The sequence below is a fragment of the Lepidochelys kempii genome, chromosome 13 (genome assembly GCF_965140265.1).
Source record: "Lepidochelys kempii isolate rLepKem1 chromosome 13, rLepKem1.hap2, whole genome shotgun sequence".
Taxonomy (NCBI): domain Eukaryota; kingdom Metazoa; phylum Chordata; order Testudines; family Cheloniidae; genus Lepidochelys; species Lepidochelys kempii.
The window spans coordinates 10,458,974-10,531,062 of NC_133268.1; the positions used below are offsets into that span (position 1 = coordinate 10,458,974).

At 43.2% G+C, this 72,089-nt stretch overlaps 1 protein-coding gene across 4 annotated transcripts; it reads right to left on the bottom strand.

Moving 5' to 3' along the window:
- Positions 1-2,358: 2,358 nt before the first annotated feature.
- EDN3 (endothelin 3) lies at positions 2,359-57,364 on the bottom strand. Of its 4 annotated transcripts, XR_012154610.1 has the most exons (7): positions 56,671-57,111; positions 55,891-56,167; positions 25,643-25,819; positions 25,089-25,194; positions 12,541-12,606; positions 11,071-11,174; positions 2,359-3,167 (listed from the first exon to the last, which is right to left on the bottom strand). XR_012154610.1 is itself a non-coding variant. In XM_073308778.1 (6 exons), the coding sequence occupies exons 2-5, from the start codon at positions 56,720-56,722 to the stop codon at positions 25,122-25,124; spliced, it is 579 nt and encodes a 192-aa protein (XP_073164879.1). In that variant the 5' UTR covers positions 56,723-56,940; positions 57,121-57,364; the 3' UTR covers positions 22,691-24,201; positions 25,089-25,121. The 4 variants fall into 4 exon arrangements, 3 of the variants coding, with proteins under 3 accessions (XP_073164880.1, XP_073164879.1, XP_073164878.1); XM_073308778.1 differs by lacking the exons at positions 2,359-3,167; positions 11,071-11,174; positions 12,541-12,606 and adding exons at positions 22,691-24,201; positions 57,121-57,364 and having other exon boundaries at positions 56,671-56,940; XM_073308779.1 differs by lacking the exons at positions 11,071-11,174; positions 12,541-12,606.
- Between the last annotated feature and the right edge of the window lie 14,725 nt (positions 57,365-72,089).

Here is a 72,089-nt window from a genome sequence, read left to right on the forward strand (position 1 = left end):
TTCCGTAGCTGAAGATTTGGCCTGATATGAGTAAAAGTATCAGAACCTATCAATTTGTGATTTGTCTTGATGTGTTCTATGTCAGTTTAATCTGTAAACACTTTCTTGGGTGTCTAGGTTGGTTACTGGATCTGTGGAGGTAAGTGTGGCGATCCATGAGTTTCTTGTATATAGTTGTTTGTGTGATTCCATTGTTGAAGCTGATCATGGTATCAAAGAAGTTGGTGCCAGTGTGGGAGTGTTCTAGAAAGAGATCAATCAATGGGTGTTGAAGTTGTGGTGGACATCTATGAGGCAATTTAGGCCATCTGTCCAGAGGATGAATGTATCATTGACTTATCTCAGGTATATCACTGATTTCATGGTGCATTTGTCCAGAAATTCTTCTTCGAGGTGGCTCCTCAAGAGGTTGGCCTCCTGGGGAGGCACCCTAGTACCCATGGCAGTTCCCATGGTTTGGACAAAGTGTTTGTTGTTGAATGTAAAGCTGTTATGGGTGAGGATGAGATGGATGAGCTTGGCGATATGTTTGGGGAGGATATCTAAGTGTTGTCCATTGTCTTGTAGATATTTGGGGCAGGCAGCCATGCTGTCTTGAAAGATATTGGTGTACAGGGAGGTGACATCCACTGTGGCAAGGGTAGAGTTCTGAAGGAGATAGTTAATGTTGCAGAGTTTTTGGAGGATGTCAGTTGTATGCTGGAGAAAACTGACCCTTTGTGTGGTGAGCTCTGTGTAAGCTTGGAAGTTTCTCTCTCACCAACAGAAGTTAGTCCAATAAAAGATATTACGTCACGCACCTTGTCTCTATAATATCATGCTATTGTGTTTTAAATGGAACTCCAAAAAGATCTGCTTAAAACTCAGTGGTATCAGGTAGCTCCAAGAAACTAAAACCTAACCGTGTGTGTAAAAGCAAAAACATTAGATTTCTTTTAATACTAAATCCTCTTTAAAAGCCAAGTAACATATATATGTAAATGGCAGTTGGAGGCAGCACGCTTCTGGGTTCAGAAGAATTGTTACATTTGGATAGCAATGGTGCCTAATTGAATTTCCCCTACGCCAAATGAAAAAGGATTTAAAACCAGCAGAATATAAAAGGACTATTCCATTCTCTTAAGGTTATTTGCCATACCCATCACCGAGTGTCAGGGCATGAAGTGAAAAGTAATTTAATAAAGGCCACTCTTGTTATTGAAAAGTAAATAATGCTTTTTATAGCGTAAGCTGCAGAAACATTTCCCAGGAGGAATTCTCCACTGCATGCTTACTGAGTGCATGAGTTAAAAATAAGACTTTCTGTACAGCTCTCAAGTGTGCATATTCTGAGAAAACAGGGAAATGTAATTGTCACGCTGTCTGGAGTGGTTCATGACTGTGAGGGCCAACCTCAAGGCAGACTGCAAAGAATTAGGGCAGAGATGCCAAAGTGGTTGTGTGCTCTATAATTAGATTTCACCAACCCAGTAAAAGCACTATAGCAATCTTACCATGGAGTCAGACAGTCCGCTTGGACATTCCAGTCTATCTTGCCACCCACACAAGCTGGACTTAGTGATAGTTGGTTGCAATACACCAAAGGCCACAAAATATTCAGGTTGCTCCCAGTCCCAAGAGACCAGTCACTTACCTCAGGTCAATTTGCATCTTAGAACTCACACTAAAGACAACATTTGGAGCCAGTCCTATAGTAAACTAAGGATTTATTAACTAAGAAAAGAAATGAGAGTCATTACAGGGTTAAAGCAGGCAAACGTATGCACACAAGTGAGTTACAGTCTATGGTTTTAAAAGATGACAGAGCTGTGGTAGGTTTCAGAGTAACAGCCGTGTTAGTCTGTATTCGCAAAAAGAAAAGGAGTATTGGTTAGTCTCTAAGGTGCCACAAGTACTCCTTTTCTTAGAGCTGTGGTAATGTGTCATCTCTGAATATCTTTTAGGGCTAGCCCAGGTTGACCCTGGGGATCTCTGCTTCTGTGTCATAGCTCCAGCCCTGTGAAAGTCCAAACAGCAAAAGAGATTAAATATCTTCTTGTCAGCTATTTTTCTTTCCTTCTTCCGGTATTCAGGCTGATGGGATAAGCCCTTTTGCAGGTAGCCTCTTCATGGGTGCGTTGGGCAATGAACAAAGTCTTTGTATTGTAATGTCCCACAGTGGCCCATTTAGTTTTGATAGCCTTCCGGTAAGCAGGAGACAATCCCTCCTGACAAGTTCACAGGTTTAGAACAAACATTTTTACAGTTATAAAGCAAAAACTTTAATATTAGCACATTATAAAGATATAAATGGGATTATATAATATAATCCCATTCATACCTTTATTATAATATTATATTATTGTATAAATGGGATAAAGATATATTAGCACATGATAAAGATAGAAATGGGATTACTACATGCAGCATCTTACAAGCATTTCATAATGTCTAAACATATTGTTAAATCTTCAATTGCCATCTTAACTACGCTAACACACAGGTGAAATAGACTGGTTTCCAGCAATTAATTTGTCAGTGCTTGGCTGAGGCCTAGAGCCTTGCCGGGAGTTGGCACCTGGTTTGCCAGCATCACAGTACAGTGGAACCTCAGAGTTATGAACACATCGGGAATTGAGGTTGTTCAGTAACTCTGGAATGTTTGTAACTTTGAACAAAACAATGTGGTTATTTCAAAACTTTACAACTGAACATTGACTGACTTAATACAGTTTTGAAACTTTTCTGTGCAGAAGAAAAATGCTGCTTTCCCTTTATTTGTTTTTTGTAGTTTACATTTAATACAGTACTGTACTGTATTTGCCCTTTTTGTTGTTGTTCATTGTTGTCGTTGTCTCTGCTGCTGCCTGATTGCGTACTTCTGGTTGCACACTCCTACTTGTTAGTTATTTTTAATCATTTCTACAGCATATATTGCCATGGCAGCTAAACGGGTCTGTGTCAAAGTTCCTTGTGACTAAAACTTGGTACAAAAAGAGAACTTTTTTTGTGAAAATTTTTGGAAATGTCAGTCCTTTTCACTCTGCAGGATTCAAAAAGGAATGATTTTTCATTCAACATACTTTGCAAACTTTTTTTCACGTATTTTCATTTTTGAAATGTTTCAGGTTTCCTTTTGTCTCCCTTTTTTCTCTCCACTTCACCCCAGCTTTCTTTTTTCCAATTTGCTGGTGAAAAAAATGAGGAAAAAGAAGAGGGAGGAAGGAAAAATTATAAACCAAAAAAGGACAATTCTTTTTTTAAACAAAGAGAAAATTTTGAAAGAAATTGTAAAACTTTCTGATCTAAGGCCACTTTTCAGCCCCACAAAATCATGCAACATGTTTTAAAATGTAGCTCTACCTGTGAATTATACGTAGAAGAGATGAATGAGGTTTTTAAGGTTAAGATTAGATTCTTAGGGAGCAAATTCTGACATTATTGTGGTTTTCATAGTCAGAACTGGAGACAAGGTAAGTTTAGGAATAATATGGTATTGAAATGCACTAGAGAGCTGAGCTGAGCAGTTTCTGGTTCTCCCTAATAGTCCATATACAGCTGTTGGGTTGGAATTTGATGCCAACTCTAACACTATCACCACTGATAGTGATCCTTCTGGTAATGATGCTGCACCAGAAGCTCTGACTGAATTGATGCTATTAGATGCCTGTGTACTGATAAAAAGAACAGGAGGACTTGTGGCACCTTAGAGACTAACAGATTTATTAGAGCATAAGCTTTCGTGGGCTACAGCCCACTTCATCGGATGCACAGAATGGAACATATAGTAAGACGATATAGATAGATAGATAGAAATAGAGATATATACATACAGAGAAGGTGGAAGTTGCCATACAAACCGTAAGAGGCTAATTAAGATGAGCTGTTATCATCAGCAGGAGAAAAAAACTTCTGTAGTGATAATCAAGATGCCCCATTTAGACAGTTGACAAGAAGGTGTGAGGATACTTAACATGGGGAAACATGTAGCCCACGAAAGCTTTATGCTCTAATAAATTGGTTAGTCTCTAAGGTGCCACAAGGACTGTTCTTTTTGCCGATACAGACTAACATGGCTGCTACTCTGAAACCCGTGTACTGATAGTTTCCTTAGGGCTTGCTTATGAGCTGCATGATGTGCTTGCGTATGGGACGGTGGGGCCATAAGAATTCTCCCCTGCTCTTTTATGTTCTTGCACAAGCTGCATGGATTTGGGTCCAGACATGCTGAGGAAAGTAGGTGCTTCCTCCTTTCCCAGTACAAGGGGACAGAGAATGGACAGGAATGGGTGGAGCCAGGGCTTCCTTTTCTCCCAACTCACTGGCCAGCACAGCTGAGCTAGTGCAGAGCAGAGTAAAATGTTGCTCATAGCGGCCAAGTGTAAATGGTCTCCTTGGAGAAAAGGAAAAATAGGGAGGGAGGGAATTGTACTTCTGAGAGTGTGTCTGAGTCCCATTGTCTCCTGAGTGGTACTCCTTACACACCACACCACTTGATCATGGTTGTGCCTAAAGGCAAAGTATGACCTTTAATGACCATCAAATGGAAACAGGCATGAGGGTCTCTCAGAGTTTCTGAAATGCATGTAACAATCACATGGGTTTCAGGCCAGATTTTCAAAAGAGCTCAGCAGCCAACAGTTTCCACTCTTCCATTTTGCCATTACTTTCAGTGGGAGCTGTTGGATAGCTCAGCGATTTGGGAAATCTGCCCGGGAAGGTCTGTATTTTTCCACGAATAAATTCAAAAATCACTTGTGACAAGCCCGAATCCTGAGCTCCTTACTGGCAAATGTGTGTGTGTTGGGGGGGGGGGGGGGGGAAGTGCTGTCTCTTTAAGCAGAGCACCAGAGGCCTGAATGCTTTTTCAGCCAGCAGCAGCTGCTGTGGGCAACACTCACTGCTGAGCCAGCAGCCGCAGACAGGCTCCCGCTGTGTTGCCCGACCCCAGCTCAGTGGTGACTGGGTACGTGGGCGGGGGAAGGGGAACACCCTGACGTTAGCCCCCGCAGCCCCTCTCTGTGCTGGCTCCCAGTCCGAAGCAGCTTGGCCAGGGGTGGCTCCATGTGCAGGGGGAGACAGCAATGGAGCAGAGCATTGGGAGGAGAGGCACCCCTGCTCCAGAGGCACGCAACAGCACCCCGCTGAGCACGGTACCCTTGTGTGTGATTAATGCTGGTTTTTAAAAAACTGTTAATTTTTTAAAAGTTAATCACATGCATTAGCTGTGATTAATTGACAGCCCTAATTATTATTTTTGATTGCAAATGTTTGCACTCTAAACAAGATTTTTAAAAAGATGCAATCTACAAGTTGAAGAATGAAGGGGCATACCACTGTTTAGCATATCTGGCACCTAAATACTTTGCAACACCACCCACAACACTGCCACGCGAACACCTGTTCTCACTTTCAGGTGTCATTGTAAATAAGAAGCAGGCAGTTTCATCCCCCGTAAATGCACACAAACTTGTTTGTCTTTTCAATTGGCTGAACAAGAAGTAGGACTAAGTGGACTTGTAGGCTCTAAAGTTTTACGTTTTCTTTTTGGCTGCAGTTATGTAAAAGAAAATAATTCTATATTTGCAAATTGCACTTTCATGATAGAGATCACACTTCAGTACTTGTATGAGGTGAGAAATACTATTTCTTTAACTTTTTTTACCGTGCAAATATTTAATCAAAAATAAAATAAAGTGAGCATGGTATACTTTGCATTCTATGTTGTAACTGAAATGTAAAAAAACATCCAAACATTTTTATAATAAATTTAAATTGGTATTCTATTATTGTTTATCAGTGTGATTAAAACTGTGATTAATCACGACTAATCTTTTATCTAGTTAATTTGTTTTACGTTAATTGCTTGAGTTAATTGCAATTGACAGCCCTCATCTGAACAGAAATCAGAATAAATCAGAATACATGAGACAAGCCTAGCAGTTCAGGGCGGAGCATCCCTAATTCTGATTATGTTAAAACAGACTCACTTCTGACATCCCATAAGTATTGCATCCAGGGTTTGCAACACACTTTATTGCAGCTGTAAAACAAAATTAGATTTAACCCCTCCAAACGGTACAGTGCAAATTTGTGCTCCTTCCAACAGTTTTAATGAGATAATGTTACCCAGACCCTGTTATCCACATTACTGTCATTTGAACTATTACTGGCAGAATAGTTCCCTGCACTCTTCTATTTGCCATTAATCTTGCTTCCTACTTGATTGTGGTTCTCTCAGTTCACTCGCTCTGCCAGCTGAATTCCAACATGTTCCCAATCCTTGCAGAAACACTCTAGCCAGAGGGCCATCCTCTTTCTAAAACTGACCAGCATGTTTTAGAAGTGTCCGCAGGCATATTATGTTCAGATCTTGTCATCACCATTTGTGGTCGGGACAAACATTTTCCTCCATCTGTCTCTGTTCTTTCAATAGATGAATGTTGATATACCAGATTTTTTTTATTCTTCCAAGTGGAGGCAGCAGAACCCGGGAGTAGAAGGGGGCTAGTGCCCCCTCAATGGAAATACTGGGCATGGGGCTGATGTACATTTCCACCCCCATGATATCTCGTGGAGGTGAGAGTGGGAGGAAGGCCTGGAGCGGCTGCCGTGGCACAGGACATCAGGCCAGCTGCCAGGAAGTGGGTGGGAACAGTTCTCCTCTTTTCCTGGCTCAGCTACTGAGTGACCTCTGGCAAGTCACTGCCCCTTTCTGTGCTTCAGTTTAGCCACCTGTAAAATGGGGCTGGTACTATTGACCTCCTTTACAAAGCGCTTTATGACCTACTGATGAAAAGCAGTGTATAAAAGCTAGGTATTATTATTCTCCTCCTAGAGGGTCTGGATGTTGGAAACCTCTGCTATATTCCAGACCGGAAAAGAGTTTGCTTGGGTGAAATGTTCCCAGATGGAGGAAGAGGAAAGCAGATTGCAGGATCAGGGCCTTAACCTGTTTACCTAGTCTTGGAAAATGCATAATTCTCAAATGTTACCAGGTTATTCCCCTTTCTTCTAATTTCATTTCTCTTTGGATTCTCCAACCCTCTCAGAGAAGCTACATGTGTTCACTTAATGGCAAAGATTTTATAAAAAAAACTGACCTTTCTACTTCAACATGTGAGTAGTCCCATTGGCTTCAGCGGGTGTTAACTCTGCGCTTAGCTTTAAGCACATGAGAAATCTGCCTTTCATAATTGGGATTTTTATTGCAGTTTGGTTTTCTGGTTAAATTCTGCCCCAAACTCCTTGCATCCAGAGCATAAAGACAGATGAGTGAAGCTGTAAAGTTTGGATTTGCTGGATTTAAAGGGAACCAGACTGTAACACACTTGATTTATATTTATGGAAAAATTCAGTGGAGACATTGAGATCTGTTCCCAGGATGAGACAAAATAAACAGGCCAGCAACTCAACAATTAAAGAAACCATGTAAATTATTTTAAAACTTGCTCTGAGACAATAAAATGCATCATTTAAAACAGTCTTGCTGTTTTCTAGTTTCATTTTGAAATACAATTTAATCCTAAAAGCTTTTCTAATTACAAATTTAAAATGTATTAACTGTAAAATCACTCCTTTTCTTTTTGCGAATACAGACTAACACGGCTGCTACTCTGATAACTGTAAAATTATGGTTATTTAACATTTTTAAAGAAGGAATCTTTAAAAGTTTTGCATTCTAACTATAAAAGTTGGGTTTGCATAATAAAGCTAGAGTAAGAACTAAATGTTTGTCTAGAATGCACTTCCCTGATTGTAAATATTTATAAAACTGGAAGAAAATGTAATTATTCACTTTGGTATGTTCAAACTTAACTGAATAAGAACCCAACTTGTGAATTCTGGGAGACTGCTATGTTACAAAACAGCTACAGAGCATGACCTGCCCTACTAAGGATATCATAGTCTTAAATCTAACTGCAAGTTGTTTGTTTTGCAGTTGCTGTCAGTTCTTACTTTTCTTTTTGTTGGCGGCAGTCTGAGCCATACAGTATGCTCAGTGATATCTCATATAATGGCACTAGGCTTAACCCATGTTGCCATTGAAAGTAGCTTGTGAAGGTAGCTTTGGAGAACAGCCGTGGGTTATGGAACAATTAACCTCTAAGTCACTGGTTCGAATCTAGATCAGAGTGACCACACAAATCATTCCCATATGATGACTTTTCTCTAATTTATGGCAAATGAGTCTAAGAGACAAAAAACAATAGCACAGTGGCCCTTGGTGATGGTTGCGGTGGTCTCAGCAAAAAGGCCCCGGATTGCATAGGTAGTGGAAACAGGACTACAGTCTCATGTGAAGTGTTTTGGGAGAGTGGCACACTTTGATGACAGAATATTGGGAATCTTGCAATGTTTATAATCTAGGTGTTCCGAGCACAGAGGGCTTCTGTAGACAGTCTGTAGCATCTTTCACAAAAGCTACAGTTTATTGTGATTGGGGGTTGGGTTTTGGCTTGAGGGTGAGCAGCAGATGTTAAGTTTATTTTTGTGTTGGATAATATCTTTCATTTTTGGCAAAGATGCCTAGCGACTAAGAGAGGTGCATTTTTGTTATGTACTAATTGTAAATCTAAGTAAAATCTAAGTAACTGTGCCTAGAGTCTGGCTGTTTTCTGCCTGCTGTTCAGTGTTAGACTTGTTGATTTGTGTGGCATTAAGTGCTGTAGAGATTTTGACCTTCATATAAATTAAATTCAGCTGAAGACTTGATGACCACCCTGTAAATTGGACCTTTTAGCCATTCTTTGTTGTTTTTTAATTAATTCACTGTTAGGCTGCTCTAAAGCAACCAGAGCGGATGGTCGGCTGGTGAAAGTGGCATGGTCCTTCTCCAGTCCTTTACAAGAGGCAGAAGTGCTTTGATACTCTTGGATTTTGACATGGTAACTTGACCGTTAACTTCCTCCTGTAATTTAGAGTGAGCTGCCATTTCCCACAAAACTATCACCCACTGTTCTTTCTTTCCTACAGTATCTAGATGCCCCAAAATACTTACCTTGTCCTTCCTCTCGCAAGGTCATAAATATTAGTCTATTTAATTAGGTAATATTTTATAGTCTCTTGTTTTAACCTCTCCAGATCATGGTGATTCAAATTGTTTTTTAAGGCTTGCATTGCTCCAGCACATTGACTTGAGTGGCTGACAGGGACTTGGCACCCCTAAAAAAAGAGCACAGATGTCTGTCTTAGTTAGCTTTCAGGTGTTTTTCAACAACGTTTGATTCTACGTTGGCACGAGATCCCAAGTTATGCCCAGGTTTGCGATGGGGCAGTAGAGGTGAAACAGCAGTCAAGATTCAGCAGAGTTTCCTTTGAAATAATAATTAAATAGTTCTTTATATCTCCAGAGTACTCTACGGTAATTAATTTATGCCCTGCCACAATCTTCTTCTTCACGTCTCTTTCAGCCAGTGCCTAGGGACCCTGTTCCTGAATTCGCATGATGAGACCGAAATCTCAGGTTTCATACTATAACAAGTTTCTAGCCTTCATTATTGTAAAGAAAAGCTTCAGAATGTGATCCAAGTGTAACCAGTGCTTGAGTGTGCAGAGAGCTTGAAACAATACCTCCAAGAGGTGTGAACGGCTCCATATATGAAACCAGCTGCTTTGGGCATTCCACCAATGCCACTCTAGCACAGGGCTATGAGTGTCCTCCTCCTCCCTGCTGCCACCCCATCTTAGGTCTTTTATAGTGGTGTTGGGAGGATTTTCTCCATAGAGTCCTCAGCAGGGTGAGGGCTGAGGGCTTTCACCTCGAGAAAAGACCCCAGCCTGCCTGAAAACACAAAGTGGTGGTTGATTGATGGGTGTGGGGGAAAGAGGAATTTATACAGTTTATACCATTTAACAGCTGGGGAAACTCATGCTCCGAGAAACTAAATGACTTCCCAAGCCCCCACAGTGAGTCAGTGGAAGAACCAGGATTATAACTCTGGAGATATCATCCCCCAGTCATGATCTAACTGGGCCAGACCAGCTGAGGATTCCTTTCTACTGGGGAATCCTGTGCTGCTTTCTGAAAGTATCTTTAAATCCCTGTAAGCCTGACTTAGCATCGGATCCATGGCCTCTTCTAAGTCTCTTATCTCCCATTCCCCACCGCCTAAATAAAGAGCCAAATCCTCAAGTCCCATAGGATCTTTGCCTAAGGACCGAATATAAACTGATGAAGGACCTTAGAATCTGGTCCAGGGCTTTTAGCATTGAATGGTTTATTAGCTTTTGATCAGACTTGCGTAAGGAAAGATTTTTGTATGTAAGAATGAAAACTCCTCAGTTTGGTCTGGCATGTAATTTGCAGCACCTTTAAAATAGTGCACAGCTTGACCCGCAGTTGACCCATGACTTGATAAATTGACACCAGAAGGTGTTGAATTCTGGCTTCATTCCTGTGGAGTTAACACACTTCCCTTCTGCAGTGGACCCAGTGGAAATAAAGTACCGATAAAAAAAGCCTGTTAATGCTTTTATCTTGTTCAGGAGCTGTGCATCACAGGTGTGCATGGTTCCAAGGGGCTTTTGGAGTTGAATCACAACTGGCTTTGATTTTTCAACCCCCACCTGGCACTGCACCAAGTCAGCGAAAAGTTCCAAGTTCACAATCCTTTCAGCAAGCCAGGGCTCAGGATTGAGTCACTGTCTTCTCCACAGCTTCACTCTGCTCAGTAGAGATCTGGCCCCTTTACTATCGTTTGTTGCCTTCTGGGCAATATATTCAGGAAACTGAAGTCTACTCCCTAGCTTCACCTTCAGTATCTTGAGAGAGAGCCAGCTGGCCCTGAATCTTCTGGGCACTCTTCAGTAAGTAGTTGCCTGACCCTTTCCCCCACTCTGGCTCTACGTTGAAGTTGGCTGATTAGGCCCACTCCTCCCATAATCCTCTCCCTCCACACACACACAGTGGGTTGCCTGCCCAACCCTCACCTTTTTAGTCCACTTTAGCTAGAAAGGGTGATATAAGAAGTATAAAGATTCACTGAAATCCAGGATAGGACCAGACCCTGGTTGTCTATCGTGCATGAATTGCTGTCTGTCTAGCTGCAAAGAGCTGAGCATTCTCACTAAAGCCAGGTGGCTACTCACCTTGGAGTGCCCAGCACTTGCAGGGTTAATCCCTTAGACTGTAAACTCGTTGAACCAGGGAATCAGTTCTTCTCCTCTCTTTGGTACACCAGCAAGCCATGCGACTAGAAAGGCAGAACTGTAACCTTAGGTTATTGCAATTTATTTCAATCTCCTTCACACAAGAAAGTCAACAAGAACAATTAAGATCAGATGAGCAGCTAGCTCAGTTTCATGGTTCAAAAACAAAGGCATATCATTTATACCTGGGGCTGTTTCACATTAGACCATGAAGAGTCTGGTAACTGAAACGTCCGAAAGAAACAAACGTTAAACCATTTGATAAATGAGAGGGAAAGAAATGAATTAAATGTGTCCTAAGAAAACAGGGGTTTGTTGTTGGGTGTTTTGTTGTTGTTTGGGTTGGGGTTTGTTTTTATTTGTTATTTCCTTCCATTTTATTTATAGTAATTTAGAACAAATGGGGAGTTTGTGTATCTGAGATAATCCTGTGTTGCAGACTGTTATCAATTTTCTATAAACAAATGCTGCAAATAAAACCCCTTGATTCAATTTACGCTTTAATTCTAAAATCGAGCTTGCTGGGGCAGTGGGTTAATAAATGGGCTGTGCTGGGCTTTCTTACATGCCTCTCTGATTTGCACCGGGAAAACCAACTCTGCCTGGACAGCGACATAGTTCTGCCTCGACATGCTGGATACAGATGTCATCTCACTGCAGGATAACTAGCACACAATTGGGATACTGCTACCTGAACACCATGACCATTAACATTCTTCACACATTTCCTTCTGGCATTTTTCATGGCGAGGCGGTGTGTCAACTCTCGGGCCTGCTGCGGCCATGGGCTATTTACTTAGTAACACAGCTCTGCTTCACGCTGACAGCCAGAGTTATAAACAGCAACTACACAGGGTCCCACTTCCACAGGCATCTCTGGTTTCCTCAGCCAGATGCAGGTCAGCACTTAACACTACCACATCAGATACGTCTTCTGATCCATTTTTTTTTTCTCGGATACTCTCCATCAAAAGCACCCAAGATCCAGGTTTTCAGCATGGTGCCCTCAAAAAAGGCATGTCTAGTCTGCACATGCCTTTACCAGGTCTGTGCACATACTTAATCAGACATCTAGCAGTCCATATGCATGCTCCTTGTGATGACTGCATTTATAACTCTGGTAACTCCATGGGCACATGGTTTTACACTTCCAGTTACTCTTCTGCAATTCTGAAAATCTGGATCCTATGAAACAAAATAGCAGCAGTAGAGTGTGCCTGCCCGAAGGTATGTCTACACTTCGGTCTCGGGGTATGACTCCCTGCTCAAGGAGACACACTTGCACTAGTGCTGATTGAGTTAGCATGCTAAAAAATACTGTTGCCATGGTGGAAGGAGGGGCTAGCTGCCCCAAGTACAGTCCCGTCCAAGATGCTAATAATGGTCATTAAAAATTAAATATCAACTTACCAATGTGTCTTGTTCTTCACTGGACTGCATCACCAAAGCACATTAGTTTTAGCCATTGGGGAACACCTGAGAAGTGTAACAAATCAGGTGATAGTGGGGCGATAAGTTATGTCTTAGATTGGCTAAACCATGTGTCAGTCATTCTGTGGCTGTGTAAGCACTGTGAATGATGCAGTAGTAGCGAGGCTTTGCATTGCATTGTAGTTGCTATGGTTTGACCGTTGCTAAGCAGTAAATTTGAATTCTGTCGAGGGGAATCCAGGACAAATGTTGTCCCAGAGTCATTCAGTCTGGGACCGGGACTTGAAATCTACATTTCGGGACTCTCCTGCCCAATTAGGGATGGGTGGTCACCCTAATTGGAGCAAGTGAGTCAAGTAGCTAGGAACTACATCATGAGAAGTCCCAGTTCAGTAGCAATTTCTGGTTTGACTCACAATACCGCTCATTGGTGTTCCCTTTCTCACAGATAGGTACTTCAGGAGCAGGAACTCTGGAGCTCTTGCAAATGATAAGGCAATGATTGCCTCTAACTAACGTAAGCTAGTGTGAACATGTCATCACATGGAAGATGACTTTAAAGCCCTCTAGGGACACTAGGCATAACCATTTATGCATAGTCCCTCTGCTTTTATTTGTGATTGCTTATATAATAATATGGTTTGTCTCTCTTCCCCAAATACTGCCATCTACTGGATGGGATGTCATTAGCACACCTGATCAAGTGTTGGTGATCTTGTCTGCTTTTACTGCCTGCAACGTAGAGAAGCTGTAAGCCCTGAAGACTGAACTTTTCCCAAGTGCCATATAAGCCTTATTTTGAGGGCTTATGTGAAACTAAAGAGGTGCATTTAGCTTATGTGGGCCCTAACTCCCACTGAATGGGAACTGAAGGCCAGATTTTCAAAGGTATTTATGAACCTAAAGATCCAGATAGGCACCTAGTGGGATTTTTTCAAAAGCACCTAAATTGGGTTAGGTGCCAAAATCCTATTAATTTCAAGGGGAGTTCAGTGCCTTACTCACTTAAGTGCTTTTGAAAATCCATCTAGGCATCCATCTGCAGCTTAGGCACCTAAATCCCTTTGTAAATCTGGTCATGTGTGCCTAGCCCCTTTCCCCGCCCCCGCCCAAGTACATCAAAACCCCAGCCTACCATAGTATAGCCACTTTCCATGTTATATTCCCATTTTCCTATGGTTTGCTAGGCCATACCCAGTTTACTTTGTCTACAATGGTGGCTCTCAATCTTTCCACACTACTGTACTCCTTTCCGGAGTTTGATTTGTCTTGCTTACCCCCAGGTTTCACTCACTTAAAACTACTTGCTTATAAAATCAGACATAAAAGTACAAAAGTGTCATAGCACACTGTTGCTGAAAAATTGCTGACTTTCTAATTTTTACCATATAATTATAAAATAAATGAATTGGAATATAAATATTGTACTTACATTTCAGTGTGTAGAGCAGTATAAACAAATGATTGTCTGTATGAAATTTTAGTTTGTACTGATTTCACTGGTGCTTGTTATGTAGCCTGTTGTAAAACTAAGCAAATATCTAGATGAGTTGAAGTACCCCAGGAAGACATCTGTGTACTCCTAGGGGACATGTTCCTCTGGTTGAGAACCACTGGTCTACAACACTGCAAAGACTAGATGGGCTGTTGACTTCATCCAACCTAGCAACTCTCTATTGCAACAGTGTTTTGCACAGCTTTTAAATGCACAGAAAAACATCACTCTATAGATATTGATTGTTTAAGAAACAGATACGTCCCATATTGTAGTGGCAGCATTTTGCTCTATTTTGCATATGGAGCTATAAGAGTTTCATTTAAAAATGCTGGTTTCATCTTAAGTTTCTTTCCTTTCATCCTTTCTTGCATACGTTATTTCTCTCTTGTATGCTGTCTTATTTTGTTTTTATTCTCTGAGAAACAACTGACATTTTAAAATTGTTTAGCCAATTGTTTGTGGGGAAAGAAGTAAAATCAAATCTTCCAGTATTGTTGTTTGCAAATCTAATAAGAGCAAACAAAATCAAAACAAATGCTAGTGAAAAAAATCCATATATTATTGCATAATGTGAGTAATGTTGCTGAACACAATAGAAGCAGAAGTCATACTTTTAAGTAATTAGGATGAAATTCCTCCTGTTTGAGCCGCGTCCAACTCTCATTGACTTGAATAGAAGTTGGATCTGATTCTCAAAGCACAGCTTTAAAAGAAGTGGTTAGTTAGTAAATGGTAATGTGATGTCCACTGACATAGCATTAATCATTTTATATGCTCTGGTTCTACATTCAGATAAAACTGTATGGTCCCCAAATAGTTCAGCATTAAAATATTATTTTTAATGTACAGTCATTTTAAAGTGCCAAAGTGACTGTTTCCACGTGGTTAGTACATACAGTAATAGGGAAAATGAGTGGTAGAACACAGAACTCCAGATACATGGCAAATTGCAAAGACTTCTGCTCATCTGGAAGTTATTAGCCCAGATCCTCAGCTCTTGTAAAGTGGCATAACTCCACTGAAGTCATCAGAGCTCTGCCATTTTATTCTGAGTATCTGGCTCATTATGTCCATTATTAAACATCACATGATAGCATATGGCAAGTCTATATTGAAGCCCAACTAACCAGCTACTTAAAAAGCACACTGTTACCATAGTATCTGAACTCCTCACTACTTTTAATGGAGTTATTCTCACAACACCCCTCTGAGGTAAAGGAAGTTACTGTCCCTGTTATGCAAACGGGAAACTGACAGATTATTAAAGCTATTTAGGAGCCTACAGGTGCAGAGAAGTGCATAATGGGATTTCAGAAATGTCAAGCAGCCTAACTAGTTTAAAAATCTAGCCCTAAGTGACTTGCATAAGGTCACACAAGAAATCTGTGGCGGAGCAGAGAATGGAACATTGGTCTCCAAAGCCCAGGCTAGCCCCCTAGCTAATGTTCCATTTTCCCACTCTTGAGAGCTACTATCCTTCAGCATGAGTAAGTCAGCACAAAGAAGCCTTCAGAATGTAAATTTAGGCACTGCTGTCTTGATGAGTTCCAAAGCCATTTAGAAAAGCTTGGAAGCCAAGAGACCAAAACAAAACAAAACAAACAACACAACACACCGCCATCACCAAATTTTATGGGCAAAAATTACTTTTAAATAAAGTTCAAGATACCATTTTACTGTAAACAGAACAGTTCAATATTCTTTGTTTAAATTGCCTGATGTAGTGTAAGCCTCTTAATCCTGTGAGGTTTCTCTGTTCTGGAAACCCCTCCACAGTAGGTTAGAAGTGTATAATTTCCGAACATTATAGCCAAAAAAGCAGACATTGTTTTCAATCTCATCTGTTTAAAATTTTGCTTGACTATTATTCCAGTGGCTTCCAAGCCATGGATTTAAAGGTTTAAAGTTCCCATGGCTGGAATCTGTTCCTTTTCTCATGATAGCCTTCTGTTACCCTTTCATTTTCTTACTCCCATCACCTACATATCATGCTTAGTTCCGGGAACATTCTTTTCTCCTTAAATCATCCAAGACCAGACTTTCCCAAGTGGCCTCCTCTTTTGCGTGACACCTCATTTGCCAGCATGCTGAGCACTTTCAGCCCCATTGACTTCACCTGGAGTAGCTCATGCTCAGAGCCTCTGAAAACCTGCTCCTAGAGAGACAATCTTGAAAGATGGTGAAGTGAGCATGGGTGGAAGCTGCTGAGTGCTGCCAGTGGGAACCCAGGGTGAGAACCTCGCAGGGCTGAGCCCTTGGTGTCAAAATCTGGGCTCCCCAAAAATCAAGGTCATTTTTGAAAATGTGGGACCTTAAATATGGATAGCCTTTTACCCTGCTGCAATGAATCATGCAATGTTGTAATAGAATCAGTTTTACTTCTATTGTAAAGTGGAGGATTTAGGGCTCGTGCAAGTGAGGCACGAATAGCACTGGCCAGAGGTACACACAGTACAAGAACTGGTTTCAGGGTAGCAGCCATGTTAGTCTGTATCCGCAAAAAGAAAAGGAGGACTTGTGGCACCTTAGAGACTAACAAATTTATTTGAGCATAAGCTTTCGTGAGCTACAGCTCACTTCATCGGATGCATTCAGTGGAAAAATACAGTGGGGAGATTTGTATACATAGAGAACATGAAACAATAGGTGATACCATACACACTGTAACGAGAGTGATCAGGTAAGAAGAGCTATTACCAACGGGGGGGTGGGGAGGGGACCTTTTGTAGTGATAATCAAGGTGGGCCATTTCCAGCAGTTGACAAGAACGTCTGAGGAACAGTAGGGGGGAATAAACATGGGGAAATAGTTTTACTTTGTGTAATGACCCATCCACTCCCAGTCTTTATTCAAGCCTAAGTTAATTGTATCCAGTTTGCAAATTAATTCCACATATCTATTATTAATTCCACATATCTATTCAGGGGACACCATCATAGGGCCTAATCACATCAGCCACACTATCAGAGGCTCGTTCACCTGCACATCTACCAATGTGATATATGCCATCATGTGCCAGCAATGCCCCTCTGCCATGTACATTGGCCAAACTGGACAGTCTCTACGTAAAAGAATAATGGACACAAATCAGATGTCAAGGATTATAATATTCAAAAACCAGTTGGAGAACACTTCAATCTCTCTGGTCACTCAATTACAGACCTAAAAGTGACAATTCTTCAACAAAAAGACTTCAAAAACAGACTCCAACGAGAGACTGCTGAATTGGAATTAATTTGCAAACTGGATACAATTAACTTAGGCTTGAATAAAGACTGGGAGTGGATGGGTCATTACACAAAGTAAAACTATTTCCCCATGTTTATTCCCCCCCTACTGTTCCTCAGACGTTCTTGTCAACTGCTAGAAATGGCCCACCTTGATTATCATTACAAATGGTCCACCCCCGCCCCCCCCCCCGATTTCCTGCTGGTAATACCTCACTGTACCTGATCACTCTCGTTACAGTGTGTATGGTGACACCCATTGTTTCATGTTCTCTGTGTATATAAATCTCCCCACTGTATTTTCCACTGAACGTATCCGATGAAGTGAGCTGTAGCTCACGAAAGCTTATGCTCAAATAAATTGGTTAGTCTCTAAGGTGCCACAAGTCCTCCTTTTCTTTTCTTAGTACGAGTACTGCAAGCTTCTCCACATAAGTTGTGTTAATGCGCATCAGTCCTGACCTGCAGCAAACCTGATATTTTCTAGTCTTTAGCCATCTCTCCTGCACTGTGTATGGTGGTTTAGGGCTGAATGGCTAAGCAATAGCTGTGTTGGGACTGCTGCTACTTATGATACTCATTGTCACATCACCCTTATGGTGTCCTCCCTTGTGCGTCTGTATCCATGAATTGTGTCTCATCATATACTTGGATCAGGGGTAGCCAGTAGGTGGACCGCAGGCCAAATCCAGACCACCAGATGCTTTTGAACGGACCCCGAAATCTTTATTTACTTATCATCATTATTGTTGTTGGAGTGTGAAAAATGTTTCTCTGGAGTCTGGACCTTGATTATACCCTGACCAAGAAATATGGACCTTGACAAAAAAATAATTGATTACTCCAACCAAGACTCTGAGCTCTTTGGCATAAGAACCGTCCGTCTTTTTGTTTGTATGAAAGGAGCCTAGAAATGGGGCCTCTTGGTATTATCATAATATAAAAGGGAATAAATAATGTGTCACTAATGACTAGGACCAGACCACTAAATATTTTACAATGAAAGGCTCACCGAATTTTCTTCACCTGGAGTTTTCTTCCCAATGAAAAGCTCATGGACCAAATTCTGATCTTAGTCATTCTACATTTACATTAGTATACTGAGCTCAGAATCTGACCCAGTATGTGTATTTTATGTCCATTTTTACAGTGCTATTTTAAAAATACTTTTGAGGATGCTGAGTCCCTGGAACTCCCAGTGCTCAGCAGCAAACAGATATCACTTACGAAAAATGTTGATCTGTTATGAATAGTAGGAGCTTTTGTACAAGTGGCCCTGTGCTGGGGTAGTCCCCCCACCCTAGGAAAAGGTTAAAGAGGCTCCTTTGGGCACAATCACCCTCAGACCAGCTCATCAGGGCTGGGCAGGTCCTGAAAAGGAGGCTTCTTGCTCAGGGCAGGGTGACATTCTGAAGGAGCAGGACTCCCAACTCACAGCTCTGCAGCCCCTGGAAGGACGGGTTTCTGTCTGTGGAATGGCTAGAGAGCGTTGGCCTCCCGAGCCCTCTCAGAAAGGAAAAGGTCCGGAACTTCTCTCTTTTCTTCTTTTTCTTTGCCTTCCCAAAGGCCCAGGACTCTGCTTTTTGTGGGTTGCAGAAGCATCTTGACACCTTGGTTGGACTGTTTTAACTCCCCACGCAACGAGGCACAGCCAGAGGCCTGAGCTCAGGATTCTGAGACGGGAGCAGCGCTCCCCCTTCCCAGGAGATGCTAGAAGAGAGGTATCGCCTTTTACAGGCCCCGGTTCTGAGTTAAATGGGGCTTTATGCCACCTGTGGGCAACTAAATTCTGGATTGGTCTGCGGGGCTTGCATGGACCCGAGCGTAAGTCTGCCTTCTACTGCCTCCAACTATTTGCTGTAGAGCCATCCAGCAGCCCACTGCAGCCATTCCGGCTTGCGGAACATCTGCTCCTGCCCACAACTCCTCCCTGGGCACCAAGGGCAGCACAGGGCTTTGCCAGCATGGAAATCCCTTTGTGTCAAGGGAATCCGCAACCTGGAGTGCGGGGCTGGTAATCAATCTAGGTCCTGGTTACTAGAACATGTCCCAGAATTGGGGCCACTGTGCCTACCTATAAGCATGGCTGAGAGGAGTCCTAAAACGACATCCTTGTATGTGAGACCAGGGGTACACCTACACAGCAAGCCACACAAGTCTCCAAGGCAACAGACGTGGGCTGGTGGGGCCAGGCTGTGGCACTAAAAACAGCTGTTGAGATGTTGCGGCTTGGGCTCTGAAGTCCTCCCCTTCCCCCCAGCTTCAAAGCCCAAGCCATAATATCCACCCCGTTATTTTTAGCACTGTAGCACAATCCTGAGTCTGTGGACCCGGGCTCTGGCACTCGCTTGCCATTCACTGTGTAGACATACCCCCGGTGTTCCTCTCCAACAAGAGAAATGAACTGTGCAAAGACGCTAATTCATTTCTAAGACTTGGGAATGTTTAGGGATATGGCAGTGTGTTGTTAAAGTGGCCATTGTTCTTTATTAAGAGCATTTTCTTCAGCTGCGTTGTTTAAAGCAGCTTTTTCAAACACAGCAGAATCCTCATAGAAGCTGGTGTATATGCTATAGGAAGGTGGAAATCCCACTGAAGTCTTGCCATGCATCTTAAATTTGGTGGGACTTTTGCCTGCATAAGTCTGGGGTCTGGTCCTTAATTAACACAGACAGACCTAACTAGAAATATGCCTTTGTTCAGCATCATTGGAAAGCACTTCACTCAGTCTATTTACTGTCAGTCATGTCAGTTAAGTGGGAGTATTATATCATTGGAGATAAGATTAAGTCAATTCTTCTGCATTTAATAAATAGTTTCAGGAAATCAAAGTTCCAACTCAGCACATTCTTCTAAAGCAAATGAAGAGCACCTCAGCTTGTCAGAATTAATTTTCTGTTGGCTAAAATTATATCTGTCCATGCACACAATAATTCAAATACGATTTTATCACATCCGTAAACCATGTATCTGATAAATTCCAGTGTGTTACAAACAGCATTTCCTGGGGCGTATTCTCATTTTGTTTGGATTGCTTTATAGAGGTGAGATGGTCTTTCCAATTAAATAAACAAATAATCATTGTGTCCCACTAACTTTAACTTGTAAATTTAAACCATAATTATCAATTTTGTCATCTCTATATTGAACTGCTTTAACAGGAGACTGAGACATTTAGCTAGAATTCTTTTAAGCTAAACTAGGGCTATGGTTTGTGGTTTTACTATATTATGCACCAGGGTTTTTAAATTGTAATTAAACCTATTAGTAACATAGGATTTGCTATGCCAGGCCAGAACAGAGATCCACCAAGTCCAGAATCATGCTTTCATCAGTTGTCACAGGCAATATTTCAGAAGAAGGCTAAACCACACAAATCCTATAATGCACGTACCCAAACATGCTAATTCTGCATGTGGAGGAAAATTCCTTTCTGACTTCTGCAAATGATCATTTTATGCCCTTAGCCATCAGATTTTATGAAAAAAGAAAAGGAGGACTTGTGGCACCTTAGAGACTAACCAATTTATTTGAGCATAAGCTTTCGTGAGCTACAGCTCACTTCATCGAATGCATAAAGTGGAAAATACAGTGAGGAGATTTATATACACACAGACCATGAAAAAATGGGTGTTTTATCATACACATTGTAAGGAGAGTGATCACTTAAGATGAGCTATTACCAGCAGGAGAGTGGGGTCGGGGGGAGAGAAAACCTTTTGAAGTGATAAACAAGGTGGGCCACTCTCCTTACAATGTGTATGATAAACACCCAATTTTTCATGGTCTGTGTGTATATAAATCTCCTCTCTGTATTTTCCACTTTATGCATCCGATGAAGTGAGCTGTAGCTCACGAAAGCTTATGCTCAAATAAATTGGTTAGTTTCTAAGGTGCCACAAGTACTCCTTTTCTTTTTGCGAATACAGACTAACACGGCTGCTACTCTGAAACCAGATTTTATGAGGCTCTGTTTAGCTTACATAGTGACACATGTCAGCTTTTCCATGATATGTGAAATGAAAACTGCATGTCATTTCCTCAAGGCCAGATTTTCAAAAGAACTCCGCTCCCATCTAGGCTCCCAGATGAAGTAAGCACACCTTCAAAAGGACTCCCCATCCAACAGCTCCCATCAAGAACAGGTAGAGCTGTCAAGAAGTTTCGAAAACTTTTCCCTAACTGCCTTAGGATCTTCCAAGGTGAAACCTGCTATAAAAGCATGAGGTTATTATTTATTGAATGTCAAGCCCATTAACCTTTTCTCAAGTAGGAAAAACTCTAGTTCCATCACAGGTAATTCTAGGGCCACTGTGAGCCTAATGTTCAGGCATGGGCTGCATTAGTTAAAATTCAGCAGAAGAGGGCCATAGATGACTCTGCTTTTTGCCTCTCCTGGGTTTGGTATAACTTTCACTTACTATGTTTGTTTTCTTCATGTTGAGGCCCTGATGATGAACTAATTTTCATATGGATTACAACATTACATTGGTAGAACGATACCCTCTGTTGTGGGGCACCCCAAAAGCAAACCATTTTAAGGGAGCATTCAGATGTAAAATCCAGTAATTTTCTTCCTGATGCCAAAGCACAGCAGTCTCACCAACAATCCAACACTCCAGGGTCAAATCCAGTGCAGTGCCAAAACTTGCACAGGGAAGTGTAAGTTTACATCATTACAAGATGGCATAGAATCTCAGTGAATCTGGCCGCCATCTTTGGAAAAAAGCACTGTAGAGAAGACATGCGGGACTTAGGGGAGGTGAGACTCCGTGTAGGGATACAAAATTTAAAGTGGAGCTTCCACCCAGGAGAAAATAATAGGAATCCAAAATATATTGACCACTTCTACTGGCAAGAGCCTGCTAACAGTAACAGTGGACGCAGCATTGAGTCAGTAGGATGCTAGCCACCTTGAGTCTCTTTATTGCCTGATCCTGAAGTCAGTGGATCTTCCAGTTTAGGCAAGAGTAGAGTTCATAACTAGCCTGGATTGAGTGCTTATGCATTTGTCCAACAACTCCAATGAGACCAGATATGAGTTATACCAAGGTATCCATTCAGCCATGGAAGAGACAGAAAATTAAATTATATCTTTTTAATTCATGGTTATATCAAAGAGCTCTTTTTATTGTGATTTTGATTTTACTTAATTTTCAGATTATTAGGAGAACTACCACTCTCCTTTGAAGATGGCAAATTCTCAAAATCCTAATCGTGCATATGTATTCCAAAAAAAGTTATTCATGATTATAAATGAACATTATTGCCTTCATAACAAAAGGTTGGTTATTTAAAATATGCACACACACATTCCCTTTGTTACATTACTTTAAAAAAACCACACCAAAAAGCCATAGGTGAAGTGTTTTAAAAATAAATAATCTACTTTTCTATAAACGTACAAAATCATGCCAGCAAGTAAAAAATAGTGATACAAATGTGATAACTGAAAGATATATTCACTTTATAACTCTAATAATTTATTTATGAAATATATCTATATATATATATATAATATATATATATAAAAATTTTTGGAAGAGACCCTACCCTTTGTTGTTTCAATGTTTATTGCCACTGTTTAACCTATATATCCATTTGTATTATGAACTCAAAGTTCAGTTATATTCAATTTACAGTTTTTGTTTTGGTCTCCAACTATCTTCTGATAAAATATAAATGTAATTTGCTCATAGTTTCACCTAGGAAGATATGTATGAAGGTCTAACAAAGGAAATTAGTAATGCCACAAGTTAGGAAATTACTCTGTTACATTTTAAATCATATCAAAGAGCAACATTTGGAAGTGTTATTCATCCTCTTGCTTGTTCTTTTGTTTCCCCCCAAAAAACAGTCCAGTCCATACTTGCTGATGAAATCACTTTTGATGATAAATTTCCAGGGACCAACATTGTCGTTGTTCCCATTTTCTTGACATTTCCACAGTCCTTCAACTGCTCAGTAAAGTGGTTTGAATGAAGGGTTAAAAACATGTCTTAAAACATCAGCAAATAGGAATGTATGCACTGGGTATGAATGGCACAGCACATATGGGATTAGGAGAGAGAGATGTAAGATATTTTGAATGTATGAAGTTTAGATAATGCTTTTATATCTGTCAACTCTTAGTTTCATCCTCAGCAGGTTCTTGTTGGTGGATATTTGGAATTCCATTAATCAAATACAGAGTATCCCTAGATATTCATTGTAGATGTGTTTCTGGATTGACCTTTCCAGCACAGAAATAATTTGTGCCTTAATTAAGTAACCTATTGAATACTTACAGTATATTGCTAACTTGCTATATTTTATAATGATATAAATATTAACCATTCATATTTATTCTGTATAGATACTGACATTTAAACATCTGCCAACAAAGTTATAATATGATGATTCAGGCTTGAATCTATTAGCAAGAGACATATTTTGTTTCTGTTTATCCATAATGCAAATTCTTATACAGACAATTCTCTAATTTACCAGATTCTCCAATCATAATTGCCTGCGTAAAGCCAGAGCTGGGTACGTCACACAGGCAGCAAGCACTAAGTGGAACAGTATGTTTTTATTGTATTATTTTTAAAACCAGGTAAAAAAAGTCATTCTTGAATCTGTTTGTGTTGCTAAAGTTTGAATACTCCTTTCTCCCTCCCGCCACCATCTCCAGGGTACATGCAAATACTCATCCTGTACTGCATAGTTTAGACTCTCGTCAGAGAAGTATGAACGGATGCAAAAAGCTCTTCACACAGGTTCATGTGCCCTCAAACTGTCATCAATGCAATAAAGGTGTTGCATACTGCTGGATTATCTATTGGCAGCCAGCCTGAAGCATTCCAATATGTCCATCTCATGGGAGATTTGTAGCTTAGGTTCTTGCTTCTAAGCTTCGGCAAACAAACACTAAACCTTTAAAAAAAATAAATTTGAATGAAAATTGTTGGATTATATTGCACTATATGGACCTGATTTTGAGACCAGCCTTGCCATGACCTCAGCAAAATTGTGAGTACAATATTGTACCCATGATTACTTGTGGGTGCAATGAATGTCACTTGAAAATCTAATTATATCTGATTCTCAAACAAAATCAGCAGGATGAATTCAAATCAGGAGCTTCTAATCCAAACATCTCCCTTGAAAACTGCAGGTATGAAGTTCCAGATTTGGCATGTCTAGTTCTACTGACTGCTGTGTTCCACCTCAGAACTGAAAGCATTTTGCCTTATTCTGATGTCAAGTGAGGTTAGTATTAAGAGTGGATTGGGGAGTGGAGGTGGAGGGGGTTAACAGAAATCAGAATCTAGGCCAAAGTTACCTCTCCACAACAGCAATAAACCAGATTTACTGTTGCTTCTAAATATTTTCTCTACCCAACTTGTTCCACTTTCTGTGTCTTGGCAATTTAAGTTTTACTGGAACAATACATGAACAGATGTGTCCAAAGTTGCTCCAAGGCAAACTGAACAAAATCAAACCTAAGTAAACAGCCACTAAAAACACCAAACATGTGACCAGTGCCAATAAATCTGTTTTAAGGTCTGAAAGACAAAATCCTTAGAAGTTCTGGCTGATTCATCAGCATTAACTGAGGCCATTCCTGTGAGAGCTCCTTAAATGTTTCTGCAAAGTAATAAAGTTACAAAACAAACTGCTTGGCCAAATTCTGCTCTCATTTCAGCTCATGATACTTCACTGATTTGAACTAAGAGCAAGATTTAAATCTTTGTATGCACAAGAACCCAAATTAACATTTCTATCCAACATAAAGTAGAATTTGCAGATATATACTGTACCTCTCTGTTCAGGAACTGCCTGGACCCTCTGTGCTAATGAATGAGGGCATGTTCATTTTCTCTGCGTTGCTCTTTCTCTGCTGTCTTTTTCAGTGACCCTTGATTACTGTGGAAAAGATAATGAGTTTAGGATTATTTTAGTGTCACCACTTCCATTTTGTCAGTCACCAATAGAGAGCTATTTTTTAAGATATCAAATGATGTACTTTTTTCTTGGGAAAGAAGAAAACAGGCATATGCCCTGGATTTTTTTTCCTTTTGTCTGAAAAGAATGTAGGATTAAACATGCTCTGAATTATCCTATTCATTCTCCCAACTGGACAGGAGCTCTGCTACTTCATGGATGCCACATCATTTAAAACAAAAATCCAGAAAGCAATATTAAACTACTTTCTGTGAGAATTTCATTTAGAATCAACAAATTTGTTAATCAGTTTCATTTGTTGTGTGCAGCTTGATTAATTCATTTGAATGAAATAGCTAATTGTATGTAGGTTCAGGGATGTTCAGAATTCACCTTACTATTTTTAAAACAAGAAATCAAAGACCCTCACCATCTGCTGTCCTGGGTTCTTGTGCAAAACAACATGCACTGTTTATCATGTATGTCCAAACAAGAGCACCGTGATAAAGACCAATCTAAAGACTCTGTGCTCTTGCAAAGCTGTCCTGTAGACCTTTTGCCTCTGAAACTGCCTCGGTAGTTAGACAGCCCATATGGTACAGTCCTCCTGTAATGAGAAACACAGACACTATACAATTTTAGGAGCTATTTTGGATACAGTTCAGTATCTGTTTCTGTTCATTTATTTGTTTCCATGTAATAAAACGGTCTATTGCTCTGGGCTCCTGAACAATTCATTCATGCTGCAAAATTCACACAGAAAGTCCTTCCCTAACCAGATTGCAACTCCTCCAAGTTGAAACTGCACATTCAGAGAAAGGCAGATAAAATGTCATATGTGAAAATGCAATCCTAATAGACAGCAGCAAATATCAGCATGGAAAACAACGAATCTGGTTTCTGCAGCCCTATTTGTTAATCACAATAGACCAACTACCTGAAATCTGAATAAGAAGTACAATCCTAGGTTGTTGCTCATTTTAATTCTCACTGGTCCTTATTCTTATGTATGGGCCAGTCTCAATCCACTATGTAGAATGTTCCTAGTGAAATTACCTTGATGATTTACACCATCTGAGGAGCTGGCCCCCAGACACAACTGCCACTTACACTTACTGCATGATTTTCCTGGAGTGTTACCTGTTTGTTCAGTTCACTGTGTTGGGCTTCAGGACCTAGCCCAGAATCCCTAAATATGGGAATCAACGGGACGATCCCCCTGATGTGGTGATCAACAATTGTGGAGGCGACCGTGGCCAGCTGCTGTAGCGCAGTGACTGTGAAATGGCTCTGCTACTGCTCATCTACCAGAGACTATAGTCACTGTATCATATCAGGAAGAAGTCCTCCTTAATCCCCAGCAGTCTGCCTACTTCATCATTAATGAAGTGCAGTAGCATTGCCGATTGCTTTTTGCAGTGTTTGCATTGTTTTTCTGAGTGGGTGCCCATTCTGCTAATATCCAAATGCATATGCCTCCTGGCTGCTGGTGCGATAAATCAAATTACCAGAGAATTACCACCGTGTGGCTATCACATGGGACTTCTGAAAGCCCATGAGGCAGCTCTAATTTATGCAAGGGTCAGGTCCGTCCATCCAAACCACAAAGTTGAAATTAGGGAAAAAACTATCCTTATTTCTAAAGGAAACAGGATGCGAGAAGAACAAAAAAAGTGTCATTTGGACAGAGGGATGCAGAACAAAGCCTGGCTGCCTGCGAGTAATTAACTATGTAAGACGGACAAATATTGCATGGTTGGACTGCTCAGTTTTAATTTGTCCTCATTAAATACCATTAGACTGGCAATCAGGGATTTGCACAAGTTTTCCATCAGTACATACCTGGAGGGCTGGAGAGTGCACAGCAATATCTTCCTGCTGTCTGCAAGAACACAAAGCTCTGAAGATTTTAATTGCTATCCACTAAAGTAAGGCAAGTTATTTATTCAATGTTACCCACTTTTAATACATCATCTGTTTGTGTGCTGTCTTCACAGCTTTGTCTGCTGGAGCTGCAGTGGACTTACCAGGCAATCAGAGCCAGCTCCAGGCACCAGCGAAGGAAGCAGGTGCCTGGAGCAGCCAATAGAAAGGGGCGGCACTCTGTGCGTTATTGGGGCGGCACGTCCAGTTCTTCGGCGGCGGGTCCTTCATTGCCTCTATTTCTCTTCGGCAGCAGCTCAGTCGGGTTTTTCTTTTTTCTTTTCTTTTTCTTCGCTGCTTGGGGTGGCAAAAAAGCTAGGGCCGGCCCTGCAGGCAATGAGTAAAACCTTCCCCATCCCACATGAAATCGCATCCAAGGAGGGAAATGGCTTGGAAGGAAAGAGACATCCTCTGTCTTTCCAGTAGGAGTTCATAGGAGCTGTGCTGTGATTGGCTCTTTTCCTACCTCCTCTAAAGGGCCTTAGAAACAGCAGAGCAGAAGTTGATGCTTAAACTAGTAGCATTAAATTCCTGTACGAATCTCCTCAGGCAATCAGATTTTCCAAAGGACAGTGCTCAACAGAGCAGCTGTACCTAGCTCCACTCCCACCCCAGTAACCTGTTGTTTTGGAAACCCATTGGGCATAAACACAGCAGTGGGACATTCACCTGTTCTTGGGGAAGGGAAAGTATTAGAGCCCATAGACTCTCCTCTGCCCCTTCTATATGGACCGGCTAGTTCTGTTGCAGATGTACACTACTTTCATCTTGTCCAGGCCTTAAAACAGAGGCTGTCCTGGCATGTGAAAGTTAGTCTTAAAGTTTCATCTTATTTAGGGCTAGACTGTGGTGCTCTTTACTCATGCTGATGGTCACCTACTCACAAAACTGTAAGATCTTCGAGGTAAGGGATAAGCTCATTTGTACAGAGGTTATTGTACATTTATAGTGCCAGATGTGCATACGCATGTTAATAATGCATAAAGCATGGAATGGATTTTGATGTGATTTGAAACTGAAAACTCTATTTTATGGCACACAGGTGTTAGCGGAAAATGTTTATTAAAAGTGTTCTTGCAGATAGGATTCCATCACATACTGAACAGATATAGAAAAATTCCAATAGAAATGTACAGTCAAGTTTTCCTCACACTGGCCAAACTGGTTGCCATGAAAAAGTCAACATTTTCCAAAAGTTAGCACGGTCATTTCCTACGAAACTGGTGTCTTATGCTTCATGTCTTGGAAAAAGTACTCACAGCTTTGAGAATGTATTCAAGAGCACTTCATCCATAAGGACCAATAAATGCCCCATAAACAGGGCCAAAGTCAGTGACAGTTTAAGAAAGTGTAATTGCTATAAATGCTAAAACACACATAAATGAAAGTTTGTATGTAAGCCCATGTGCAGACTGGCCAGCCAGGGATAGAAAAATTACATCCCAACAAAAGGCCTCTTCACATCCCTGGCTTGGGATCTTCCTTTATTTCTAAAACACAAACTCAAAAGCAGAACAGAGGTACTCAGAATACTGAGTATACCAACCCAAGGCCTTTCCCACTTCAACCAGCTGGGAAGGGAAAGTATATCCCTTCCTGAATACTGTAGTGAGACCCACATTAGGGTTTTCCTCTGGGGTGCCTATCTGCTGCCCTTGGTTAACAGGCAAAAAGCTTTATTTTTGGCTTCCTGTAGGTCACATGCTTGTGCCTAATCATGAGCTTGTATCTACCACTCCCAGTTTCAAAGGGCTCAATGGCCTGGGACATGTACATGTTCCCCCATGCCCTGTTACCTCAGGCTATTGACATTTTGGAAAAAGTCAGGCTTGTGTGCTATATTCAGTGCCTCTCTGTTAACATCTCTGTCTCCTCACTACTCCTATTCTTCTCCTGCCATTTCCTCTTTATTCTGGGTTCATGCACCCATTCTGTAATCTAAAACTGTGGTCTGGTATCACATCTGATATTACTGAGGGGAAGAGGTGTTGCATCAGCCTGGTGCAGAGCATTTTGCAAGACCCCTCAGAGTTCAGGCCTTGATTTCTACCGAGCTCAGCAATTTGTTTGGGCATGATCCTGTGCTCCATAGACAGGCCCAAACCCCATTGATTTGTGTGTATTGTCTGACTGTAGCTATTTTATGATGAGTTCATAAACTTTGAAGGGATCACGTTCCGCAGGCAACAGGGATAAATTCAGTGGGAGCTATGCACTCACGTGATATCTGGGCCAAAACTTTCAGTTGCATCTACTTAGATCAATTAGATCTATTGAGTATAACAACCCTGCAGCTTAATCAGCTTTGTAGCCATAAACAGCCAAGGATTTTATGATAATTTGAGTTTACTACAAAGGAGAGGAAATAAGACAATTTAAGAAAGATAGGTTGGCCAAGAAAGAAAGAAAGCAACTACAAACTCAGGGCCAAATTCTGTCCTTCTGTTACACCACTATAAATCTGGCATAACCCTACTGCAATCATATTCACTGACATAACTGAGACCACAATCTGGCTGCAAGTACTTGAAGAAAATTTTAGCCTGTATATATATGTATAATTCCAATAAGTGACAGTGTTAGTGTTTCAAGTTAGTACATATCTCTGTCTCACGTCTTCAGAAGTGAGAAGAATGGCATGGTTGAGGGCTTGTCTACATGAGAAAGCTCTTAAAAATAAGCTAGAGTGTGAATTTTAAGTGCGCTCCTCTTAAAGTAGCTTAAACTAAAATGCACAAAAGGACTCTTTGTGCAGTATAAGAGTGTCCACAAGGGGAGCTGTTGTGGAATAGCTACTGTGGGCTATTACCCTGTGCAGAAAAGCCCTGAGCGATCCGGATGAGTAGATAACAGAAGCATTTGCCTAGCGGCCTGCTTAATCTTAGACTGTTACACTAGAGTAATCAATTGCAGGTGTTTGTGCAGCAGGCTTTTGTAGAGATGTAATCCTTCGGTTCAAAAGATGAGAAGTGGAAATACACTTAAGACACAGTGTGGTAATTAAGTCTGTCAACACTTTAACATTTATATTGCAGCTGTGCCTAGCGGCCAACCTGGCCCATTGTGTTAGATACTGTATAGCTCTATAGTTAATGACGGTATGTCTCTCTTCATATTTTATTGTCTTTTTTTTCAATCACAGCATCTGACTGATAGCACAGGCAGGGCAGCTTGTTTCACAGCAGTGAAGACGAGGGAAACTGAACTGATACCAGTTATACCCAGTGTCAAACACAAGCGAGGCCTGTATTGAATTTTATCAAGGAGAGGACATTGTACAGCACTGGGGACACTGGTGAGAGATACAGTGCTTTGCTGAAGGAGAATCAGCCTTCTAGTAACTGCAGTGTATTCTGTAAATGGAGACCTACTGCACAAGCTAGGTTTCTCCTATCTGTAATTGACAAAGTGGAAGTAGTTTCAAAGGCACTGATGCTCGGATTTTCAAAACCTGGGCTAATAAATATTGCTTACATATTTAGGGATGGTTTCTCTTCTAAGCCCAGAGCCTGAGTAACTGGATTGGTGTGTGGGAGTTGGAGTCCTCCTACCAGGCTGTGGAGCGGTAACAGAGTTACCGTAACCTGTATAATCACAACATTTGCCACCTCTAAGTGGGGAAATGGCAGGTGGATCTGCGTAGTCATCCACTCACTGCCCCATGCTGAAGATCTGTCCAAGGCAGCACAAAAGCAGCTCCAGCAGCTAACAAAGGATGCCGAGGCTTCTGGCATCATAACCCTCTTTGCAGAAGTTTCATTGCATTCAATGCCTTCAAATGGAAAGGCAGATTTTTCCACATTATTGGCCCCAATCCAGCAAAGCACTTAAGCACATGCACGGACTGAAGTGGGACTACTCATGCACTTAAGTACATTGCTGTATCAGGGGCTGTAAGTGCCACTTTTGATGTAAATCTTTTACATCTCTTCGAGGTGGGAACAAGCAAGCTGTTGTGCTAACTGGAGTGGATCGGAAATGTTTCGATGGATTGTCCTATGCCGGCAGCCAGGGGGTTCTGCCGGTCAAAAACTGCACCTGCAATTTAGGTACTTAGATGCCTAAATGCCTAGATGGTTTCTGGACTTGTGTGTCCACAAATCACAGGCACAACAAGAAGAGGTCATCATGTAAAAGTCAGGCTCTAAAAACACTTTCCCCTCCCCTCCTGAAATTAATAATGACACATGCCACAATGATGCATGTTTGAAGAACATCATGTGTGCTTAGGAACAATGAAACAGCAATTTTGAACTGATGACATCAGTGAGAATTTTGCCCAAGCAAAGACTGCAGGATCATGCCCACTAACAGAACATGGCATACAGCATTTGCAGGACCAGTTAGTGCAGGGATCGGCAACCTTTGGCACCCGGCCCGTCAGGGAAATCTGCTGGCAGGCTGGGACAGTTTGTTTACCTGCAGCGTATGCAGGTTCGGCCAATCGCAGCTTCCACTGGCTGCGGTTTGCCACTCCAGGCCAATGGGGGCTGCGGGAAGCGATGCAGACCAAGGGCTGTGCTGGCCGCTGCTTCCCGCAGCCCCCATTGGCCTGGAATGGCGAACTGCGGCCAGTGGGAGCTACGATCAGCCGAACCTGCAGATGCTGCAAGTAAACAAACCATCCCAGCCCGCCAGAGGATTTCCCTGACGGGCCATGTGCCAAAGGTTGCCAATCCCTGAGTGAGTGAATGAATGATCTGGCTACTTTCATAGCTCCTGGCCAGTTATATTATAGTGAATGTTCTGTACCTAGACAGAATCCAACAAGTTTACTTTTCCCTTTATAACATGACTATGCCTGTCATGCTATAATTAATTCAGAAGCAGCTACCATTTTCCACTTTCCCAGCCACTTAAATACAACAGAAGCCTGAGAGCAGTTCTGAGTTTCAGCCAAAAATAAATAAATGGGGATGGGGGGGGCAGAGGAACCCTTCAGCGTTCATTTAAAGATACCACGAATTCAGCATTAGGCAATATTTTCTAGCAAATGTCCAGGCCAGTCAGACTACAAAAGGGGGAGAGGCGGTCTCCAAAACTTTTGAGTGTATACTTGAAACCTGCAGTGTCAAGGAGAATGCAGAATAGGAAGGACGCAAGAATAATTCTCAAACACCTTTCAATGAAAAAAAGGGCCTTATAGGTGTAGGATGAGGGGCAAAAACTGGCAAAAAGATCCTGGTGGATTTGTTTGATTCCCTATAAAAACTCCAGAACCCAATTTGCTCTTATATTAAAACTGATCCAAACACTTGTAACTAATTTAGGTAACAGGCCAAGCATTGCAGTGACACCCATTTGACCACCTAACCCCATTCATGTCAGCATGGCTGTAACAAAGCAGAGTCTGGCCAAAGAGCTGTTGGCTCTGGATGTGTGGCTAAGCATTGTCAGCAGAAGGTAAACAGTGAAAAAGAGACAAGCAGTTCACAGCCGGGCAAATCACCCTTCAGCACCCACAGGCATGGAAGGCCTTGAATGACGTCTGTGTCTTGGAGCTGTATTCTTGTGGAGCTTCACATGCCTGGGGCAGAGGGAGGTACTAGGGACTAGTGGGTCTGCGACAGGTGTAGTCTTACCATGAGCCTCCCACTTGACTCACAAAGAGACATGGCACCACAATCACAGAGGATTCAGAGCAGCCTCACTACCCTATTTGCAGCCTAGCTGTCCAGCCTACAGGTTCCCAATCCAGGCCCATTCATTTGGGCTGGGCACAACGACTAGGATTTGGCCTATATTGTTCACAACTGACACACACACCATCCCGCCAAAATGTCACGAAGTAAATGTTTTCTTCCCTTGGAAGCATCAGAGTTTATACATCTTTGTTTCTAGATCCCAGTGAGTCCAAACCACAATTAATGCAATAAGTTAAATTCCAGTTACACCTAAATTAATCCAGAGTAATTCCACTGACCTCTGTTTAGCCGAGATCAGAATTCAGCACAAACCTCCAGGGAATGAGAGGTTTGACACAGAGCTCAGTTTACTAAGTGCATTTGTTGGAATTGCTGTGTTTCTGAGAGTGCCCTAGAGCAGGAAAGGTGCATTTTTTCCTAGAAACATAAGCACTCTAACCTTTCTTTTCCTGCTTTACTTGTTCCTTGGTGCAAGTCAACCACTTTTGGTGTGATTTATACCTCAGGCAAGCTGAATGGTCACATCCATCACAATGGGCAACACATTTCTTTGCTGATGTCAGGCTTTGATGGAAATAATTAAACCTGAGGCTTCTATAGACAGCTAAGAGGAAAAGTTCCCAGGGCTGGAATCTTGCTCATTCGGAGGATGCACTAGGAATCCCATCTTTGATAACTGCATTAGCACAGTAAAATAAAATGTAAATATTGAGGCTGCTGCACTACAAAATGTGCTGTGGTCACTTTGTCTGACAAGAATAGCTTGCCTTTAGCGATGGACAATGTTTGAGTAGCTAACAAATGCAATACAGTCTATGTTGTAAGAGCAACAGAGTGCTTATAGTCAGAGATCTTTCTATGACACTGTATGAGAATATGACAGGACAATTCAATCCTAGGCTGCAGAGAATGATAAAAAGGAATCAGGATTTTTTTTGGCAGAGAGAAGACAACAAAAATAAAAAGTCAGTACAAATGCCCCAGAAACCTGAGATAGATGGCTTTGTTTAACACAGTTTCAGGGTGTCTCACACCCATATCCTGGGTCTTGAGATCTAGGAATTTAACTCCTTCCAGGTCCATTAGCTGGAACTGCTGCCCCTTAAGCATCCTGCTTATCACTGGAGTTTCCTATTTGGATTCACCCTTTTACAATGGCCTTCCCAGCATGCTCTTCTCTAGCCCTTTATATCTGGGCAGCCCTAAAATGGCCAATTGAAATGACTAACTGCTCCTCCTTCCTCTATTCCAGGTAGGAACTATTTTAATTTCTGTAAAAAGAACGAGTACTTGTGGCACCTTAGAGACTAACAAATTTATTTGAGCATAAACTTTTGTGGGCTAAAACCCACTTCATCGGATGCATGCATTGGAAAATACAGTAGGAAGATATATATACACAGAGAACATGAAAAAATGGGTGTTACCATACACACTGTAACTAGAGCGATCAGTTAAGGTGAGCTGTTATCAGCAGGAGAAAAAAAACCTTTTGTAGTGATAATCAGGATGGCCCATTTCCAACAGTTGACAAGAAGGTGTGAGGAAGAGTAGGGGGAAAAATAAGCATGGGGAAATAGTTTTACTTTGTGTAATGACCCATCCACTCCCACTCTTTATTCAAGCCTAATTTAATGGTGTCCAGTTTGCAAATTAATTCCAATTCTGCAGTCTCTCGTTGGAGTCTCTTTTTGAAGTTTTTTTGTTGTAGTATTGTGACTTTTAGGTCTGTAATCGAGTGACCAGGGAGATTGAAGTGTTCTCCAACTGGTTTTTGAATGTCATAATTCTTGATGTCTGGTTTGTGTCCATTTATTCTTTTATGTAGAGACTGTCCAGTTTGGCCAATGTACATGGCAGAGGGACATTGCTGGCACATGATGGCATATATCACATTGGTAGATGTGCAGGTGAACGAGCCTCTGATAGTGTGGCTGATGTGATTAGATCCTATGATGGTGTCCCCTGAATAGATATGTGGACAGAGTTGGCAACGGGCTTTGTTGCAAGGAGAGGTTCCTGGGTTAGTGGTTCTGTTGTGTGGTATGTGGTTGCTGGTGAGTATTTGCTTCAGGTTGGGGGGCTGTCTGTAAGCAAGGACTGGTCTGTCTCCCAAGATCTGTGAGAGTGAGGGATCATCCTTCAGGATAGGTTGTAGGTTGATGATGCGCTGGAGAGGTTTTAGTTCGGGGCTGAAGGTGATAGCTAGTGGCGTTCTGTTACTTTCTTTGTTGGGCCTGTCCTGTAGTAGGTGGCTTCTGGGTACTCTTCTGGCTCTGTCAATCTGTTTCTTCACTTCAGCAGGTGGGTACTGTAGTTGAAGAACGCTTGATAGAGATCTTGTAGGTGTTTGTCTCTGTCTGAAGGGTTGGAGCAAATGCAGTTGTATCTTAGAGCTTGGCTATAGACAATGGATCATGTGTTGTGGTCTGGATGAAAGCTGGAGGCATGCAGGTAAGTATAGTGGTCAGTAGGTTTTAAGTTCTGTGTTGTTTTTGCCTTCTCTCATTCCTGATATAACTTAGCCTCCTCATACACTGTGTCTGCTATTACGTTTTGCTGACAAATGAGGAAGAAGTGCCAGGATTTGTGCCACATTTGACAGGATAATGTATAAATGCTACATCCAAGTTATTCCCTGTGGTATGAGAACATAACTCCCCTGGCAGAGAATGTATCAGCTAATATACTAGGCTAAGCTTTCTAAAAATGACAAGTGATTTTTGGCTGCCTCTGTTTTTGAGAGCCCAGCTTCATACTAGAGCTGGGTAGGAAAAGGTCCCGTGACTATTTGAAAGTTTGAAATGTTTTCCAGTCTTGCATGAGAACAAAAAGTTGAGATCTCAGAAATATTTGCAAATGAAAAAAATGAAAATTTTTGATTGGGTTATTCAAAGTGTTTCAATAATTTCTAAATAGATAGTTTCAATCTGACCCTTGAAAACTTTTTTCAAAATGAAAAGTCATTTTGAACCAGAAACTTGGGGTTTTTTTTGTTTTGAAAGTGTCCATTTTGTTCGTTAATTTCAAAAAGTTTTCCTGGATGGTTTTTTTTTTGGGGGGGGGGGGGGGAATTCATCAAACCCAACCCTGTTTTGAACAGTTTTCATTTCAATTAACTGGCTTTTTTTTTTTTTTTTGCAAAAAACTGCTGAGAATACCATCTGAAAATCAGGTTGTTCTAGACCAAAATGGAACATTGTATTGCTGGATGGTGAGGTCAGAGGTGACAACCAGTTATTGTTCTGTACAGCAAGAACTTCAATTCCATTAGTTTAATAAAAGCCTTTTGGTTGAAATGTTGTGAAGATTGTTTTCAGGAGAGGCGTGGGGGAATCTCTCCCTTCCCAGCTAGAAAGCAGATACCTGACTACGAGTGACATGTTTTGCAACCTAACGGCAATGTTCCATTCATTTTTGGCTCTGCAGACTTAAGAGTGTTAATTGATAAGAGTTCACAGTTACCCTAGTTAGACAATGTGCTGGGAATTGATTGTATAAATACAATATCCACCACCTTGGCTTAGAACGTAAGTGAAAGCAGCTATACAAAATAAATATAAGAAAGGGAGACAAGGAGAAGCTGATATCAATGAATATAAATTAGAAGCTAGGAAGTATAGAAAATTGATAAGGGAAGCAAAAGGACCCAATGAAAACTCTTTAAAGACAATAAAAAGGAATTTAAGTATATTGAGAACAAAAGGAATCCTAATACTGGTATTGGTCCATTACTAGATGGACACGGTAGAATTGTCAGTAATAATGCAGAAAAGGCAGAAGTGATCAATAAATATTTCTATTCTGTATTTGGAAAATTAAGAGATAGTATATACATATCACAAGATTATGATTAAATACTTTCCACTTCAGCAGTAACTAAGGATGATGTTTAATAGTAGCTACTAAAGTTAAACATTTTTAAATCAGCAGGTCTATATAACCTGCATCAAAGAGTTTTAAAAGAGCTGTGGAGCTCTCTGAACCATTAATGATGATTTTCAATAAGTCCTGGAATTGACACCTCCTCATCTATGGTTGGGAGTGGACTACATCCACCCTGATCGAATTGGCCCTGTCAACACTGGTTCTCCACTTGTGAGATAACTCCGTTCTCTTCCTGTGTCAGTATATTTATGTCTGTATCTTGTAATTTTCACTCCATGCATCTGAAGAAGTGGGGGTTTTACCCACGAAAGCTTATGCTCAAATAAATCTGTTAGTCTTTAAGATGCCACCGGACTCCTTGTTGTTTTTGGGGAAGTTTCAGAGGACAGAGAGTGAGCTAATGTTGTGCCAAAATTTAAAAAGGATAAATTGGATGACTTTGGTACCTGTAGGCCTGACATCAGTTCCAGGCAACATAATAAAGTAGTTGATACAGGACTCCTTTAATAAAAAAAAAAAAATTAAAGGAGGATAATAAAATTAACACCAACCAAGATAGGTTTATAGAAAATAAGTTTTTGTCAAATTAATTTGATATTTTTGGTGAGATTGGTTCATAAAGGTAATAATAGTTTTGATGTAATATACATAGACTTCCGCAGGTTAGTGTTTCTAGTGGAGTCCTGCAGGGATTGTGTTCTTGGCCCTATGTTGTTTAATATTTTTATCAATGATTTGGAATGGGGGTGGGGGAGTGCAGGGAGGTCGTGGAATGTTGTTTCTTTTCTCATTACACTTTCTCTGGTTGGAGATTTCACCCAGGGTTAAAACAAACCTCATACATATGAATTTGTTTCAGATAGAGATTATTATCTAATGATTTGTTGTAGAGTGTTGTAACTCACATGCAGCACACTGCAGAATGAGGTGTACAGAGAACTCCCTTGTGATTCTCTCCCTGTGTCTCCTTACAGTGATTTCTCTTTATATCAGGACTTGTGCACCAATGCAAAGAGGAAAGGATTTGATCTCCTTTGCTTATGTTTTTTTGCAGTTACTAGCTCTTATGAATTCTGTTGTAAATACATTTGAGAACTACTTCTGCAATACAGAATTGAGGTAATAGAGCATATCAAAAGAGCATATCAGAGCAAAAATAACTACAGGTGCAGTGGAGGGACAGAGATTCTTGAAATTGGAGGCATTGGCCCAGTTTTTTTCTGAAACTGATTTTGAGACACCTCGCTCCTTCCTTTGACAGAGGTGAGAGTTCAAAAGATACTACTGTGCATCTGTGATCATCCAAGTCATATTGTCCAGATAACAAAAGTTCATTCCAATTCTGAATATGTGCAATATAATGCAAATCTGTTTCTGTCCATGTTTACTAAAGTAAAGATGACTTGAAAACTGGGTTTTGTTTTAACACAAAAACCTTCCTCAAGAGAAGTAAACTTCTTTTCTTTAATGAGTAATCTACAGTAGATGTACAAAAATTGCACCAACCTCCATCAGTAATTTAACCTGTGCAGTTTACATCTACATGAAAAAGTGAGTACCAGTGGTATCTGTTTTTACTTGTCCAGGGAAAGTTTTGATTCTGTTTCTTTTCATTCTTCCTTAAAATCATGCCCTCTTTTCCCACAACCTAAGAGTAAGCACCCTGACTGCTCCCTTCAGCCCCCCATCTATATACCAGCCCCCTGACCTCAGCCCCCACGTTCCCCCACAGCCCCTATCCTGACTGCTCTCCTGACCAGTCTCACACCCATATACCACCACCCTAACCCCAGGCCCCTCCTTGTAGAAACGGCATGTCTGCAGCTTCGCACCAGAGCGACTATTTGCCTCCCTTACCTTCTGCTAGCCCTTCTCCTCCATGCCCCAGATAAGTTCCTGTGGCTGGAATGGAGCTATGCTGTACAGGCACCTCTTCCCAGAGACCCAGGAGATCCAGCACCTCCTGTGTACTCTAGGCAGGAGCCCATTTGCTGCATACAGGAAAAGCAATTTCAAAACTTCCTGGGGCTTTAAAAGATGAGAGGCATATGCCTGTGAATCTGGCTGCAGAGCAGTGGAGTTCAAAACAGTGACAAGAGTGGGCATGGCGGGCATTGTGGAACACCTCTTGGAGGCCCCTTAGGACACCGTAAGCACCGTAGTGTCTACACTGACACTGCCTTGCTCTAAATATGTCACCCTCAGCTCTATGCCTCTCATCAAGGTGGTTTTATTAGGTCGGCGTAGCAGGAGAGTTAAAGTAGCGGGAGGAGCACTGCAGCATGTACACCTCCAGAGTTCGGTCGACATAAGCCGCCTTACATCAACTTAACTTTGTAGTGCAGACAAGCCCTAAAATAAACCTCTGTGTCAGCTAGCCCATAAATGAGTGGCAAAGTCAAATTATTTGCTTTTTTTAATAAAAGGCAGTCACTCAGTACACAAATTGTAATAACAATTTCTCCACCAGCAACCCCCTCCCACTAGCATTCCGAGTATGTTCTCAAACACAGAGCTTTCCCCTCCTCCCCCACCCCCCAGAAATACATAGGGTTGCCAACCCTCCCACTTTCGCCAGGAGTCTCCTGGAATCAGGCTCGAGCGCCCAGTTTAGTTCAGCCAAACCAGGAGATTTTGGGCACTAACAGTCCGGCATGGCAGCGGGGCTAAGACAGGCTCCCTTACCTGCCTTGCTCCGCGCTGCTCCCGGAAGCAGCTAGCACTATCCCTGCGGCCCCTGGGGGGGGTGGGCAGGGGGTCTCCGTGCACTGCCCCCACCCCGAGCACCAACTCCGCAGCTCCCATTGGCGCACGGAGACCCCCTGTCCCCCCCACGTAAGAGCTGCTGCCAAAGGGATGTGTCGGTTGCTTTCGGGATCTGCCCAAAGTAAGCACCAACCCCCTGATCCTCTCCTGTACCCCAATCTCCTGCCCCAGCCTAGAGCCTGCACCCTGAACCCCCTCCCTCCCAGAGCTACCCCCCTCCCCCGCACACCAACTCCCTGCCCGAGTCTAGAGCCTGCACGCAAACTCCCTCCCAGAGCCCGCACCCCAACCCCCTGCCCCAGCTTGGTGAAAGTGAGTGAGGGTGGGGGAGAGCGAGCGATGGAGGGAGGGGAGATGGAGTGAGAGGGGGCAGGGCCTCAGAAGGGACAGGACAGGGGCATGGCCTCGGGAAAGGAGGGTGGCAGGCATGGCAAGGGTCTTTGGGTTTGCACGATTAGACAGTTGGCAACCCTAGAAATACATCAGGAGAAGGGCAGGATCCCATAACCCAATAAAGGGGTGGACTAGTCTATCAAGGTGTTTTAAAAAAATCATTGCTGCAAAAGTGCATTCAATGTTTCCGAAATCAGACATCATGAGAATAGTCACTGGAGCTTCCCAAAGGAATGCTAAAGTATGTTCATTTCGGTTAGCATCTAAAAACACAGCAGTCTCAGGAATTATATGTTATATCCTTAGAAGGCAACAACAAATCAGATTAGCTAGGCATCCCAAATCACACTAATGAATTTACCTCTGCATCAAGAAAATATTTACCCACACTGGGCTTTCATTTGCACCCATGAAGCCTAATTGACTCCACTGAGATCCCATGGGTATGCTAATCGCGTATAATAGCACCTAATGGTAATCTAGAGTAGGAGTCATGCATTACACTAAACCCAGTACAAATACTTAGTAAGACAGTCCCTGCCTTGAAGAGTGTAAGATCCAAACAGACAAGACAGAGCAAGATTGTGAAACAGGAATGGAACATACAAGTATAAGAGGAGGATGGGAACATAAGTATCAGAACTAGCATTCAAAAGGGCAAACACTCCCGGGGAAAATAAATACTTCCTCCCATCCCCACCCTCCTCATTTTTCATTCTCTGGGAATCTGGCGGTGGGCCAGCTGACTGACTTCAGGGGGGAGTGTGTTCACTGTGACTGGGGGTAGAACTATCCAGGGCCAATATGCCACAGATATCAACTAACGTGTGTGTCATAGGGAACGGAATCCCCCTAACAAAAGCCTGCTATGGGATAGCATAGTAATTGCGCTATGGCAGTGTTTAGGATGATGTATTCCTGCAGAATACAGGTGTATTTTTTCCTAAAGGCCACAACCTTCAGTTTGAAAAATATACCCCAAACTCTTTCTCTCTCTCTCACTCACACACACACAGGCCACTACCTAATGAAATAACATCCCCATAGCTTTACAAGCGGAGAAACCTGCCTCTTCGAAAATAGCATTTCCCTCATCCCTCAGGATCTCCCACTGCTCCCAACCAATCTGTGGCCTGGACCCAGTGTAAAGAGGAGTGGATGAGCTCCTGAAAGGAAAGAGCAGCTGGGGAATGAAGGGGATTGGGTGGAAATAGGCAGCCAAAGAGTAGCTGGCCCAGAACAGGAATCAAAGCGTTCTGCAGCCACATTTTGAACCCGCCATGTCGGTGTGTATGTGAAATGAATTAAAACAAGTTCTCCCCATCAGATCTTCACTCCACTCCACCGCATGTGGAATTCAAAACTGACTGTTTGCAAAAAGCTGGGGGGGAGGGTGGAATAAGTGTGAGATGTTAATTTCATGCTTGTGAGAGAGAGACAGCCCTGGAGACTGAAATCCTCTGTTTATTCTCCGAATTAGAACAGCATGTGCAGTGCTAGTGAAGCTTCCGTACACAGCCCTATCAGAGTGCCCCTCCCTGTCCCCCTGCCCTGAAGGGCCAGCCCGAAATCTGGAAGGGAGTTCAGCCTCCCAGGCCAAGTCAATCCCAGGCCTTTCTGAGGTGGTTATCGATTGTGATATTAATGTCGAGAGCACTAGAAGGGTATTCAGTGCTTTACAGCAAAACACAAAGGCCCTGAGATTACAATCTAGCTCAGTGGTTCTCAACCGGCAGCCCACAGGCCATATGCGGCTAGGGTTGCCAGGCATCCAGTTTTCGACCGGAACGCCCAGTCGAAAAGGGACCCTGGCGGCTCCAGTCAGCAATGCCAACGGGCCATTAAAAGTCCGGTTGGCGGCGCAGTGGGGGCCTGGGGCTGAGGCAGGATCCCTGCCTGCCCTAGCTCCATGTGGCTCCTGGAAGCCAGGTCCCTGCAGCCCCTAGACGCATGGGCAGTCAGGGAGACTCCACACGCTGCCCCTGCCTGAAGGCCGGCTCCACAGCTCCCATTGGCTGGGAATTGGTCTAACTAGATCAAAGGGAGGGGGGGAGATACACAGTCGGAAAACATAAGGCCGTGTGTCCACACTTGGTGAGGATCAGTATAGGAAAGTTTCAAGCAAGAACAGGGCTTTAAGGAGCAGAGGGAGTAACCCCAGCAACACAGGATGTGGGAGGTTGCTGCTCCAAGCTTAAGGGGAGATATGAAAAATTATATGCAGAAACTGGGAGAAAGAGACAAGGGACTGTACAAACAGAACAAAAAGATGGTCCCTGTTACAGGCAAGGGTGCTGGAACAATGTTTATAGTGGGGGGTGCTGAGAACCATTGAACCAAACTGTAAATCTTGTATATAATGGAAATCACTTCAAGCCAGGGGATGCAGCAGCATCCCTAATTCCAGCAACTATGGTTACAGTCTGAATATAAGACAAGAGTCAACAGATGAATATAAACAGATGAGGGAGTGTAAGGAAACAATGAGACAGTATTGGTGAGCATGATCAGCAGTGGTTTCTGCACACTAGCAGCCTAACCATTCAATTACATTGTCCAGCTTTACAAGGAAAATCATTGAATGCAGGGCCGGTGCAACCACGAGGCAAACTAGGCGGCCGCCTAGGGTGCCAAGTGGTTGGGGGCGGCCAAAAGCGCGCTCCGGGGAGGGAGGCGGTGGAGCGGAGGTGAGCTGGGGTAGGCGGGCACGGGGAGGACTGCCTCAGCAAGTAACGTGGGGGGGCCGGCGCGCAGGGGAACCGCTCCCCGCCCCAGCTCACCTCTGCTCCGCCTCCTCCCCTGAGCACGCCGCCCCGCTCTGCGTCTCTCCCTCCCAGACTTGTGGCACCAAACAGCTGATTGGCGACACGAGCCTGGGAGGTGGGAGAAGCGGAATGGCAGCGGCGTGCTTGGGGAGGGGGCAGAGCAGAGGTGAGCTGGGGCGGGGAGCTGCCGCACGCTCCCCGGGGGGGGGGGGGGGGGAAGCTACCGCACGGCTCCTAGTCCCTGGGCCGAGGGGGGCGGGAAGCTGCCGTGCACGGCTCCCTGGGCCGAGGGAGGGGGTGGGGGTGGGGAGCTGCCACACACGGCTCCCCTGGCCGAGGGGGGGGGGGGCGGGGAGCTGCTGCAGGGCTCCTGGAGAGGGCGGGCACACGGTGGCAGTTTCACCTAGGGTGCAAAACATCCTTGCACCGGCCCTGATTGAATGTGATACCAACAATTTAGAGGGACCCATAAAGCTTTAGAAGCTTTGCAGTAGTAAGTGTCGCTATGAGATTATTTACTCTAAACAGAGTTTGCTAAAGAAGAGGCTCTCATGCCATGACTGAAGATGATAAAAGTGTAAACTGGATAAAGCTGAGCCTGAATCCAGAGACCAAAAACCACTTTGGAAATCTTAGTTTCTCGAGCAGTGATTACAAAAGTCCTAAATATAAACATATCTCAGATCCATTTGTTTTCCTATAACTATTACAACATCAATCCACCAATATAAGAGGGATCAGCCAAATGTTATGTCTCCCACCCCAGTACGATGACACAGGTCAAAATCAAGGCATGAGAAATTAATTCCTGTCTCGCAGGGTCTCATAATCATGTTTCTGCAAAGTTGCAAACAGATGCAGCTCAAACAGCTTCCAGAAACAGGAAGGAGAAAAAAAAGTTACAGTAAATACTAATTTTAAGTAATGGATTTGAACAAGTACAGAACTTTTTTAAATCAACAAACAAAAGCAACCTGGATTAGTTTAAATATGCGGGGGGGAAAGGGGGGGAATTCCTTGTCCCTCAAAAAAGAAAAAACCCTCACAATTAATAGCACTGTTTATTGCAGTAAAATCAGGTTCAATTTTGCATACCACTACAATAATTGCATATGCAAATTAGGCACACCTTGATCATGCACAATTGCTCACCTGACCTGGCTAAAAACCGGGCCCTAAAAATCTAGGCAACGTGTGCAACATAAAAGATAGCAATGACAGAATCCAGTTATTATATTAAATAAATCTGTCTTAATTTGAAACATGCCTGTTTTGCATGGGAACATTTGTTCAGAATCCATGCATTCAAAATGTTGCAATTTTTGTGGTTAGGAATTTACAAAAAGAATGCTGCATCATCCGATGAAGTGAGCTGTAGCTCACGAAAGCTCATGCTCAAATAAATTGGTTAGTCTCTAAGGTGCCACAAGTCCTCCTTTTCTTTTTGCGAATACAGACTAACACGGCTGTTACTCTGAAACCTGACAAAAAGAACTGTTAAACTTATATTTTAGCTTGTTGTTCTCAACAATTTCTAACTGAAAATAACAAAAAGAAAAGAAAAACAAAAAAGGACAGTCTCCAATCAGTCAAAAGGAACTAGTGGATTCCAGAAAGGCTTACCTGCTTTCCATTTTGCCTGCAGTTTTACCAATGGGTGTGACCACAGAGTCCATGATCTCTTCATTATTTACTTTGAATAGCTTGTAAGGTTTATTTTCCTTTAATCTTTCTCTGTTTCTGTCATATAGTCTACCCAGTAAGAAGTACAGAGAGACAGTAGAAGAATAATAAATAATAATAAGGCCAAACTCATGTTTACTCCAAGGCACCTTTACACCATTCTAGCAGTCTAAAGGGGCTGTATAGACATGAGAATCAAACCCATTATTTTGTTTCCAAAAGCTTTTAAAAAAATTAAGACTTACTAATTTCCTACAGTAGGGACACCAGGCCTTAGCAATCTGTAAAATGCCATGTACACCAACAGTGCTGTATCAGAAAAACTTTTTTTCCCCCCACACAGCCAGTGATGACATTTATCCTTTCTGTTCATCTGTTTCTATTACAGAGTTCTGAAACTTTCCTCCACTCCCAGGGAAGGACACAAGGACACTCCACCAATCACAGAGGAGGACAAGCCAAAATTCCCAAGTATCCCTTCTGACACAGACAAATACTTTTGTCTGTTAGAAAATAGTTTGTTCCACTTCATTCTGCAAGATGACAGCAAAATTTTCAAAGGCGACTAAGTCCCTTTTCCAAAGTGATGTAGGCAGTAAGGAGCCTAAGACTTATTAAAAACAGGGGAAATGAGAGTCCTGTGTCACTTTTGAAAACATTACCAGACACCAACTAAAGCATCTGACAGCTCACTATAAAGCATTAGGATACTCTGTGTGAACAACGTTATATGGAAATATACTGGATGGGAAACTGTGGGATGAATTCTCAAGAGCTGTGTGAAGTCCAGATCCTCTAATTTAAGACAAAATTAAGTGGGCCTGATTCTGCACTTGTTCCACATGCAGCATTCCTACTAAATGGATGGGAGTCTTCCATACAAAAGGGCTGCGGATCACACGAGAATACAGAAGCAAAGTACCTGTCTGTGGAATACTGAACTTCAGTAGTATGATGACACTGATAACTACGGTAATACTACCAGATTACCTAGCTCGGTTATTAAAAAAAACCACAGATGTTTGTCAGTAATTAAATATTATGTGGAAAGGGGCCCAAAACACTAAAAGTGTGACTCTGAATCAGTATCCAAACTTCTAATTCAAGCGTTGGGCACACCAGGGATTTAGTTCAGGTCCATCTTTAATACATGATATGGTTAGGTCTGTCTCTCTCAGGAGGATTACCGCTGTCATAATTGATGTTAACTTGATATTCTACCATTCATAGTGTACATCACAGGGCTGTTATTAAAGTGGTCATCCCACAAAAAGAATAAGGAACCCAAAAAAATGCTTAAAGTTGCTTAAATTAAGTTAAATAACCATAATGTGCCCTGATATATGTAAGCAAATGACAATAATTCAAATGCATGAACTCAAGCTGGCTTGGGGAAGATAACGGGTCTAGGATCAGCATGCAGCCATCCCTTGCCTGTATAGTCATTTGAACAATAAATGTGTGTATGAATGTGTGTTTGCACAATCCAAAAGAACTGGTGCACATTTTTTTGTGGTTGTGGATATACGTAAGAACATAAGAACGGCCATACTGGGTCAGACCAAAGGTCCATCTAGCCCAATATCCACAGTGGCCAATGCCAGAGGCCCTAGAGGGAATGAACAGAACCGGTAATCATCAAGTGGTCCATCCCCTGTTGCTCATTCCCAGCCTCTGGCAAACAGAGGCTAGAGACACCATGTGTATGACTCTGCTGTCATACCCCCTAGGATTGAAACCGTGTGTTTAGATTGTTAGGTTTTTGGATTAGTAAATTCAATCCTCCTGATTCAGCAAAGAATCTAAGTGTATGTTTAACTTTACTTGGCTTCACTGGAACTACTCATGCTTAAAATTAAACATGCATAAGTGATTTCCTGAACTGGGGTTTCATAGCTGCATTTTGTGTTTTCTAATTTAATAGGAAAACAGGCTGGATCTGTCTGCCGAGCACAGTGTGCTTAACTAATAATAATAAAAAAATTCCCTTTAAACACCATAATGCTAATAGCAGTTTACATTTATAACTCCATATCCATAAGGTTTACAGACTACAATATGTATGGGGTTTAGTTTCAACCACAAACAACCTCCAGCAACCTGTGAGGTGGAATATAACAAGAGGATAATATGTGGGAAATGATCATTTAGACAGTCAGTGTGACATCCTGTTACATCAGCAGTTTGAGACAAACTGCACAGGAGCTTTCTCTTTCACAACAAGAAAAGGAGGACTTGTGGCACCTTAGAGACTAACAAATTTATTTGAGCATAAGTTTTCGTGAGCTACAGCTCACTGTAGCTCATGAAAGCTTATGCTCAAATAAATTTGTTAGTCTCTAAGCTGCAACAAGTGCTCCTTTTCTTTTTGCGGATACAGACTAGCACGGCTGCTACGCTGAAACTCTTTCACAACAGTATCCCAAGAGGTTCTTTCCTCATTCTGTTCCCTGTTAATCAAAATTTTGTTCCACAGAAAGGATAAATATAGACTGATAACAGGATAAGAACCCATTCAATTTCTAGATTGGCATTTTGAAGCTGACCTAAGTCAGTCATGAATGAAGGTGATTAATTTCTGATGGGTATTAGTGGCCTATTGTAGGTGGAATCAGTTGTTGTTGTCAGTCTGACACCTTGTGTATAATTCTCACTCCACAACAAGCCGATGCCAGTTTTAGCAAAAAGCCCAAAGCCTGAATGTGCATGGAAAGCAAGTACCCAACTACCCTTTCTCACCCCTAGAGGTGGATCCCATCCTGCCAACTCAGGAGCGCATAATTTAATACGAAAACAGGCTGGAGCTGTCTTCCGAGCACAGATCATACCCTTAAATGGCAGTCAAAATCTGGAATATCTGAATCACTAATATTGTTAGAATCAGTATGTGTGTCCATTATTCGGTGACAAGAATGTTTTAGCATGTTTATGAGATGCTGATGGCCTCATCCTCTGCCAACCCCATCCTGAACACTAAAAGGGCAGACCACTGGGCTATGTTTGTACTCTTCCAGCCCTGCAGGATATATCTGGATAAGTACAGAGGTTCAGAACGGGGCAGCCAGCACAGAAATATTAGGTCAAATTCTGCCTTTAACTACACCCATCCAATCCTGCCAATTCATAATTTCATATTTTAAAGCATGAAGGGACCATTAGATAATCTAATCTGACTTCCTGTATAACACAAGCCAGAGAATTTCATCCAGTTACTCCTGTACTGAGCCAATAACTTGTGTTTGACTAATGCATAATCTTTCTGAAGGCATCCTATCTGGATCTGAACACTTCAAGTGATGAAAAATCCACCACTTATCTTGGGAGTTTGTTTGAGTGGTTAATCATCATTGTTAAAAATCTCTTATTTCTAATCTGAATTTGTCTGGTTTTAACTTCCAGCCATTGGTTCTTGTTATGTATTTCTCTGCTACAGTAATGATCCTTTCAGTACCTTGTATTTTTTCTGCATGAAGGCGCTTCTACACTGTAATCAAGTCATCTCTTGTTCTTTTACTGACATCACTGCAGTGGCCCAGGCAAATTTAACCCAGTCAGCATATCCCCAATGACCTAAATAACTATGAGCAACACTATACAATCTATTTATTGGACCACACATTGCTTTTGAATGCACATGCTCAGCTCCCATCAAAAGATAAGGGGCCATTCAAAGTTTTAAAGATGTAACCTAGAAAAGACTTTGGTTTCTTCTCTAAGTTATTTCATGGGTAAATTTTATAATTGAGCCTGTAAGTCAGTTGGTATTGCCAAAAAGTAGTAGTTCTTTCTGTTAAGAAATTTTCAGTATCTTTAATTACAGATCGGAGCAAGATAAAATTCATCACTTAACAGAGAACACAGAATCATAAAGCAATTCTATCATTATTACTGAGTAACAGATCGCCTCGGCATGCAGCATATACTAGCTTTGCATTCCATGAAGTGAGCTGCAGCTCATGAAAGCTTATGCTCAAATAAATTGGTTAGTCTCTAAGGTGCCACAAGTCCTCCTTTTCTTTTTGCGAATACAGACTAACACGGCTGCTACTCTGAAACTTTTCATAATGGTTTTGCAATGTAACCTTTTGTCCACAAGGATAATTAATTGTTGCATCCTGCTGTGACTTTCACTTAGGACGCCCTCCTTTCTCTCTCATGCGCTCACCATTTCCAGCAAACAAAACTACAACAGTATCAAAATGACACCAGCTTGCTCTGAGGGCTGAAGTGACCCCAGTAGTTCACTGACAAGTCCAGACAGATAGACACATGCCCTCACTCTCGTAACGGGGGAGGGTCTCCAGGGTCAGAGCCTAGAAGCGCTGTAATTTTCTGCCTTCCATCACCTCCCTACTTGCTGACCTAAGCCGCTTCTCAAAACCAGAGAATGTTTTGAATATGTTACTACAATGTTTAAAAGTTTCTTCTGTTGCAAGAGGTAGGCAAAGAAATGAGGTTGGGAAAAGAGGGGAATTTGGAAGCCTGGTATATAACGGGGGTAGGCAACCTATGGCACATGTGCCAAAGGCGGCAAGCGAGCTGATTTTCAGTGGCATTCACACTGCCCGGGTCCTGGCACCGGTCCGGGGGGCTCTGCGTTTTAACTGAATTTTAAATGAAGCTTCTTAAACATTTTAAAAACCTTATTTACTTTACAAAAAACAATAGTTTAGTAATATATTGAAGACTTATAGAAAGAGACCTTCTAAAAACGTTAAAATGTAATACTGGCATGCAAAACCTTAAATTAGAGTGAACAAATGAAGACTCGGCATACCACTTCTGAAAGGCTGCCGACCCCTGGTATATAATAAGGAAGGGTAAAACAGGAATTAAGGGCTATCGGAGGGGATAAGAAGTGAGGGAGGAAGGATGTAATTCAAAGGGGATAATGACGTTATGGGGAGGAAAGAAAATGGGGAGATAGTGAAAGATAGGGTGACCAGATGTCCTGATTTTATAGGGACAGTCCCGATATTTGGGACTTTTTCTTATATAGGCTCCTATTACCCTCCACCTCCTGTCCCGATTTTTCACACTTGCTGTCTGGTCACCCTAGTGAAAGATGATGCTGAGCATAGATGGGAAATGAGTGGTGAGGAAGTCAGAGATAAGAAAGGAAAAGAGGTGAGTAAACAGGAGAAGTTTCAGAAAACCATCCTTCTGGCCTCCTGCTCCTTTTATTTCCTAAGAGTAAATGACGCTCTTTCTTGGGGTGCCAAACCTACTTCTGATCAGCTTTCTTTGACAGCAAACTATTTCACTGTCAAATACTGTCTCAGCTGCATGCACTCAGCAATGGAGACAAAACAGGGCCACTTAGAAACACTACATACATATCGTTCCTATGGACATTGTGGCTACTCCTATTCAGAAAGAGTAGGCTGAACGCTAGGGGATATTCAACTACTAAGTGCGGGCCACATTCCACTCAGTCACATTCCTGATCAATCCAACGAGCTTCAGCGTGAACAGTCAGCACAGTAGTAGGGCCTAGATGTCTGACACTAAAACCCAGTCGTGCTCTTGTTGCACTGGACGTCTGTATTTTCAAGAAGGGTCAGTGTCTCCATGCACAGCCCTTCCAGCTGCTCTCAGATATACGTGCCTGCCTCTGTGGAAGCTCCCTGGGTGTAGCTAAGCCAGTGCTGCCAAGTGTCATACATCTCTGATGTATGCAGTGTTGTAGCTGTGTCAGTCCCAGGATCTTAGAGAGACATAGTGGGTGAGGTAATATCTGTTATTGGACCAATTTCTGTTGGTGAGAGAGACAAGCTTTCAGGCTTACAGATAAAACCACAGCTCAGTGTCAGCCCAAAAGCTTGTCTCTTTCACCACCTGAAATTGGTCCAATAACATTTATTACCCCACCCACCTTTTGTCTCTCTCTATATCTCTCATGACATTCTCACATTCCTGCAGCCTAGCAGGAGCCTCAAGCATCTAGCTGGGCTGAGCACAAAGGCTGTAGTTACTCCTTCCGTCCACCAAGGTCTGCAGGGGCACCTCCTCTACAGGCAACTGCCTCTCTGTCTCCCATTTAGACGTTCCCGGGAAAGGCTCAAGCAAAAGGAGGTCTGCTACCTGGGACAGAAGGTGAGTGGGTTCAATACGGGCACCAAGCTCTCCCGCCAGAGTACAGCCACCTGTCTCCTTTATCCTCCACTCCCTGGGAGACTCCAGCCGCCCAACCAACCCTTGGGGGTATCCAGCTAGCATTCCCCCAACCTGGACCGTGCACCCCCTGACTCCAGCAACCCCAGCTCCCACTAACTCACACCTCTTCTAGCACCCACACAACCCTAGCTCCCACGCATGCCAGCTGCTAAGTTTTATGCAGCTTTGTGGCCTACCCCTGCCACTGCATGTGGGACGCAGTGTGCTGACCATAAACTAAAGTTTATGCTTAGATGCAAATATTTGAAAATGTTCATAACTCATTCATTTGCATAAAACTTCACATCCAGCTGCATAAAACGTGACAGCTCTGCTAAGGTCGGATATCAGCCCTCATACTGAAAGCCACAAGTGCTAGATCTGTACCCAAGTGTTGTGGGACTTCCTGGACATTTTTTAATACAAGCAGTGAGAGCCTGATTTTCCCACTCCATTATACCAATTTATATTGGTGGAACTCCTTGGGCTTGAGTGGAAAGTCACTAGTTTTTACACCAGAGTAACACAGTGGCGAGTCAGTCCCTGAGTGTTTAATTTCTGGACAATTATGCAGTGGAAGTGCTTATGTTATTGTCACTGCAAAAGTCATCTTATCAAAAGATTGGTCTGTTTGAATCCTGTCTCATTACTGTAAGTTGTCCTTCTCTACTCTGAAATTAAAACCATATGATTGATTTACTGGTGAAATCCAGTCTTTCGAAAATACGGGCTTGACCCTGAAAACCGGCCATGAATAGTCCCATTGAGCTCAATGGCATTACTGGCATAAGTAATGACTGTGATCAGGTTCTGTTCAAACTATTTGACTAGGTTATTTTTTGAACTGAAGCATTTAAACATTTACACTTGTTTTAAAGTGTCAATAGAGGCAAAGACTCAAATACTGATTAAAAATAAGCACTCTGGGTTTAAATATTCCTCACGATCAAGCCAAAACTCACACATGCACTGAGTTCACAATGAGGACTTCAGATTAGTGGATATTTTTAATTTATTCAGTTGAAAATAATATATCATCCAGACAAGAAGTTTAAGAAATGTAGGATGAAAAGGGTACATTTAAAAAAACCTACCCTGAAGGACTAGTAAATCAATGCAAATGAAGCATAATATGGGTGTTTACACTGAAATCATACACTTCCTTCAATCATTAATCAAATTCCTTTGATTTTTAAAAATACAAACTTCTATCCTAAACCTTTCCTCCATTTGCTGCTCTCCTCCCCGGGAAAAAAACACCTCAAGTGAAAAAAAAAATAGAATTCTACTTCACTCTCCCACACTATCAATGTTACACGACCGTCTCTTAGAACTGACCCAAATATGCATGTACTGTACTTGGTTTTGATTTGCCTTGCCACGCCACTCATAAGTCCTTCTGAACTGATTTCAAATGGGCCAGGGTCAACGTGCAGCCAGAATTCATACAGTTGTGGCCAAAGACAGACAACGTCATGCATCATTGAGGACTGCCCTCTGACCAGATTTGATGGTGGGCTGAGGCCTCTGCACGTGACTGATAAGGGCCACAAATCAGCTTGGCAAGCACCCCGCATCCATAAGAAAGCTGCTATATTCGGAGTCAAAGGCTCAATCCTATTCCTACTGGAGTAAAAAGGGACTTTTGTCACTGACATAAAGGGGTGCAGAATCTAACCCCAAACAGTTCAAATCAGTTTTGGAACTCATGGGGAAAACATTTATAATGAAGTTATTGGTTATTAAAAGTTTCACCAGTCAAGCCTTGGTTTAAATACGAGTGATAAAGATTTAGCTAACATTACTCCTAACTAAGCCCAGCGGTGGTGAAGTATGGAGCTTCAAGGACCAGGATGACTGTCTGGTTACTGCACATTTATGGAGTTCAAAAGACTTGTCAATTGACAGTGCTTCCAACTGGAATTGTTGTCACAAAGGAAGTGGTGCTGGATATAGCCTGTAAGTCAGGACCCACTAGCTTCATTAATTTTTACTGTTACTTGATTTTTCTCAGTGTTATTTTGAACCAATTAAAGTCCTTGTAGTTAATTAAAAGGACATGTTTAGCTTATTGCAAAAGTTCCCAAACTGTGATCAGTGGACCAGTTGCTGGTGGTCAATGGAAAGCTGGATGGTCTTATGGGGCTGACTCCTCTGCCTTGTTTCCAGCTTCTGAAGTTCATTAAATGAAGTTAAAAAATACATTAAGTTCTTTCCTAATTACTTTTTCAAGGTACAATTGCTGTGGCTACCCCAGGGATGTTATCTGATTACCAGTAGGAGACAGCCCCTGAAACATTCCCCTTAGGCGACATCTACACTATGAGCTAGGGTTGTGATTCCCCTGCTCGCATACACATACTTACACTGGTTCTCACTGAGCTAGTGCAAATATAAATAACAGTGGAGGCATGGTTTAGCTGTGCCAAGTTCAAACCTGCCTGAAACTCGTGGGTACGTACCCAGCACAGCTAAGCCACATCTCTGCTGCTACACTTGGCTACACTGCTATTTATACTTGAGATAGTGCGAGTATGTACGTGTGAGCAAGGGAATCACACTCCTAGTTCACAGTGTAGTCGTGGCCTTAGAATATATTTAAGATATATTGTTTCAGGCAGGAGATCGGAGCACCCTCAGTCTAGATACAGGAGCCAAGGCTCAGAAATTGAGGCTGTAGGCTCAGTGTTACTCTGTCCTGGACTCAGTCTTTCTGTTAATCCATCTAGGTACGGATCCTGCTGTTCAATATGCAAGCTCCACCCAGCCTGAGTTCTAGCACAAGACCTCACACTGCAAACACTAACCAAAACAAAAAAGGCACTGTACTTAACAGGGAATTAAGTGCTGAGTGTAGTTAACAGCAACTTCAGACAAGTGTCTGATACTCTGTTTAATTTATCAGCAGGCGTAATCCTAATGGACAATGTATGTTGTAAGATGTTCACCACCACTTTGTTGATATGTTTGTCAGCACCTCAACAAAGTGATGAGAGATACTGTCAGAGGAAAGACTGTGTTGAGGCACAGTATGGAGAAGATTAGTAGAGATTCAAATTATGCCGGAACTTCAGGATGTGCGTATGTCAGTGAAATGGATAATGTGCAGCCATGGACAGAAAAGAAAGTAAAAAAATTTTTACCTCAACAAATCTGCTCCCTGAGTGTATCTTAAGTTTTCTCTGCTTATTTAGTGACAAGTGAGATTTTATTACACTTATACTTCTGTTAGCTTTGCAAAGCTAGTGAGTTGACGGTTCTATTCCAGTTACGGTTCTATTCCAGTTCTTGCATCAATAGAATTGTTAGCTAAGGGCTTGATTCCCCCCTTGATTGCCCTTCCTCATATGATAGTCCCTTCGATGGGATGACTCAGATGAGTTCTCCGCATCGGAGGGGGTCATTAAATTCAGCACCAAGTTACAAAGGAAGGATCCCAACTAACTTGTGAAGAAGCATGAGTCAAGACCCCAGATTGAATTGACAGGGCTGGCACTGAGAAAAGCCATCTTTTTACTGCTTAACGCAACAGATTTGCCCTGGGGTCACTGAGAGACAAGAAACATGGAACCTCCAGAGAGTCACTTTTCAGAGCAGAACTTAAATGTTTTTCTCTCTGTACAAAGGACACGATGGGATAGTTCACTGGCTACAAACAACCCTTTCCATTTATTAATTATTATTATTATGTAGAATCTGACTATGGTAGTACCTACAGAACACTAGGCACTTTCGGAGGGCAATCTCAAAGAGCATGCAATCTAAAAATATGGCGGCTGCTGTCATGCCTTCCCTGCACCGATATATTAGCTCCCTGGACAAGAGCTGCTCTAAGTTTGGCACACATTCACACGCTCTCATTCAGGGGCCTCGTAACTGGTAAGATGGCCAAGTAGCAACTGGAGAAGTCATCCAGGGGAGGGATGGCAGCAAGAACTTGGTGCATGGCTCTCTGTAGCCTCTCTCCTCTCCTGGGCAGGGAGCCCCGGCCCCCACAACACCCCATCCCTGAGGGGAACCCCTTCAGCTACGGTCTGCAAGAATCATCCTCCAGCCCTCCTGTACCATTCCCAGGAGGAGAGGGGACAGCACCCTCAGCTCCTTACTCACTCTGGTGTACTGGTTCCCACCTCCCCCAGGAGAGGAATCTCCTTACTCCTCAGGAACACAGCATCTTTTCCCTTCCTGAAGGGGCCTCCCTCGCTCTAGGGGGCTGAGCCCAATACCCCCTTCCCAGGCAGGCTCACTCCCGGTGGCTGACCCCCTATCCCCACTGGGGTCTCCACTCCTCATCCCCTTCCTTTTCTCATCCTTCAGGGCTTGGGGATAGAGCAGGGACTCATGTCAGGGGGCTGCTCCCCTGCCATGGCCCATCCCACCCACCAGGTCTCTGGCTCACTCACTTTGGAGAGCCAGTCCCCATTTGCTCACTCCAGCCCAGCTCCAGCTCCCCTGGGATTGCCCGAACTCCAGGTGCTACTCCCATCCCCCCGGGGGTCTCTGACCCCAGCCCTCCCAGGCATGCTGCTCCCCCCCGTCCCTGGGATCTCTCCCCCCAGCTCTTCCTGGGGTGCTGCTCCCCCCCCGTCCCCGGGATCTCTCCCCCCAGCTCTCCCTGGGGTGCTGCTCCCCCCCCGTCCCCGGGATCTCTCCCCCCAGCTCTCCCTGGAGTGCTGCTCCCCCCCCGTCCCCGGGATCTCTCCCAGCAGTTCTCCCTGGGGTGCTGCTCCCCCCCGTCCCCGGGATCTCTCCCCCCAGCTCTCCCTGGGGTGCTGCTCCCCCCCGTCCCCGGGATCTCTCCCCCCAGCTCTCCCTGGGGTGCTGCTCTCCCCCCGTCCCCGGGATCTCTCCCCCCAGCTCTCCCTGGGGTGCTGCTCCCCCCCCCGTCTCCGGGATCTCTCCCCGCAGCTCTCCCTGGGGTGCTGCTCCCCCCCGTCCCCGGGATCTCTCCCCCCAGCTCTCCCTGGGGTGCTGCTCCCCCCCGTCCCCGGGATCTCTCCCCCCAGCTCTCCCTGGGGTGCTGCTCCCCCCCGTCCCCGGGATCTCTCCCCCCAGCTCTCCCTGGGGTGCTGCTCCCCCCCGTCCCCGGGATCTCTCCCCCCAGCTCTCCCTGGGGTGCTGCTCCCCCCCCGTCCCCGGGATCTCTCCCCCCAGTTTTCCCTGGGGTGCTGCTCCCCCCCCGTCCCCGGGATCTCTCCCCCCAGCTCTCCCTGGGGTGCTGCTCCCCCCCGTCCCCGGGATCTCTCCCCCCAGCTCTCCCTGGGGTGCTGCTCCCCCCCGTCCCCGGGATCTCTCCCCCAGCTCTCCCTGGGGTGCTGCTCCCCCCCGTCCCCGGGATCTCTCCCCCCAGCTCTCCCTGGGGTGCTGCTCCCCCCGTCCCCGGGATCTCTCCCCCCAGCTCTCCCTGGGGTGCCTCTCCCCCCCCCGGGGTCCCTCGGGGGGGCGCCCGCCGCACTCACTCGGGGGTGTTGATCCAGATGATGTCCAGGTGGCAGTAGTACACGCACTCCTTGTCCTTGTAGGTGTAGCAAGTGCAGCGCTTGGCTCTGCGGCGTGGCGCTCCCGGGCCATCCGCCTTCCCTCCACGGCCGGTCCCGGCCTCGCCGCCGGCCAGCAGCCCCCCTGCGGCGGCCCGGCCCGGGCTCTCCGCACCCACCCGCTCTCGGGGCGCGGGAGACCGCGGGCCCCGGCCGCTCTCGGAGAGGGGCCGCGGGCGAGGCACGGGCAGCGAGAACCCTGCAGGGTGGGGAGAGAAGAAAGGCTGACCCGCGGGGCAGCAGCCGCTTGGGGGGGGGGGGCTGGCTTCCCTCGGCTCTGAATCCCCCCCCCCCGCCCCCCAGCGAGGGGCTTGTCCTGTCCACTAGCGCCCCCCCGGTCACTGGATTGCTTGTGCGGGGTGGCTGAGTTTGAATCCTGGCGGGCGGCAGGTCCGGAGGCAGCCCCCCGGGAGCACGACACGAGCAGCGTGCCAGGGGCCCCGGCTGGTGAGCGGGGATTCAAGTTCCTGCTCCGGGTTGGGTTCGGTTCGATTATCAGGCGAGAGTCCGGACGCGGAGGGCCCCGTGGTCAGAAGAGTTGCGTCTCGTTCGTTTATATTCTCTTGTCTCCGTTAAACTCCATCTTAAACTACCGATTTGGGTTCCTACTTACTGACCACGCACCAGCCCCCCTGCCTCCCGCCTCCCTCCTGCAACTTTGTGTGCCAGAGCGGGCGACCACCCAAGAAACCCCCCTTTTACCTGCGCTCGAGGTCACTGTAAGTCCAAAGAGTAACCAGAATCCCAGCTCCATTCAATCCGAATGGCCAAACGTGTCAACGGCCGGCAAAGGTGGCGTGGGAGGGGGGGGGGTGACTTTGTTCCAGGAGAAACCGCTTCAGGTTGGAGGCAGGGGAAATCCTAGGTCTCGAGGCAAACGCTGCTTCCAGCAATTAGTTCCCACACGGAGGTGTGATCGGTGCTTCTGGCTTGTTGGGGTTTTTCTTTTTTTTCCCCCGGGCAGAATTAGTCCTGAAGGGGAGAGTGTTGTGAAAGGAAGAAAGGGTCCATTGCTGCGCTTTTCCCACACACGCACACCCCCCCCCAGTCCGATTAGAAAGCGGAGCTGCTGTTTTAAAACTGCAGTTACCTCCCACAAGCCGACAGCTGACTGCTCAGTGTATATGGATGGTGAGGGTTGCGATCACTTACCCCCTCGTGGTTTCCCATGGCTTGCAGCCTTGCCCAGGTAGAGAGAGGGAGGAGGCGCAAGCTGCTGCCTGAACGCCCTCCCGGATGTTCTGAGCTTGCTATGTGGCTCTTAATCCATCGCTCTCACCAGAGCTGGCCCTGTTGCGGTTGGTATCGGCTCAGAGAGGTCGGCTGGTTTTTGTGGTCAGAGCGCTAGATTGTGACTCAGATTTGTGCTCAGTTTTTTTTGTTTCTGCCTCTGACTTCCTGTGTGACAGTGGGCAAGTTATTTAGGCACCAGATCCACCAAGCACTTAGTCTCCTAAATCTTGGATTTAAACAGCTAAATCCAGTCCCATGTGATCCATAAAACTCCCTCTGCCTTCTGCAGGCACCTCAACTCACTCAGTGGCTAAATTTTCAAGGTAAAAATTCCCTGGGTGCCTATTTTTCTGCCTCAGCATAAGAACTGCTGCCTCACTCTAGGCATCCAGATGCCTATCTCCTCGACTTGTGCCAGAATGATTCACGAAAGGCAGGAAGACAGGCATTCATCTGTCTAAACTGCATGCAGCCCCCAATCTGGTAGGCGTGGGCTGTCTGCCTCACCGGGTACCAGCCAAAATCCAGCTGGAGGAAGAGGAGGTGGTGCTTGCCTCCCTTATAACTTTCAGGTCTGGCAAAGGTCTCCCACATCCCTGGTGAGTGCTCTAACCACTGGGCTAAAGGGTCTAAAGTGAACACCTCCTCTGCAATCACTTTTGGTATGGAGCAAGGTAGCTGCCTAACTCATTCCTGTAAGAAACACCTAGACACCTGATTCCAGCCATCAGTGCATTCCCTAAGCCCTCTTTCATGGGGGATGGGAGGGGGGAACCCTACAGACAATTATGCTCAATTTCTCCTATTTCATAAGTGCACTTTTCTCCTTCCCCAGGAGAACTACATAATTCTCCTCCCCTAACTCCCTCCACCCCCCAAAAATATCAACCTCTGGTGTGTGTTATTCATTAGCCACACTTTATATAAAAGCTCACTTCAATATCATGTTCCATTAATTAAGAAACTCAGTCTTGTTGCCTGTTTTCAAAGATGTAAAAACTGAGGCAGAGAGTGTAAATACTATGTTCCTGTCTAATAATACAAAGAGACATAATGTCTCTGAAAGTGACCACACTTTATGACATGTAGCTATAAAATATCAGAAGCAGGAGAGTGAACAGGTACTAAGTCCAAAGCCAGGCTGAAAAGACAGGATCACTATGAATTCTAAGAATTATTAGTTAAATCAGAGTTTCTAGTAACAGTGAGCCTCAAAGAAGCTCATAGAACGAGGAGTACTTGTGGCACCTTAGAGACTAACAAATTTATTTGGGGATAAACTCATGTCACTAGCACTACACTGAAGTTTGGCCCTGATCCAGCAAAGCATGTGCTTACCTGTAAAGATGAGAGTATTCCCATAGATTTCAATACTCTCCCCTGCTTAAAGTTAAGCATATACCTTATAACTTTTAGCCCAGTGGTTAGATCTCTTGCCTGGCACCTGGACCATTCAAGGTAGAGTGGCCTGTTAACATCTCTGCAGTCATAGGACTAAAAGAGGGGATTCGTGAATTATAGATTGTTGTAATGCAGTGTGTTGACTGGTCCCGGGCAATATGTGCTAACTACTTATGCTAAACAATCTATTCCATTTTGCATTTTGCTTAATGCTGGGAGTACCTTGTCAAAAGAAGTACTGTATGGCTCGAAACCTTACATCTGACACCAACAGAAGTTGCTCCAGTTAAACATATTACCTCACCAATCTTGTCTCTGTAATATCCTGGAACGAACACAACTTCAGCTTCACTGCATAATGCTTGACATTGCATTTTCACCTATCTGCAGGAGAAAAATTATAGAGGCATATTGTGCCATCATTTCTCAGTCAATGGGAAACACTGTTTATAAATTGAGGGTGTGATAATTTCCAAATGATATGATTCTAAATTCTAGTTTTATCACCTGAGTTTTCTTTTGTTGCAATATAAGAATTTTCCTTCTCCCTAATAGTGAAGTATTCTCACAGTAATAAGAGAAACAGTGACAGAAAGGAACAATGTAGCAGTATCATCATTTTATCATACTTATGGACCGATTAGCAATACAACAGCCACCGAAGACAATGTTAGAATGTCCCAATCTCAAATGCTACTGAAAGGCAGTATTCTGCTTTTAAAATCCTACCATTTCTTTAAATAGCACCTTGAATGTGCTCTGCTCTTTCTTATATGTGCTGTTTTCACTCTGAAAAGACAAGGAATGCTGTGTCAGCAACTTGAGTGCAGTGTAAACAAAAAAGTAATAAAATATATCCTAGAATTCTTAATCAAGGTTTAGAAATTAAGAACCCAAGAGCAAGGTTTTGACCAAATGAGCTGTAAAAGAAATAAAAGATTAGATGTAACTTCCACCGCAAAAACAGAGAGACCTTTAGCAAAGAGATTATTATTTCTGGATTCTGTGTGGCCTGATCTTGCTCTCAGCTAGATTCACTTCAAAGGAATTATTTCTGATTTCCACCCAAGTAACTAGGAACAGAAACAAATCTTTGTCATGCATTATTATTAGGCTTTTATGTTAGGTAAATATGTAGGCTAATAAGTCACAAATCAGAAGTTGTCTGAAAACACACATTGAATGTCACAACAATAACTAGCACAAAGATCATGCTTTTTCTTACTCAATAAGCAATTTCAATTAATGTGCTAGGTTCAGAAATGTTGAATGAATGTTTCATGAATATTCCATATTTATTTCTAAATTAGATATATAACCTTTAATTTTAGACCTGCATGGGAAATATTGTTTTACAAATCATTTTCTACCTGTACAGATGCAAACACCTGTAATCCAACACAGTGCCAAAATGTCTGCTTTCTCAGTCATTGTTTCTAAACGAGGCCCAATGCAGGTATATCTAATCTAGTGTTCCAAGTTCCAGGAGAGCATATCGATAAGCATAACTGTTAATTTCATATTTGCTGTCATGGAAGAATGCCTAATTAGTAATTAGACCCAAAAAAGGAATGATGGTGCTAATCTTTTAGGATGGTGATTTTGAATGAGGTTTAGGCATTGAAGTTTACTCATTTTTTGACATACAATAAAGGTGGCTTTGTGAGACCATTTGAGAGCAAAGCGTTCTAAAAAGTGCACTAGCAATATTACATAGTCCTTTGTCAAAAAACCTAAAAGTGAATTTTTTAAGACATACCCAGCAGGAAGTGTATATGAGGAGACAGCAGGGCTCAGCAGACGGGAAGTTAAGAGACCTGATTTACACGCTCTTTTACAGCTTTACCTTTGACTTGTTGTGTGACTTTGACAAGTCACTTTCCCCGCTATACCTCAATTTCCAAATCTTGAGATCAATGTGCTGCATAGACGCTAAGTATCATTACCATTAATACTCTCTACCCTCTTCCCCACTTCTGCCCACCTCCAACATGCCCCTTTGTGCCCCCTGTGTTGGTGGGTTGTAGAGGGAGTGATGCCAGGAGTCGGCTATGCTGGTACTACGCCCATAGAGTACTTCCGCACACCAGGGCAATCCCAGCTAGGGAGATGCAGCCAGTCTCCCTTCCCATTGGGCCACATGAGCAGCTGAAAGGGAGTGAAGAAGAGCAGAGAATCTGTCTCATTCCTGAGTGTAAATATTTGAGAAGAACTTACTTATAATTGACTGAAAGGCGAGATATGTCTCGAGCAGAGACAGGGCTGAGATTTAAGGAGTTTTGGAATGTGGAGCAGCTGAAGAGAAGGCATTAGAGTTTCCAAATCAGACTGACAGCAGGAATTCCCAAGAAAAGTGAGCTCACAGATTCTATATTTGAAAATTTGAGACTGTTAGTGTAATTAGGCACCTTTGGGTTTCTTTAATAAACAGTTTGTTTTTAACATATTTGTCTGATCCTTGTCTCCCCATCTTATAAATACTTCTGTGGAGGGGATTGATTACTCAACCAGATACTTTCTACCAATAATCCCATAGCATTTAGTCTCCAAACAAGTGCTACACAAAATAGTTATGAGTTACTAAAAGCTTTAGAGCTGTTTAAACAAGGGAGACCACTAAGGGGGAACATTTAAAAAAAAAAAGACTTCCAGGATATACTCCCCTACTAATAAACATTGTATTAGAACTGGATTATAAAGGTTTGAGAAGTAGTACACACAGATGTCTGTTCTTACAACTACCTAGCGGCCCAGGAACAGAACCTAATTCACATAGGATGCATATTTAAAAAAATAAATGTACCCACCCATTGTTTTTTATTGTACTTGTTTAGCAGGCACCATTAAAATCTCCTTCCCCACCTGCAATTCCAGCATTAATCACAATATTATTCTATTCTTGGAACAGAAGATGCTGTAGAACTGCAAACGTGTTTTTAATGGCACATGTACCTTTCTCAAATAATAAACAGAAATTAATAGATGGTGATTGTGTGTACAATGCAGTGAAATCAATAAGCTCTCCAGAAACACAGTGTTGTGATTATTATTTATTAAGTTACTTGTTGCTTGAGCTGCACAGCAATAAAATCCCAGAGCTGATCATGTTTCCCCTGCCACTTTAGTTGCCAGACAGCCTGATTCAAAGTCCTTTGAAGTGAATGGAAAGAATCACATTTACTTCAGGGGCCTTAAACCCAATTTAGAAAGATGATGACCACGTATGGTATTTTAGGAGTGTACAGGTCACAATTTGGTCACCCCTGTCTAAAGGAATCTTTCCCTCTGCCTGTCTCTTTCTTTCTTCCCTTCGTTTATTATTATTTATATAGCATCAAAAGTGACCTAGATGTTTAATAAAACAAATAGGAGGACCAGGTCCATATTCTGAGGAGTTTACAGTCTGGATAGAGCCCTGGAATCCTTTCCTTTCTTTTCTTCCTTCTCAGCTCTCTTAGCATCAGGGCAACAGCACATAAATATAAATATTCCTTCCTCTTTCAGCTGTTGTGAAATCTAGAAAGAAGTTTTGCATAAAATAATACTCCTTGCTGTTATAATTTATTGCAGGTAAAGCTCATATCTCTGGATAGAAAGTGCTATCTAAATGCTAAATACTATTGTTATTAATACTGTCCACCCTCCCCCAGATCTGAACCCTGACCTAAATCCCTGGATCCAAACAACCTCAAACTTTGGAGCAGTTAATAAAAGGAATTAAGAATAATATTTACAATAGTAAGCACTGTTAGATGAGACAATCTGTTCACTTGAAATTCGTTCAGGTGTGGAGGCAGCACTGACATAATAAAATTCTAGGATAAAATATGGGTAGTCAATTAATCTGGATACTTTATGCTGTTTGCATAAAATAGGGATTGAGGGCCACCAGCGAAAAAAGATAAAGTGGAGGGTAGGAGCTGAGATGGCTGCCTTGTAGGAAGAACTTGAGATATATAAGGAAGAAAGGAAGGGGTTATTTGATGGGACAGACTGCTTATTCTTTGAGGTACACTGGCTGGAGGAACTGCACAGGCCAAGGCAAATCATCCAGGGCAGATGGAAAAAATGAGGCTCTGGAAATGGATGGAACCTGCCCTGGAGATGGGCAGGTCTCTAGGAGACAAGGTAGGTGAAAGGATGACCTGTACCTTTAAGGGGTTCAGTTTCCAGCTCTGACCGGGGGCTGGGTTTCTCCTTTCTTCCCTTGCCTAGCTGCCTGGGTACAGGGCCTGCTGGGAAATCTCAGGGCCCACTGCTTCTTATTAGGTGAAAGGACTGGCAGGAGCAGCACTGTCCTGGAAGATGCTCTAGAAACAGAGGAAAAGGCTGATAGTCACTCCTTGCTGAAAGGAAGCTGGTGAAGGAGGCAGGGAGAAGCTAGCAAAGGTCCAGGGAGGAGGCCTAGAGGTGAGTTACAGAAGGCCCCTGTATAAATGTTTGTGCATGGGGGAGTGAGGGGAGGAGGCCTGAGCAGAGACAGGCACTGTTGGAACTGCCCCTGGGAAATAGGCTTCAGCAGATTTCTGTCCTGGGGCCCCATGTGAGGTTCATGCCCCCAGCCATTATGGTGCTACCTACAGAGGTGGTTCAGAAACCCCTCCCCTCCCCCCGGAAAGCACTAATACAGGGCCTGCTTGTTTTCTGCTTAGACTCTTCTGGTTTGCCTTAGAAGAAAAGGACTTTTGGTTTGGCTGGAGGGCCAAAGCAACAACACACTTTAAATCAATAGCCCAGCTCAGGAAAGCTCTCTCCAGTGGGGAAACTCATCAGAGCCGTGCATGGGGATATTAAAGAGGTAAGCCTGAACTCTCAGTCACTGCGCCTCCCCTACTCCGGAGCCCAAGGGCAGGGAACCTAGAACATATAGCAGGAGGGACCATTACTTCTGCCCCTGTACTAACTGCTGCTGAACTGAGTCAGTGAGCGGAGCAGCATCTATAGTCCAGAGTCAGACAGTTTAACAGCAGCAGCTGCTCTGATACTGCCCAGCCCTCGGATACTACCATGAAGGTTACATTAAGGCAGAGGTTTTCAAAGTGTGGGGCGTGTCCCCCCAGGGGGGCACAGAGGAACATTCCGGGGGGGGCCCTCAGGCCTGCTTAGGGAGGGAGTGTCATCTGTGTTGTGTTATATCATTCTCTGCTGGACTGAAGAGCCCGTTATTAAATATTTGTTCTGCATGTAGGTATTTGTTGACTATAATCAAGTCACCCCTTAATGTTCTCTTTAAGCTAAATAGGTTGAGCGTCTTGAGTTTATCACTATCAAGCAGGTTTTCTAATCCTTTAATCATTCTCGTTGCTCTTCTCTGAACCCTCTCCAATTTTTCCATCCTTCTTAAATTGTGGACACCAGAACTGAACACTGTGTGTACACAAATAATAAATTATATACAAATCTATTGTATATAATATATGTATATAACTTGCCCTGTAAACCAGTTCAAATGTTTTTAATCATGGTTTTCTCCCTTAATTGTGGGATTTTTAAGAATACTTTACTAGATGGCCAAAAAGCCACAAACAATTCTCAATTAAAATTCACTTTTTTTCTGATTAAATTCTTCCTCCTGGCTGATTTGGCTCATAATTTTTTTCAGCTTTGTGAAATTAGCCCTTTTAAAGCATTGAGTATATATATTATTGGTCTGGATTTTATTCTATTTACGCATTATAAATATGATTATGGCACAATTACTTATACCTCAGCTACTGTTAATTTTTAGTTTTGTGATCAGTTCCTCCTTATCTGTTACAAAAAAGTCTAATATAGAACTCCACCATGTTTGTTGCAACATTTTTGAGTTAGGAATTATCATCTATAATATTTAGAAATTCCAAGGATGTTTTAGTATTGGCAGCATGAGACCTCCAGGATGTGCTACTCAAACTGAATATCCGAATGCAGCTTTTTTCTTTTTTCTTTTTTTTTTTTTTTGCCTAGACATTACAGATAATTGCATAAGGAACCAGCCATCCTGTTCCCTAGTGTGCTTTGGCAGTCTGTAGCAGACACAAACTAATACTCCATCTTGTGCATTATCTGTCAATTTGTTGATCCATAAGCATTCAAGTCAATTTTTTTCACGTTATCAGTGACTTGGAAACAGATAATTCTATTTTTGACATAGAGTGCCACTCCTCCTCCCCTTTTGCCCACTTGATCCTTCCTAGGTAGCCTTTAACATTCTAATCATGCAAATCATCCCACCAGGTTTCAGCAAATATCAGTAAGATCAAATTTATGTTTGTAAATGAGCAATTTCAACTCCAGTTGTTGGTTATCCAAGCTCCTAGTGTTAGTGTATAGGCAATTAAAGAATTTCTTCTCCTCGTGTCCTTTTGTTTCTTGATTAATTTTGTTTTCAGCATCTTGATTCTGTGCTAAATGAGTGCTCATATGTTCCTTCTTTTTACCCTACTTTTTGTTATTAGTTTAACGCCTTCCTGACGACTCTAGCCAGCTTGTTCTCTAGGAAGCTGGTTTCGCTTCTCCTGAGGTGGAGGCCATTCAAACTATACAGCTCCCTTTCCCCACAGAAGGTGGACAAATATTCCACAAAACCCAAACTGTCTATTCTATACCACATACCTACCCAGTGGTTCACTTTCAGAATTTTCTGTCTTTGTTCTTCCTTTGCTCACAGAGCAAGCAGTATCTCAGAGAAGATCTTTTGGATATTATTCTTCTTCATCAGGCTTCTGAGTTTCCTGAAGTCATCTACTATCTGCAAGATATCCTACAATGCAGTGTCATTAGTATTGATATGGACCATCACCAGTGGGTCGTTGCCTGCTGACTTCAGAGGCCTATCCAATCTTAAAATGACGTCTCATGTCTTGGCTCCAAGAAGACAGCACACCTGTTGTCTGCTTGTCCCTTGCAGAATGTTCTTTTGATTTTTCAGAGTATTGAATCCCCAACAAGGACTGCCTGTCCTCCTTGGACAGCTGGAGAACTCTTTATGGGCAAGCTTGCTTTTCTTACAGGTTGGGCCGAGCTACCATAAGTGAGTCCTGTACATCTCTCCATTCCCATGGACCAGCTGGATCTTGGAAGGCATCTTCCACAGTTTCCATGTTGAGAAGCTCGTGTCTATTGGAAACTTCTAACTGTGTGGAATTCTTCCTGGTCCTCTTTCTGGTGGTCACAGCCTGCCCATCCTCATCTGTGTCCAGCTGTGAAGAATACTGATGTGATCTCTTGCCTCTGTCAGTAACTGAAGAAACAGTATTAGGCTATAACCAATGTTGTAAATGGAAAACTTCTGCTGTAGAAAACACACTTCTGAAAAATTATATTGAAATAGATATCTTCCAACAGTCAGCCTTTCTGCAATGAGAGGAGGGCGTTCTCCTCTGGAACAGAGTTCAGCATCATGTGTATGAAACTTTAATACAATCCATCCCTGTATGTTATACTATTAGCAGCTGAACAACATTATTATTCGTTCTGTGCTGTCCGTGTGATAGGCGCTAAAGTGGAAGTTACTCATGGAAAAACAAACTAAATGATCCTATCTTCTTCCTTCTTCCAATCTGTGTCATACATTCCTTTGCAGATGTGCTGCTCAAATCCAGCCCAAGTAAGCAATACAGAAATGCTAGAGTTAGAAGCTCATGTTCCTGCATTGTACTGAATTTAGTACATAAGCACGAAAATTGATTACGAAGTCACTGTCTTGTAAAGTTGGTGTCTTGCCAGGGGGTCTCTGTAGGGAATTACTTCATAATACAAGTGCAAACCTCTGGCTATGGCTCTTCTGTGGGAGCCACAGCCGAGTCCCATCAATCTAGCAACAAATCTGACACTGTGTTTGAATATGTGACCTTTCCTTCTCACTCCATGTAATTTATCTCTCCACCAAGGAAAGACTTCCAGAGAGAAATAAACAAGTGTCTGCTGGCATGAACTAGTCAAAGGGAAAATAAAATGACAAATGAACCTCTATGACATAAGCAGGTTGACATGACAAACTGCAAGTGCCGTTCACACCTAAGCCCTCTGAGAGCTAGTTCATCTGCTGATGGTTAAGGAGAGGAGCCTTCCACCCTGGGTTCTGTATTTGTGAATATATTCTATTATCTATTGATTTGCTATTATAGCTCTCTTAATTCCCTGCAGCCCAATATTTGGGAAAACTGGATGAAGTCACATTACTGTTGAAGACAAAGACAAGGCCGAATCAAGCGTCTGTGGGTCATCAACGCTGCAAAATCAAAAACATGGCAGCAAGTCTCAGAGCTTGGGTCAATTTACTTGGGCTTGCACTATGGGGCTAAAAACAGCAGTGTAGACTTCCCACTCAGGCTGGAGCCTGGGCTCTGAGACCTTCCCTCCTCCCCAGGTCTCGGAGCCCATGCTCCAGCTGGAGCCCAAACAATACAAATAGTTAATAAGAAGATACCAGGCCATCTTGGTGAGCTTTTATTTAGGGCTTTTGCGGTGTTCTACTATTTCCCTGGCAGAAATCTCTCAGCTACAAACATTTCCAGGCTATGGGACTGAAGAATGTTGTTGGGGGAATCTGAGATTGTTGCTGGGTAACGTTCCTGTTAGCCATACATTTTTTTTTCTTTTAAATTGCACACCACAATGGCAGGCAATTAAAAGAATATTGAGATCAACCTGGGACAAAGGACAAGTTTTGAAAACTGTTTGTTCTTCAAGGGACTCTAAGATGGAAAGAAGAAGTTGCTGCGATTCGTGCCAGCTGGCTGGCCCTCAGCCTGTACTGTAACCAATAAAACTTTCTATATCCACTGAACAAAATAACCCATGTGGAACGAGGCCTTGAATGAGACATTCTACATGTTGCTTCTAAAACGCACCCTTCTGCACATAATTTAACTTGCGCAGTGGTGGGGAAGGAGAGATTTTTCATGATCTCAGTAGGATGGAATCATTGTTCCGTTTCATTTTCAAAAGCCTGGTGATGACCCAGAGTCACACCTCACCCCATCTAGCAGACTGTTTCTCTGAATCCAGGGTGACTGAGTAGAGAGAATGTGTCCCAAAAGCAGCCCTGGATCACAGGTGCATGAGCATATTTGTTTCCAAAGACATTTTCTTTCTTCTAGGAAAAACAAGAGCTGTGATTGTGCTCCCTCTGTTCAGTTTAATTGCTTCTATGCCTCTTGGGTTTTAAATGAGATCATTTGTTTCACATATTAGAAAAAGGGCATATTGGGATTTACTGTTCATGTCTCCTAAATTTGTTGTGTTCTCTTGTTTGGTATGTGGCTTTTTATGCTTCCTCCAGACAAATTTTTTTTTTAATCTAAATGTTACAGCGGGGAACAGAGAGTGCGAGTTTTAGAACCTGGTGTACAACATTTTGCAGGCAAAAAGGAACCTGTAGTTACCATGGCTGCCTGTGCACATGCATCATCACAGTAACTGTATCTGCAGTTAAAAGTGCATTTAACCTGCAGTAATTGTACACAGCACAGGAGGACACAGTGCTTTCTTCCATCGTTCACTTTTTGCCCATGCAATTCTAAAGTCCTTGTTCCTATACTGAACTCTGCCCTAAACTTAACGTGACTAGACCAAGAGTGCACAGAAGTCCCTGCAAGATTCTCCCAGATGTGAAATGAGTGATGATTATTGGTGGAGCTGGTTAAAGAGCCGAATAAATATTCCATTGAATAAAAGTATTCAGTGAGTATGGCCATTATTCATTGAATAAGTGATTCTGATAAGTATTCAGCTAGCAATAGAGCCATTCTAATATCACACACACTTATTTTTCAGTAAGGTCATTGATGAGTAGTCGCAATGCCTGAATAATAAAAATAACCATCTCTCATATTTACGCCAGAAGGCATTCTGCGCCAAAAAATTAAAATATTTGCACACAATATTTTAAAATTCTGCGAGCTTTATTTGTCAATAAATAAATGCAGAGGCTCCAGCCTGGCAGTGGGGAACTCAGGCCACTGGTTATACGAAGATGGGAGATCACCCTGCAGCTTCCCCACCCCAAGACACAGACTCAGCAGTGAGGCTGCACCTGACCCTGACACAGCACAAGGCCTGGGCCTACCCCAGAAACACCCGGAAGCCCTGCCCTTCTGTGCCAGGTGTGGGGCAGGCAGGCTCAACCAGGCAGAATCCAGGCGTGGAGGGGCTCAGTGTGGGGGGATCCAGGTGTGGGGTGAGAGGGTTCTGTGTGGAATAATCTGGGTGCAGGCAGCTCAGTGGGGAGTCTAGGTGTGGGGGGATCTGGATCCACAGAGGCTTGTTGAGGGGGTTCCAGGTGCAAGGGCAATGGGACTCTGCAGGGGAAAGTGTTCAGGGCTCAGCGGGGGGGCTGGGTGTGGGGATCATAGCAGTGGGGTCTGGGTGCTGGGGGAGTGGGGCTTGGTGGGGTGAGGGTCCAGGTGCAGCTAATTGGGGGTCAGTGGCATGGGGGTCTGGATGTGGGGGCTCATCAGGCTGGGGGTTTGAGTGCAGAGAGCTCAGTGGGTGCAGGGGGCTCCAGATACAGGGGTTGAGGTTCAGTGGGGTGGAGTTCGGGTATGGAGGGCTGGAGGGGTTTGGTGTCTGGGTATGGGAGGTCCAGATTCATGGGGGTTGGGCGGTTGGGGGAAGCAGCTCCCCATACAGTGACCCCTCCCCCCGCAACTGAGGAGTGATGCAGGCAGGAAGCAGGGGAGAATGCTGAGCTTCTGGCAGCTGGGGGAGGTTTCTGGGGGTGGGTCTTATACAGCCCCAGCAACTCCTTACAGGGGAAGAGGAAAATCCTATCCTACCCTGCCTCCAGCCCAGCCAGGACTAGCAGCAGATTCTAGCTCAGGATAGGAGCTATTGGTTGGGGTGTTCCCAGCCCTGCAGTGATTTACCCCTTCACCACCTGCTCCAGCTGCCTGAAACGATGTACCTGCACAGGTAGGGAGGGGGGCATGACCGCTTTTGCAGCTTCCCTTTGCTTCTGTGTTAGAAAGTCATTTTTCTGCAGAGAAGCAAAGAAATCTGCAGAGGACATGAATGCTGCACAGGCACAGTGGTGCAGAATTCCCCCAGGAGGAAATATTTACTGAACTCAGAGGACTTATGTTAGGCCTAATTCATTCATGTTTGTGAAGTGAGTTGAGAGATTTAAAATGGAAGGTCCCAGCAAAGTATTAACAATTTTGATCTTTACTCACATGGATCCCTTCCTTCCGCAGACATGCACTGATACATGCTTTGTACTGCACTATAATTTGAACAGCTGTTCATATCAGTGTGTCCCACATTGTAGTGCTAATGATGCCTAAAAGTCCACAAGTGTCACTAAACTGAGCATAAACAACACCTGAAGTTTGTAAGCTTCAGCCACTGAAAACAACGGGACCTGCTGGGCACTGATCACGTCTGAAAATCTGGCTCAGATAAAATATTGCTAACACTTCTGATTTATTAGGTTCTGCTATAAACTGTTCAGATCAGACAGGCATGGCCACGATATTGAAGATTCAAGTGTGTTTCCCCTCTTTTCAGCAGCAATTCATTTGCTTTCTATTTTTCCAAGTAATCTTTTTATTGCTTTCAGAAGAGAAAGTGGAGACAGGGAAGGAGAAAAGTTATGAAGCAATAATACAAGTAACCTATTACACAGTGTGTCACAATAGAAGAGGCAAAAAAACTAATATACATAGTATATTTCTGGTTTCTGTGTACCTACTCTGCCTGTTCGTGTACACGCATACCTGTACACTCACAGGGACTGCAAATAAATTATGGGGAAGATCCTATGGTCCTTATTGGAATGACCTGAATAGTGCTATTGAATTCAATGGACTCCTCATGTAAGTGAGGGTTTTGCAGGATCAAGCCCATGGCAAATCTCCTTGACTGTTAATCAAAGCTGTCAAGAAAGTAAGACCGTTTTTATTTTTAATCCTCAATTTATCATATTAGGTAATGGCTGACTCCATCCAGATATCCTAGACCAGTATGTCACTCCATTAGGTTACATTTTGGGTGCATTTTCCCAGCATTTAACAAATGCTGACTTGGCATTCTGGCTGGATTTTCAATAAACAATTCTTGTGATATCTGAATGTCTGGGAACCTATCAAGATAGCTATTCATAAAATGTTTTGGATCACAGGCTAAATACATATTTAAAATCATACTTATTTTTCTAATACTCTTCTTCAAAGAAGTAAACATCCTGGGGGAAATGCCATTGCATGCAAAAGAAATCTCTATTTTCCTTACTCCAATTCCCCTATATGTTGTTGCATCTATTAAGTTAGAACATTTTGGCAGAAATCCAGCAGGATTTATGTTGTCTTCAGCTGTTTCCAATATAGCAAAAATGTCTTAATACATCTGTAAATCCATTGTTTGTAATTGAAGTTTAGATTAGGTTGATAACTCTTTGTCCACTTGACATTTTCCCCCCCTGTAAGAGACACTTTTCAGTCTTTTCAAAGTAGAGAGGCATAATACAAACAAAACAGTATTTCCCCCACCCCGCCCCTACTCCTCCCAGATAACCATTATATGCAATGCAATGGAATAAAATTGGTCTTTTTTTTCCCCGTTCCATTGTCAACAGCTTCTTAAATTAGTGCTCAGTGCTTAAGGTGCTTGCAAGAGACTTCTTTTATACTGTGTCCCGTTCTCAATGGCTATGTATAAAAACCAAGCGCTTCACAGTGCCCTGCCAAGATTCTCTGTCTGGGAAGTTCAGCCCACAAAGGCACAGTCCCCAATATCTACATCTTCCCTGCCATGCCAAAACTTAATAACAGTTACACTTAATCCTCTTTCTCCCCCATACCCCACATTGACATAACCCACAACTGCAAATACTTATTAGGTTGGATATAACCAAAGTAACAATGTTCAGTTGGTCTCTGAGGTGCTCTGTGCTGTCTCTTGGACATGTGCGGCTTCCCTGGACGATCAATACTACTGCTGTCAAGAGGTGGCAAGTCCACTAGTTCTGGTTGTTCCATGGCATAGAGCTCTGTTGTCTCAGCTTGTTGTGATTATTGCCTGTCTGAGAACTCTCAGGCAATATGTCCAACTCAGTGCCTCCTATCTCCCCCTGTACTGGGATTTGCTTAGGGCATCCTCTTGTGACAGCACTGTTCTTCGCAACCACTGTTTCCCATCATAGAGATGCACCATATCATTTTCCTAAAGTGGTGGCCATTCCCATGATTTCAAATCCTATTGCTTTATCTCTCTTTATATATTTGCAAGTCCCCAGTGACTCTGACATGAGGCTGTAACAGTGCAGACATTCTTTTTGTCAGTTTTCTGCTGCATGAAATGTCAGCAGGTAACCACTTGCAGAATAGCACCAAAGAAGCATAGGTTAACAGTGTTTAAATGTGAATCAGAGTCTGACTCAGCATCCTTTTTCAGTAGGTGCGTTTTTATTCTGATACTGGCTTCCACCAGCCCATTGAATTGGGGATAACAGGGAGTAACAATTACTTCACTTCAAACTACTTACCACATGTGCCCCCTAATCTCTG

What these genes read in the sequence shown, in the direction of transcription:
- EDN3 (XM_073308779.1), bottom strand. Translation starts at nt 56,722, where the DNA reads ATGGAGCTGGGATTCTGGTTACTCTTTGGACTTACAGTGACCTCGAGC. An exon ending in ATCTGGATCAACACCCCCGA is followed by an intron (nt 25,820 to 55,890) that starts GTGAGTGCGGCG and finishes TTCTCATTACAG; the next exon opens with GAGGACTGTACCATATGGGC. An exon ending in AGAACCCAGGACAGCAGATG is followed by an intron (nt 25,195 to 25,642) that starts GTGAGGGTCTTT and finishes TCTTTTCCACAG; the next exon opens with TAATCAAGGGTCACTGAAAA.